This window comes from Cornus florida, unplaced genomic scaffold (genome assembly GCF_030987335.1).
Source record: "Cornus florida cultivar Cherokee Brave unplaced genomic scaffold, ASM3098733v1 CherokeeBrave_3.0.0_Hap2_Chr01, whole genome shotgun sequence".
NCBI classification, from domain to species: domain Eukaryota; kingdom Viridiplantae; phylum Streptophyta; class Magnoliopsida; order Cornales; family Cornaceae; genus Cornus; species Cornus florida.
In genome coordinates this window covers 80,272,336-80,339,626 of record NW_026775571.1, presented here as the reverse complement: position 1 = coordinate 80,339,626, position 67,291 = coordinate 80,272,336, and the positions used below count along the sequence as shown (strand labels likewise).

The 67,291-nt window shown below is 34.3% G+C and overlaps 4 protein-coding genes across 5 annotated transcripts; 2 read left to right on the top strand and 2 right to left on the bottom strand.

Annotated features, from left to right (window-relative positions):
* Positions 1 to 20,375: 20,375 nt before the first annotated feature.
* LOC132302586 (BTB/POZ and TAZ domain-containing protein 3) lies at positions 20,376 to 26,748 on the top strand. Of its 2 annotated transcripts, none has more exons than XM_059799496.1 (7): positions 20,376 to 20,664; positions 20,963 to 21,070; positions 22,107 to 22,491; positions 22,820 to 22,950; positions 24,357 to 24,663; positions 25,581 to 25,936; positions 26,332 to 26,748. In XM_059799496.1, the coding sequence occupies exons 3-7, from the start codon at positions 22,153 to 22,155 to the stop codon at positions 26,459 to 26,461; spliced, it is 1,263 nt and encodes a 420-aa protein (XP_059655479.1). In that variant the 5' UTR covers positions 20,376 to 20,664; positions 20,963 to 21,070; positions 22,107 to 22,152; the 3' UTR covers positions 26,462 to 26,748. The 2 variants fall into 2 exon arrangements, with proteins under 2 accessions (XP_059655479.1, XP_059655486.1); XM_059799503.1 differs by having other exon boundaries at positions 20,379 to 20,664; positions 25,623 to 25,936.
* Positions 26,749 to 28,845: 2,097 nt separating this feature from the next.
* LOC132302579 (sm-like protein LSM36B) lies at positions 28,846 to 35,143 on the bottom strand. Its single transcript, XM_059799487.1, has 4 exons — positions 35,036 to 35,143; positions 34,701 to 34,846; positions 29,373 to 29,486; positions 28,846 to 29,226 (listed from the first exon to the last, which is right to left on the bottom strand). The coding sequence occupies exons 2-4, from the start codon at positions 34,813 to 34,815 to the stop codon at positions 29,180 to 29,182; spliced, it is 276 nt and encodes a 91-aa protein (XP_059655470.1). The 5' UTR covers positions 34,816 to 34,846; positions 35,036 to 35,143; the 3' UTR covers positions 28,846 to 29,179.
* A 5,531-nt stretch (positions 35,144 to 40,674) lies between these two features.
* On the top strand, positions 40,675 to 49,900 carry LOC132302572 (acyl-coenzyme A thioesterase 2, chloroplastic-like). The gene is made up of 5 exons (XM_059799475.1): positions 40,675 to 41,701; positions 42,408 to 42,585; positions 44,315 to 44,784; positions 47,984 to 48,112; positions 49,201 to 49,900. Exons 1-5 carry the CDS (start codon positions 40,802 to 40,804, stop codon positions 49,354 to 49,356), a joined length of 1,833 nt encoding a protein of 610 aa, XP_059655458.1. The 5' UTR covers positions 40,675 to 40,801; the 3' UTR covers positions 49,357 to 49,900.
* Positions 49,901 to 50,335: 435 nt separating this feature from the next.
* LOC132302562 (formin-like protein 1) lies at positions 50,336 to 56,888 on the bottom strand. Its single transcript, XM_059799465.1, has 4 exons — positions 54,730 to 56,888; positions 54,384 to 54,583; positions 52,880 to 53,124; positions 50,336 to 51,467 (listed from the first exon to the last, which is right to left on the bottom strand). The coding sequence occupies exons 1-4, from the start codon at positions 56,226 to 56,228 to the stop codon at positions 50,637 to 50,639; spliced, it is 2,775 nt and encodes a 924-aa protein (XP_059655448.1). The 5' UTR covers positions 56,229 to 56,888; the 3' UTR covers positions 50,336 to 50,636.
* Between the last annotated feature and the right edge of the window lie 10,403 nt (positions 56,889 to 67,291).

Below are 67,291 nucleotides of genomic sequence, written 5' to 3'. Positions count from 1 at the left end.
TTGTGCCCTTCCAATTGCTGATTGACTATTGCAATGTATACATATAGTGGGCACAGGTTTAGGCCAATTTGGAATATCTTCTAAGAAATTACGAAGCCACTCAGCTTCTTCACCAGTTTTATCCAAAGCAATAAATTCAGATTCCATAATGGATCTGGCAATACAAGTTTGTTTTGAAGATTTCCAAGATATGGCACCTCCTCCAATAGTAAAGACATAGCCACTTGTGGATTTAGAATCCTTTGTATCTGATATCCAATTAGCATCACTGTATCCTTCAAGTACTGCTGGATATCTACAATAATGTAATCCATAACTTATGGTATATCTTAAATACCTTAGAACCCTGATTATTGCAGTCCAATGGTTCTTTCCTGGGTTACTTGTATATCTACTCAATTTATTAATTGAGTATACTATGTCTGGTCGTGTGCAATTCATCAAATACATTAAGATTCCAATAATGCGAGAATACTCAAGTTGTGATATGCTAGGACCCGTATTTTTCGATATATGAAGATTTACATCAACAGGAGTCTTTACAAGACCACTATCTTCCTTATTAAACTTTTCTAATATTTTCTCAATATAGTGAGATTGAGATAATATTAGACCATCTGATGTTCTAGAAATCTTGATTCCTAGTATGACATCAGCTATGCCTAAATCTTTCATATCAAAATTTTTGGTCAACATTTTTTTAGTAGTTTTGATTATAACATCATTACTACCCATTATTAGCATATCATCCACATATAGGCACACAATGACATATCCATTTTGAGTGTTTTTCACATAAACACATTTATCACACTCATTAATTTTAAAACCATTTGACAACATCACTTTGTCAAATTTTTCATGCCATTGTTTAGGTGCTTGTTTCAATCCATATAAGGATTTTACAAGCTTGCACACCTTCTTTTCTTTTCCTGGAACTATAAAACCTTCAGGTTGTTCCATATAGATTTCCTCCTCTAATTCACCATTCAAGAAGGCTGTCTTAACATCCATTTGATGTATTTCTAAATTTTGCAATGCTGCAATAGCTAGTAACAATCTAATGGATGTTATTCTTGTGACTGGTGAATATGTATCAAAATAATCCAAGCCTTCCTTTTGCCTGTATCCCTTAGCAACAAGTCGGGCTTTATATTTATCAATTGAACCATCAGGCTTCATCTTCCTCTTGAAAATCCACTTATACCCTAAAGATTTAGTACCAGGAGGAAGATCCACCAGCTCCCAAGTATGATTTTGCATAATGGATTCAATTTCACTATTTATGGCTTCTTTCCATAAAGGAGCTTCAGGAGAAGACATAGCTTCCTTATAACTTTGTGGCTCATTCTCCACTATATATGTCAGAAAATCAAGACCAAATGACTTAGACGTTCTAACTCTTTTGCTACGCCTAGGTTCTTCCTTATTTTCATCATCTATAGACTCTCGGTCTATATTCTCTTGTATATTGTTATTAGGAATATCATGATTTCTTTTAAGAGGATTTTTACAAGGAAATATATCCTCAAAAAAACAAGCATTCCTTGACTTAATAATTGTATTGACATGGATGTCAGGAATGTCTGATTTATGCACAATGAAACGATATGCACTACTATTCTGTGCATAGCCTATGAAAATACCATCAAAGGTTTTTGGTCCTGTCTTAACTTTCTTAGGAGTAGGAACCGCAACCTTAGCTAAACAGCCCCACACTTTTAAAAATTTATAGGAAGGTTTTTGACCTTTCCATAATTCATAAGATGTCACATTTGTTTTCTTTTGAGGTATTAAGAACATAATTAGCAGAGAGCAAAGCTTTCCCCCACAAATTCTGGGTTAAACCAGAACTTATCAACATAGCATTCATCATTTCTTTTAAGGTACGGTTTTTGCGTTCAGCAACACCATTCTGTTGTGGTGAATAAGGAACGGTAGTTTGGTGAATAATACCATGTTCTGAGCAAATGTCAATGAATGGTACTTTGTATTCACCACCTCTATCACTTCTAAACACCTTTATCTTTTTGCCAAGTTAATTCTCAACCTCATTCTTGTAATGTTTAAACATTTCCAAGGCTTCATCTTTACTTCTTAACAAGTATACATAGTAGTTACTTGTGCAATCATCAATAGAAGTAATGAAATACTTTTTCCCACCTCTAGTTGGCACAGATTTAAAGTTACAGATATCACTGTGAATTAATGCTAGAGGTTCAGTACTCCGCTCTATAGAGTGAAATGAGGTTCTAGTCAATTTTGCTTCTACACATGTTTAACATTTTTTATTTAAATCAATACTAAATTTAGGTATAGACTCTATGTTAATTAATCTACGAATCGTATCATAATTAACATGTCCTAACCTACCATGCCACACATCAGATGATTCAATCATATAAGCAGAAGAAGCATTAGCTTTATTATTATTATTAATAGCTTTGGGTACAACAGTCATTACATTGAACTTAAATAGTTCATTACTTAGATACCCTTTGCCCACATACACCCCATTCTTAGTCAGCACAAACTTGTCAGATACAAAGACCAGCTTGAACCCATTCTTACTTAGAAGTGACCCAGAGACCAAGTTCTTCCTGATGTCTGGTATATGCAGCATATTATTAAGAGTGAGTTCTTTCCCTGAGGTCATTAGTAGCTTGATCTTTCCTTGTCCTTCAACCTTTGCAGTTGAAGAGTTCCCCATGTAGAGTTGTTCTTCATTATCTATAACTTCATAGGTAGTGAACATCTTCTTTTTAGAGCAAACATGACGAGTAGCTCCTGTGTCCACCCACTATTCTCTATTGTTGCTCATCAAGTTGATTTCAGAAATTACAGCTGAAAGATTTAGCTCTGACACATCAGCTGTCAACTTATCTTCCTCAGCAATATGCACCTCAATGGTCTTTTTCTTGGGGTTGTGTTGTGCTTTGCGTCTACGACAGTTTTTAGCTTGGTGTCCTAGTTTGCCGCATATGAAGCACTTCCCAGTGAACCTCTTATAGTTTCCTTGGCTAGGACCTTTGCCAGAGTACTTCCTCTTCTTATTCTTCTGTCCAACTTCCACTACATTTGCCTTTGACACCATTGAAGAATTCCTGGCTTTCTTTTCAGATGAGCGGTTATCTTCTTCAATTCTTAGTCTGACAATCAAGTCTTCGAGCCCCATTTCCTTGCGCTTATGCTTCAAGTAATTTTTGAAATCTTTCCAAGTAGGTGGCAGCTTTTCAATGATTGAAGCTACTTGAAAGGATTCCCTCAATGTCATCTTCTCAGCATGTATCTCATGTAGGATCAGCTGGAGCTCCTGCACTTGGCTCATGACTGTCTTGGAGTCTATCATTTCTAAGTCCAGAAATTGTCTAACCATGAACTTCTTCAATCCAGCATCCTCTGTTTTATACTTTTTGTCTAATGACTCCCAGAGCTCTTTAGCAGTATTTATTGGACTGTACACATTATATAAAGTGTTGTCCAATCCATTGAGGATGTAGTTCTTTTATAGGAAATCTCCATGCTTCCATGTATCAATAGCTCCTAGCTTGGTAATGTCAGTCTCACCCTCATCTAGCACTGGGGCAGTCTCAGTTAGATACTTGCTTAGATTCAGAGTTGTAAGGTAGAACATCATTTTCTGTTGCCACCTTTTAAACTCCGCCCCATTGAATTTTTCGGGCTTCTCCCCATGACTGACGAGAACATTAGGCATAGTAGTACTCATACTTGCCATTTGTCTGATTATATATTAAAATACAGACCACAGTCAAATTTACAAAAATAAAATACAACAATATTTAAATAATTAAACTATAGTATAATATGAATCTGTCTTAAGATTGTTGTCCAAAATATGGTCTAAGTATACCATATACTATAGTATTATTTATTTAAATATTATCTGTAAATATAAAATAATATAATGCTTATATATATAAATATTATAAAATAATAATCTATATATATAATTACTTATAATGTATAGTTTAATAAAATAAAATAAAAATTATAAATAAAGGAACCTGATTAAAAGTCAAGGCTAGAATTTGATTCTATGTCCTTAAGACAGATTCGCCCCGCTATGGTGCTTACGGACTCAGTGGCGTCTATCTCTCAGGATACAACGACTTGTCTTCCTTTGGTAGTAGCATTGCAAACCAAAGGAATAGGCGAACCGACTCGGTGTAGTACTCTCTAACTCGAATTCGGACTCGAAGTGACTAACTAAGGCTCGAACCCAAATACTAAGGCTCGAACCCACAGACTAAAGAGAGAATGAAGAAGAAGAAAATTCAGAAGAAGAGAAGAATTCTCTGAATTTGGTGTGATTTGCAAATGATCCAAAGGGGGGTATTTATAGGTAGTAAGGTGCCTTTTCGGGTGGGTGCAACCATGGGTTATGATGGTTCGGAAAAATGTGTAACCCTTTGAAAAAACTGAAAAGTGGTTTTTTTTAATTTAAAAGGTGTAGCCCTTTAGAAAAATTAAAAAATGGTTTTTTAAATTTAAAAGGTGTAACCCTTTAGAAAAACTAAAAAGTAGTTTTTTTTTAAATTCAAAAAAAAAACCAACCACCTAAAAAAACCCACCCATTTGTGAAACCCATTTAAATAAGCCCAACACAAAAATAGGCCCAATCTAAAATTCCATTTAATAAAAGGAATAATCCGAACTTTACAATTAGGCCCAAGCCCAAGCCCAAGCCCAAGCCCAAGCTTGACTTATTTAAATTTCAATTGGTTTCAACATTTTTTCCATTTAGGCTTTTCAAACACCTCACTTTGGATCTAATTTCTCATTCACCCAGAAACGGATTTGAGAAAGTAAATATACCACGTTCATCTCCTTGCGGAGAGTAATGCGTTGGTCTATAGATCTGTAAAAAATTCTTAGCGGAATCTATTCCAAATTTCATCCAAAGTTTTTGTTTTGTATTCCCCTTTTCCAACAATTACTCCCCCTCAAACTTGATTGGGGCGGAAGCCATAGTCCAAGTTTGCGCTTAAGGTCATCAAAAACTTGACGAGAGAGGGGTTTTGTGAAGATGTCTGCTAGCTGCTGAGAGAAGGAAACAAATTGTGTGGTAAGAGTGCCAAGAACAACTTTCTCACGGACAAAATGATAATCAATGGCTATATGTTTGGTGCGAGCGTGAAATACTGGATTAATAAACATGTGCAGAGCAAACATATTGTCACAAAAGAGAATTTGTGGTTTGGCTTGATAAATGCCAATTCCACGGAGAATAAAGGAAAGCCATGTCAATTCAGCTGTGGTAGATGTCATAGCTCGATATTCGGCTTCGGCACTTGATCGAGATACAGTAGGCTGCTTTTTAGCGCTCCAAGAGATACAATTTGAGCCCAAAAAGGTGCAGTACCCAGTAGTGGAACGTCGTGTAATTGGGCAGCCAGCCCAATCGGCATATGAAAATGCATATAAATCAAGGCTGCTCTGTTGAAGAATGCGAAGACCCATGGATACCCGTTCCTTTGAGATATCGAAGAATTCTTTTAACCATTTGAAAGTGGCCATTTGTGGGAGCATGCATGTGCTGGCACACGGTATTAACAGCATAGCAAACATCAGGCCGAGTGAGGGCGAGGTACTGAAGGGTACCAACGATGTGTCGATATTTTGTGACATTAGGATAAGGGGCATTTGGGTTGGCAAGGCTTGGCTATTTTGATGCCATAGGAGTAGCAATGGGCTTACAATTAGCCATGTGGGTGCGATATAGTCAATCAATGATATATTTAGATTGAGAGAGAAAAATCCCACCAATAAAGGACTGAACCTATACACCCAAAAAATAATTCAACATGCTAAGATCTTTTATGGCAAACTGAGTGCCTAATTGGGTAATGAATGTATCCAATAATGTAGGAGCCTGCGACAATGATGTCATCAACGTAAATCAGTAAGACCATAATACTCATACCATCATGAAACACAATGAAAACCATAATCAATGAGAAATGAGCTAAAACGATCAAACCACGCCCGTGGAGCTTGTTTGAGACCATATAGAGCATGATGTAATTGACAAACATGGTTGGATAGAGTTATCTATGAACCCTGGGGGTTGTTCCATAAAAACTGGTGTATCAAGATGCCCATGAAGAAAGGCATTCTTGACATCTAGTTGACAAAGACTCTATCCTTTGCTTGTAGCAACTGTGAGAACAGTATGAATGGTGGCTGGTTTGATGACCGGGCTGAACATCTCAGTGAAATCAATACCTTGTTGCTTATTATATCCTTTTGCAGCAAGCCGGGCTTTCAAACGGTCCAAAGATCCATCAGACTTGAGTTTGGTTTTGAAAACCCAGCAGCATCCAATAAAATGCATGTCAGGTTGTCGTGGGACAAGAACCCACGTATTATTGTGATGCAAAGCTTGCATTTCCTCGAGCATGGCTGCATGCCAACCGGGGTGATTTGAGGCACTTTTGGTGTTTTTGGGTTCAGGAGGAAGAGTATTTGTGGTCATTGTGGGGGTAAATTTAGGATTGGGTTTAATGATACCAGCTCGAGATAGTGTAGTCATGGGGTGAGTGACTAGAGGTGAGGGAAGTAATTGAGCAGGAACTTGTATAAGGTTTGGAAATTGGTGGGGAAAATGAGGAGCAGGATGAATGTCAGTATGGTGTGGAGCGAAGATGGGACCGAGTGGAGAAGTATGAGAGGATAAAGATATAGTAGAAGGTATAGGGTCTAGAGTAAAAAGGCGTGCATGGTTTTGATCAAGAGACTGTGATAAGGTAGCAGTGGTAGGAAGATTATTGGATGAGGGACTAAGAGATAACCAGTCTAGAATAGTGGTACTGTTATTGGGTAGTGAAAGAGCTGGTGGAGAGCGAAGAAAAGGAAAGGTGTTTTCATCAAATACCACATGTCGGGAGATGTAAACACGACCAGTTGGGAGATATAGACAACGATATCATTTGTGCTTATCACTATAACCCATGAAAATACAAGGGAGGGATCGGGGATCAAGTTTGTCTATTGTGTAGGGACGAAGAAAAGGATAGCATTGACAGCCAAAAGTACGAAGAAAGTCATAGGTTGGTTGTTTCTTATAGAGGAGATAGTATGAGGTGTGCATACCAAGAAGGTAAGTGGTTTATGAGAAATGTGGAAGTGAGAAAAGTTTCCACCCAAATTTTTGTTGGTATGGACACATGAAGCATCATGGCAAGCCTAAGTTCAACCACATGACGATATTTTCTTTCTGCCATACTGTTTTGTTCGGGAGTACCAGGACATGATAGCTGATGAATAATGCCTTTGTGAAGTAAGTGATTAATAAATTCATGCTTTGAGAATTCACCACCATGATCTGAATGAAAAATTTGTATTTCGCGTTGAAATTGTTTCTCAACCAAAGCTTGGAATGTAAAAAAGATTTTGTAAAATTCTGATTTACGTTGAAGAGGATAAATCCATGAGAAACGAGAGAAATCATCAACATATAGTGCATAATAACGAAAACCTTGATTAGACAAAATGGGTGCCGGACCCCATAGATTTCAATGTATCTTAGCAAGTGGCGCACATGTCCGACTTCAGGAATGAACAAAAAGAAGCCGAGAGCTTTTGCTTAATGCACAGCTCTGACATAGACCAGAGGTCATTTTATAACCTAAAGAAATTTATTATGCTGGAGGAAGTTCAGAACTCGAGACTGCGGATGTCCGAGTCGTCGATGCCAAGTATCGGCATTAACTACGCGAAACCTGTTGGAGAAGAGAGCTTTCACTGCATCATTCTCTAAGACATATAATCCACCTTTTTTATTCCTCGATGCCATCACCTAATGCGTCGTTTGATCCTTAACAATAAAACCATGATCATTAAATGCGATAGCCAAGTTTGTATGTTCAGAGAACTAAGACTTATGGCGCAATTCATGGCTATGCTGTAAGGGAATTAAATCATTATAAGACGAAACATGTAGCTTTAGCATAGTAGTAGAGAAAGATTCATACCGTGGTCCAAAACCGTTGAGGAGCCAAAATACCTTATTCTAGTCAAGGACTGGTTTTCCAATAGCATTGAGTTGATCACAAGTGGATTTGAATTCCCTGATGTAGTCATTTAGGGAAATGGACTCATTTTTCCTCTCTTGAAGCTTAAGAATTAATTCAAATTCACGGGCTTGTGAATCTTACGAATAAGCGTTGGCTAAGGCTGTCCAAACATCAGCCGAGGTGGTAAGTCCAACAGCAGTTCCAAGAGATTCCTTTGAAATAGTAGCCGTGATCCAAGCTTTAACCAATCTGTTTGTACGTGTCCAAGCCGCCAGATCTGGGTTAGGCACTTTGCCTTGATTATTAGCACCATAAATCTCAGCTTCGGGTTGTGGTGTTTCTCCAGCGATGAAACCAAGTAGATCTTGACTTTCAATCAAGGATGTTACATGTGTTTCCCACAAAAGGTAGTTGGAGGATGTGAGTTTCATAGATACAAAATTAACTACATTGATAATAGCAGTATATGGGTATTTTGGGTTTGAGAATGCAGCCATTTGATGGGTTTAAGAGGAAAAAAAAAAAAATGGATCGAAATCTTTGGAGTTTAAATTGCTTTGATACCATAAAAAAGATAGAAGATTGGAAATTAAATAAAATATTGGTTGTCTATTAAAATCAATCTTACCCATTTCGCTATGTACATACATTTATATAGAGTATTCTACAGATGAAAGGATAAACACAAGTTGTTACACTAATGTGGGTTTGATTGGGTATGTTTGTTACAGGGGTGAGAGATATATGGGATACTCTGTGATGAGCCTTTGACCAAGTCTTGGAATTATGTGTTCTTAAACTCAACCCACTATGCGATTGAGATTGTCGCCGGACCCAATATGAATAACGTTAATTAGATTCGTTTCACACAGATTTTACTATAGGTTTCGTTTATTATTTACTATAGAGAGTTACTAATTATTTGATGTATTATAGGAGAAAAAATTTATTTGTGCCCGTTGCACCAGGTAATATGCATCCAATCGTTCATTATCAGTCTGTGTAATACATGCACGGTGTCACTATGCATATTATATGAACGGTTTGCATGCGCCCTTTGCACACACATTCAATCGTTCATTACTGGCGTGTGTAATACATGAACAATGTGTATATTATACGAACGGTCTGTATGCGCTTATTGCACACACATTCAATCATTCATTACATGCGCCCATTGCACACACATTTAATCATTCATTAGCGGCATGTGAAATACACGAGCAGTCTAGATGCACCGTTGCATGGTGCAACGGACGCAAATAAAATTTTCTCATATTGTAGGCCCATAAAAATAGTTTTTTTTTTTTTTTTTTTGGTCAACAATGATATTGGTATAGAGCCTTTTAAAACACTCCGAGCATGTATGGTAAGCGTTTTGTTTATATATATTTGTTTTAATCCGAAACAAAACAAGTGTTTTGTTGTAAAGTGTTTTGAATAGTGATTGGAAGTATGTTTGGTACGGTGATGTCCATTTATTGCAAGATTTTTTGAAACAAAAATATAAATATATGTTTGGTAAAAAAGTGTTACAAGTTTGAAAAATATAATGATTAGTTTAAAAGTGTCATTTAAAAGTTTCTGTTTTTATAAATATATATATATATATATTACTATTCATTGCAACAATACTGTTGCTACAGTGCTGAAACATATAAAAATACCAAATTGGTGTTTCGATTTTTGGTCACTATTCATGAAATGTTTCAATACTATGTAGACACAAAATATTTTTTACAAAACATATTTTTTCACTTTTCATTGCTAGACAAAAATAAAAAATAAAAACAAAACGCAACCTCCATAATTTTTTTAGTCTACTTTTCAAAAAAAAAAAATGTAATTCAAAGACTTCTACCATAAGTTATGGCTCAATTGACTGAAAATTTGTCTAATTGGACTAAAAATACTATAAAAAAGAAAACCGTAATTTATTTCAAAAACCAAAAAGTAATTAATCGAGGATGCTGGAACGTATAATTGGGTTTGAACTTGATTTTATTTTTTATTTTTTTATTTTTTTCGTTTGAAGTTCAAGCATTTTGTCATTGCTCCAAGTAATTGTTACTTTGAAAAAAAAAAAAAAAAAAAAAAGGTAATTGCTCCTAAAAGTAATTGATATGCATATTAAATGTAACTTAGGATAAATAGATAATATTATTCTCTATATTACGTTAGTTAGGGTAGGGATGTGCACGGTCCGGTTTGGACCGGATTTGGAATATTTTGAGACCAAACCATTTATAATGGTTCCATCATTTTTGAAACCAGACCAAACCATAAAGTGCATGGAACCAAACTAAACCAAATCGCGAAAAACCGGGTTGGTTTGGTTTGGTTTGTCGGTTTCAGTTGATTTCCCTTTTATTATATTTTAATTTAGAGGGGCAAAGTTAAATATATATATATATATATATATATATATATATATATATATATATATATATATATCAACTAACATTGATATAACACGCCCAAAAAAAAAAAAAAAAATTAATAATAATAATAATAATAATAAGAAATAAAGGAAAGAAAATTGAGATATATTTGAAAAGGGAAATTTGACTTTTTTAAAAGAAATTTAAGGAATTAAAGAACAAAAGAAAGAAAATGGACACGTAAACTTTACTTGATTTAGGTTTAGAATATGATATACATATATAAATATATATATTATATAACATAGTAGCGGTTCGGTCCGGGCTGGTCCGGTCCGACACGACTCTAAACTAGGACCAGACCGAAGAATTATGGTTTCATAATTTTGGGCCCATGACCAGAACAAACCGCTATACAACTAGCCCAAACCGCCCAACTCAGTACTGTCCGGTCCGATTTTTCGGTTTACCGGATTTTTTGAACACCCCTGAGTTAGGGGACAATGAAAATGACAATGAGACATCAAAAAGTCAACAAAAATCATAGGAAAAATTGATCACAATAAACATCAAAAAAAAAAAAAAATTTATATATATACTCCGTATATGACAAAATTGACCACATATATGTAATGTGTTTATATATGTATATTTAATGGATTTTATAAACTTTAAGTTCTACATATATTAATTGAAATTTAATTACTATGAATATTAATTTAGTTTTCCAAGTTTGTTGATTAATTTTTGCAAATTTGACACTTCAAAATACAATTATGTGATCATAAAATTTAACTTTAAAAGCTTGCTTGACATAAAAAATAATAATAATAACAATAAAAATTCAGTTATATGTACATATTATATCAATTAAATTTTAAAATATTATGGGTATTTTGGTTTGAAACTTTATGATTCAAAATTTTATTTCACATGATTAACAAAGTTAATTTTGTCATTTTATTTTGTATAAGGGTATTTTTGGAATTTTAAAATTATTAATTAACAGCAGGGGTGCTAGAGTTAAGTCAACCAAATTTGAGGGGGGGTTGACCAAAAAAATTTCACAACTTTAAACTGAAAGTATTTAAAGTAAACCTTAATGCTACATTTGTTGTACATGAATGGAATGCTCATTCCAACCATTCAGTTGTTTGGTGTGCAGGAATGGAATGGAATAACCATTCCAATAGAATGAAAATCCATTCCATTAGTAAACCTGTGGAATGTCATTCAATTCCATAGTAAGATAAAATATTTTTGTAATATTTCCAATAAGCCCTTAATCACATTCCAATAAGGCAAAAATATTTCGCATTCCAAAAATCTTTCACATTCCATTTTTCATGTTTATCGGCTTCTTTATTAGACGTGATAAAGGTCTTTCATCTTCCCTCTCTTCTGAATATACTCAGAGCTGCCATTGACAAAAAAGTTGCAGGACTTTCAACCAAATTACAAGTATTAATTTCTTTATTTATTTATTTTTGATAAGTAGGTATTAAATCTCTTTTATCTTATGAGTATATCACTTTTTTATTTTTCTTTTTTATTTTTATTTATTTTTTTTGTACTTTGTGTTGAAACATTTGTGTAATCATCTGGAACCAAAAGTGGACTAGTTTGACTTTTTGACCCTTAGTCAAGTTCATCGTTGGATGATTGGAGAACCTTGCTTGATTAGAATTTTATCAAAACTAGAATTTTCAAGAAATCTACAATAAAAAAAATAAAAAAATAAATTACATAAGTACTTGGAAATATTACTAGATTTTTTTGTTGGGTTGATGATTTATTTATTTCCTTAACTTTATTTGAGTTGATCTTATGGTGCACGATTTTTTATATATTATTAAGATTGATATATCATTAAATATATATATATATATATATATATATATATATATATATATATATATATATTATTTTTTAGCCTTTACATCAATTTCTTAGATTAAATATTCAATCATGGTGAGTTGGTTTAGTTATAATTTTTTTTATTTTTCTTTCCTCCCGTGAAAAGGGCATTTTTGAGAAAATGCATTCCCTTCCAGATTTAATGATACTCAATCAAACAATAAAATGGTAATAATCATTCCATTCTATAACAATTCACCATGTCACACCAAACATTAGAATGGTAATACTCATTCCATTCCATTCTCATTCTCATTCCATTCCATTCCAAATTTCATTCCATTCCATTCCATTCATGCACATCAAACGTAGCATAAGGGAGGTCAGAGTAATTTACCCTTATTTCTTTGAGAGTTTTTATATGTATTTTGTTGAAGCCCTCGTTCTTAACATGCAAGTGGGAGAGGATTACGACCTATGTCACATAAAGCGAGTGCGGGTGCGGGAGCGGGAGTGAGTGTAAGAGTGCGAAAGTCGCAAAATCTAAGTTTATACAGAGTAAAAAAAGGAGCAAGAGGGTAACACGAAATCGACACCTATTTAAAATAATTGTTCGGCTTGAATTATGACCACTTCATGGGGAAACGAAGAGTGAGTATATTTTGGTTTTTAAATGAGCCCACTTTACACTTGGGCTGCCATGCAAGTTAGTTTTGTGTTGGTTTTCCTGGTCCAGCCCAATAGCACTAATCAACATCGAGTTATGTGCGTGAAATACATTAAAAGCCTCGAGGCTGGAATTGATTTAATTCCTTTTTTTTTTTTTTTAATCTATATATATATTTTTTCATATTAAAGAAAAAAAAATTCTCTATACATTTAATATTTCTTCATTTGTGCCATCAACTAATTGTATTATGTCACATAAGTAAAAATATATTATTTTAATGAGTTATTACTATGTGTCAATACTTAATAAACTGATAATACAATGTTATCGTTACAACTGACCCAATTAAGCTGGTAAAAAAAGTTTCATAAATTTAAGAAACAAAATTATTACAATAATATTGATTTAGATCTGTAAATTCAAATCTTAAATTTACTTTTAAAATATCTGATAATTAGTTAGTCCAATAAATTTTTTTTTAGTGTAATAAAAGTATCAATAAATGCCTAATATTATGAACAATTTAATGTTAGTGAAGATTGGCAAAGTGTCATGATTATCAAGTCGCAATACATTGTATGTTTGAACCGACATTGACTATCATATGATGATAATTGATGAGTGACAAGTATCAAACAATGGGTGTGTTTGGTCCGAGAGAAAGGATGGTAAAGAAAAGACCTTATAATCTATCTTTGTGAAACCTTCATTAAATAGAAAACGACCCGAGTCATAGGGAATCTCCTTTATCCACATTTATATACTTTTTTGGACTTTAGACATCATACCCTAACAAGCAAACGTGGACGTTGGACCACATTTATTTTATATATGTGTGTGTATATATAATTATAATTAGCAGTAATTTTATTTTGATAAGGATATGTATAGTCGTGTACCAAAAAGGTTTTGTATGAGGTTGGAAAAAGGCCTTTAACACAACAAAAAGAAGAAAAAGAAATGTATTTGATAAGTCTTTTTAAATCAAATAGTTATCTTATGCGTTTGGTACAAAGTAAAGTTATTTTATTTAGTAAATTGTTCTTGTAAAAGTATTGATACTCTGTTCGATCCAAATAATTGATACTATAGTCGAATCTTACATGGTCTAGCCACATCATCCACTCACACGAGTTTAGAAATTCAATGAAACTAATCAATTTATCCCCTTCTCTCTTCTTTTTCATCATTTCTGCATCTCTCTTCAGAAGTTTGCAGCACAAATAAAAAATGGGTAAAGTAGAAAGAAAATAACAATATTTCTTTAATCGGATATTCAAACAATAAAATTTTCAGTCTTCAAATATAAGCCCATATTGAATATAAAATGATAAACTATCGTGAGAAGTTTGCATTGCACATTGAGAGATAGTTAAGGTTGGAAAGTAAAGGAGTTTATTTACTCTGTTAGGTTGAATCTTCCGGTAGTGTTTTTTGTTCTGTATAATGGACCCATCTTGGTTTCTTATGATGAACCCATCTAGGGTTTGTGTTGTTTCAAAACCATGATTTTGTTTACCCTTTAAAAACACTTGCTGAAAAAGTTGTTTTGCATCTGCAAAGATGGTCATGGAAGCAAAAACAGAAGAAGAGAGGATAAATCGTTTCGGTTTCCCAGATTTTAGGTAAACGATGGCTTTTTGGGGGTAAAATAGTCATTTTATATGACTGCACTAATGTTTTACAGGTTGAATGTACCCTCGTATGATTCGGACAACTATTCGGTCATGGAAGTCGGACAAAGTATCATTATTCTCATTGTAAATTTAAAAAGGTACAATGGTAAATATAATATGGTAATTTCCTTTTCACTATTTTTCTTCACTAATCTACTAAATAAAATGAAAACATAACATTATCATCATTTTTTTTTTCTTTTCTTTTCTCTGTGATGTTTTGTTTGGTTAAATGCAAATTAATAGTAAAAAGTGAAAGCCAAAGTTAAAAGTTAAAGAAAATGAAGTGAAATTTTGTTTAGCATGAAAAATTTTCAAGAAAATTATGAAAAAAAATATATCATTTTATGATTTGAATAATATGAAACTTATCATAAAATAAATGGCATTATCGTAAGTTTGTAAAACTCTCTCAAGAATTTTTAAAAAAAATCATTTTTCCCTAAAATTTTCCATTTCTTGCTAACCGAACTTTTAAAATATTCGGAAAAAAAAAAAAAAATCTAATTCCTTTACCTAACTATAATTTTTTTTCTTGGTAAATTAGGGAGAGGGGGATTAGAACATATGTCCACCGAATCGAACAATTGAACACTCTACCAACTAAGTCACTCGACAATGCCTAATTAATTGTATTGTAACTCAGTGTATCTTCTTCTTTCTCCTACTAAAAACAAACGCAACCTAACATTTTTATTTCCCTTCCAACATAAAAATTGTCACACTCATTTCCTCCCAAAAACTTACCCAAAAAAATGCAACCCATAGGTACAACTCCAACTTGGAAAGAGACTAGATAAACCAATATAGAAATGAAGTTCAGAGTGGACCATCATCCATATCATAGTGATGTGTTAGCTTTTGCTAGCTTTTTCCATCACCGTCCCCATTCAGCTCCTACCTTGGTACCTAGTAGCCGCCCCTCACTTTCTCTCTCTAGCCTAGACTTCCACTTGTCAAACTCTGATTGCTCCGCCCTTTTTGCCGGTCGTATGTAGTGATGTTAAAGTCGATCCAACGTTATTAGCTGTCCCAAACTACCACCACAACTTTCATAGTCGGTTAGGGAACAACAATAATTTGTTAAAAAATCCAATTAATTTTTCTTTCTACGACGCCCATAAGTAGTGTCCAATAAAGATTTACGATAGCATTGACTTGGAATAAAATTTATGTAAATGTTTATTTCAATATTTGTCACACTAATTAATAACAAAATTAAAATCAATCGATTATTGACAATTTTTTTATTTTTATTCTTTCACTTTCATTGCTACACATCCATAAGAGTTACATCCCACGTTGCTAGGTAATAAAATCAATGGATAAATTTAAGATTCGTTTGGCAACCATAGTTGATTTGTGTTTTTATTTTAACTCGGAGCAGTATGTTTAACACTATTTCAAAACTTGTTTGGTAACGTAAATTTGTTGTAAAATTTTTTTAAAGCAAAAACATGATAGCGTGTTTGGTAAAAAGTGTTGTAAGTTTGAAAATTTGAATGGCTAGTTAATAATGTTTATTTAGAATTTTTTTTTTTTAACAGTGCTTTGTTACAATGCGAAAGCAACCAAAAACATCATTTTGATGCTTCTGCTTTTGGTTTCAATTTTAAAAGCGCTTCGGTATTATTTAAATGACAACAAACATTATCAAATATATTTCGTATTTTTGCTTTGCTACAATACACTGATAAAAGCAAAAAACACAAAGTAAAAGCATTAGCCAAACAGACTCTTATCTTTTCCTTTCAATGCTACAAAATCCAACACACTTTTTCACACTCGAGGTTGACCCAATATAATTTATTTTTATTTATCGATGATAGTGGTGTTGGACACTTCATAATTCACTACAAACTCTCATTCCACGTATATTCAATTACAAGACAATCTCTATGAGAGTGATCCTAAAAGGATTCAATTTTTTGACCTACAAGAGATTGTCGACTCAACAAATTGAAGCACAGTTTTTTATAAATATATATTTATTTAATCTTCGGACAGAGGTCCAAAGAATTTCCAAACATTGCTTGTATGTTTTTAATTGTTTTCATTTTTCAATAATTGACAGCGATAAAGAATGAATTCTGTAAATTCACGCATTACTTTTTAATTTTGTCACACTTTTAAGAAGAGCTTTATTGACTGTGATTACATTTATAAATCCACAATCAACTTGAATAGTTGAATAAACAATTTTGGGTTTGTTAAAAATGATAAACAATAAACGAATCATGTCATACCATCCTGTTTTCTTTTTGTGTGTGTGTGTGTGTGTATAACACATCACAAATATATCAACAAATATATATATATATATATGTGTGTGTGTGTGTGTGTATGAAATACCACTAAATGTCACAATAAATACTAAATGCTTTCTTTGCTTTGAAATTAAAAATAATGTTAGTCGCTATATATTCTTGGCAAATGCATTAAAATGAACAAGAAAATTGGCAAATGCAAGTAAATGAACCCAAAAAAAAAAAAAAAAATTATTGTCACAATAAATAAAAAATGAGTAAATATTAAGCTTTCCTCCTATTTTGAAGACGACAATAATCTCTTCTATGTAAAGTTTAGACATTCACCGTCTCTCAATGTGAAAAATTAAACAAACCACACTGTAACAATGCCAAAAATGCAAGTGCATCTTTAATAAAACAAAATAATAATAATAATAATAATACTAATAATAAAACTTTAAGGAAGATAAGCGCAATACACTCTTTTTCACAAAGAGTCATAATCAATTCCATCACAAAACCAAGAGTGCATATTAATCAACATGTCATGTTATTAATGGGTCAGTGCATGATGTTGGGTATGCGCAGCAGAATGGTTATGGAATATATTATATGGATAGATAATCTAAAGAGATGGTAAATAGATTCAACTTGCTCATTTATTTAATTTTTACTTATTTTAATTTTACCGAAATAAAACTAAAATCAAACCACAAAGTAAAAATAAAGTGTAAGTAAATAAAATAGAGTTCGAGAGATGACATTAGGATTTTATCGAGGAAACCCCAATTGGTAGAATAGACCAATTATAACAGGAAAAATCTCGTTGGATTTCGCAATCATGAGATAAACGATCCACTGTGTTTGAAGCAAAGTATACCGAACTTTGACTTAGTCTCACACCCTATCGTTCTACCAAAAACCAATTGCTGACAATCCCTGGCTTTGCGACTCCCCCGTCCAACAGCTCTCGACCTCAGGCTTACTCTCAATCTCTGTAGAAGAGTTACAGGTAGATCAGACAACACTCCACGAATGCTCTGACCCCTTCAAAGTGTAATCGCTTCACCCCTTTTCTTCTAGATCTGAATTTGACGAAGAATGAATGAATTCTGCTTTTCCGGAATTTCTGAATCTTCAATTATGCTTCAATTCCGTTGAGATAGAGAATAACACTTCTAAATCACTCTTGTGTTTATGTGTGTGCTATCAAAAATAAAATTAGAAAAATCCGATTGATTTTCTGAAGGAATAAAAAATATCTCTCAAAAAGGCTCTCAAAAAGATCTGTATTTTTTTTATGCAAAAGCCACCCATAAACCTATGTGTATGACACACTTTATATAGAGTTTAAAATGTTCTAGTCCATTTGAAAATATGATAAAATTCGTGCATAAGACTTGAAACACTTCTAAACCAACTAAGAAAGAAATCAGGAACAGGAAACTAAACTTTCCATAGGTTATTAAGATTCTAGAACCTGTTCAAAGAATTTGGAACAGGTTCAAGGATGGCAGAATGTATTTCGAGACCAATATTGAAGACTTGAACCTATTCAAAGAATTGGAAACATGTTCAAAAATGACAGAATGTTTTCTAGGCCACATTCAAATCGCTTGAACCTGTTCCAAGAATCATGAACAGGTTCAAATCTGCGAGACTTGATTCCTAAGGTTCTAGGCACTGTTTTTGGTATATTCTGAAACTTACCAAATAAGGAATGTGGCCTAACCTTTTTAGATTCCTTCCTAAAGTATTGTTCTTACATGTCTCGAATGATTTCAATCATGGTAACTTTGAAAAACCTTCCAATTCCGTAGTTGCTGTCGATCCGGATATGGTAACTCGAATTACAACTCGACAAGGACTTGTTTTGACATCGAAAGTTGCCAATTACAGAATATATATTTTTTACAATCTTCCCAATATATATGTCTTACACATGATACCAAACTTGTACTTCTTAGAAGAAAATTAGAGGTTCAAATTCAGTGAAGACATGAATGTTTGCTTACCAAATAAAAATAAATAATAAAAAATAATTAAAAAAAAAAAAAAATGTCATGTTGTGCAATTTTGTGAAGCAATTATCTTACCACAATTAAACAAAGAAGATTGTATTTGACTAAGCAAAATATATATATATATATATATATATATATATATATATATATATATATATAAATTTAAAAAAAAAAAAAGAAAAAAGAATTGAATAATTGAAGAATTAATAATATCTACCATTCAAAAAGGAATGGAGTAAAGGGTTCACTTATACTACTATACATCCAAGGGGCAACTTAAGGAGTAAGGTACCTTCTTACATGAGTAACCTTTTTCTTTTTTATACTACAGCTATTTTGATGCAAGAGCAAGGCATCCTAAAAACCCCTTAAACACGGGGTAGTAGTGATTCTTATAACCATCATTTGAAAACAAAGATTGCCTTCAAACTAATTTCTTAGGAGTGAAGATGTCTGGGAGTCAAACAAAGGAAGGGGGAGAGCTTCCTACTCCCTCGATCTAATAATTGTAACAAACAAACACAAAGTTTCTGAAAAAAAGATAAATTGTTTTTAGACGGTTCTTCATCGTTGATACTTGCTGGTTCGGTTCAATTAAGATATTTCTATTAAAATAAATTGAATAAAAAGAAAGGTTTAACATGAATTAGAGGGGGTTGTAAATTTTTTTACATCACCGTGCAGTAATAATATTTGCAGCATTTTTTTTTTGCTTTTTGAGGTCAATATCTCACATAGACCTCTTTTAGTTTTATAATCCCACCTACTTTTTTGAGGTTTTAGTTTATGTAACAATTTCTCAGGCAATTAGGCATATGTCGGAGACAAGCATAATCAATATCATTAAAAAAGTAATAAAATGTCAATTTTGCCCTTCTACTATCAAAAATGATAGCAAATATTTCGTATGCAAAATGATAAAATAACACGCTATCATAATCAAGTTTAATAGTCGCGATTCTATGTGAGAGATTGACAAACTTTAAAAGTGAAATTTATTTGTTTTATTTTATTTTATTTGGTGGTTGTAGATGTCAAAACAGTTGTGCTTTGGGCTAGCACTAGAAGAAGGAATGAGATTTGTTCTCATAGAAAAGAGAAGAAAAAATAAAGAAAGTAAAAAATAGTGCAATTTGTTAAAGATTTTTTTTTTTTTTTTGCGGACAGACACCTTTCAAGTAAGGAATGCAGTTCGAAAGCTCTTATCTCCCAAATTCTTCCGTAAACAATTTGTTAAAGACTGTTTAATAAATAAACTAAATAGGAAAATAATAAATGTAATTCAATTATTCATAAATGCACTTCTTCTCTATTTTAATATTAAAACTCAATAACATAAATACCACAAACTTAATTTCATAAATTTGGATCAATTACAATAATCTCACTTTAAACATACATATATATTAAAAATGGAGTGTATTTATAATCTCCTAATAAATATACATAAATTTGTAAGGTTGGGGCGTACCTTCCCGTTTCTGTCCATTCCCATTGCAATATTGCATGACAGACTCGTGCCACTAGTTTTGCGTCCTCTTTCTCACACACGTCTGCCTCTCATCCCCTTCTCTCTCTCTAAAACCCCCCATACACACTCTCTAAAACGATGTGCCTTAAAACTTCGCTAAGAGAAGTATAGTGTCTTAGTACCTGATTCACAGCTCTCACTAAACAAGTTCTAATCAATCACTACATACATATACATAATACATATATACACATATATGTCTCGTGTGTGTATATATATATCAGTCGAGTAGTCGATCAGGTAATTCAAACTGTTTCATTTCAATTCGCAGCATTTGATTTCTTCTTTCGCGATTTTAAATTCAATTTGTTGTGGCTTCGATTCTGCTTTATACATTCTCAAAGAGAATGATAGAGTTTTGAGAAAATCAGTGCATATTCAGTCTCTGTATTCGATGAATTTCAATACTTCATTTATTTTCTTCAATTGACCTGTACTGCACATTTTTTAATTTCATGACCACGATTGATCTTGAAATTTTATTGTTTGGATGGTTATTCTCAGATTTATTTTTTTTTATTTTTTTTCCCCTTTTCAGGTTAAATAGCTCTAGAGCATTAGTGTATATCTATCTACTTTGAAACTCTGGTCAATCTCACAAATCTCGAATTTTTTTCAAGGAGATCTGCAGATTGATCGTTTGAAGGTATGCTTGCAGAATTCCTTAAATCTCTCTCTATGTGTGTGTTTGTGTGTGAGTTTTGGATTGAGAAATGAAAATTGGAATCTTGTAAGTGATACTGCAACCTCAACTAATTTCTTGATTTGTTGTGTTTCCTGGGCAATCAATTGGACCATCTGATTGATTTTTGGTGCAAATCCATTACTTAAATTGTTTTGAAATTGTTTGGGAAAATGTAATATCATCTCTATCTACTAGTTCATGAGTAGTATGATCTGTTGTTGTTGTGCTATTAATATTCATTTATTTAAAAAATGAAACCTTGGATCTTGCTTTTCTTGTGTCTACAACTTTCCTTTATTTTAGAAAAAAGTGGGTTTTTTCTTTGTGATTGTTTAATGGAAATGGGTTAGTCTGGTGCGGAGTTCTGTCTATGCAAATTAATTATTTTATATTTTTAAAGGCTGTGTTTTATTCCTTTACATATTTTTATATTATACACTAATTCCTTTCTAACACGTGTTATCTTATTGCAAATTTGGTGAAGATGATATGTTTTTATATTTCTAACCATTAGTTAAATTCATTCATCGATCAAATTCATTATATTAGTGGGTGCTAGATCCTAGATAGACACAACTATTCTTATTATTTGTTTGTTAATTTTTTAGTACTAAAAAGAATGGCTTGAGATCTTATGCATGTGCCCGATCATTTAAGACTCCCCAGAAATGATTCTAATGGGCATTGGAAAAACTTCTGAATTTAGAGCAAGGAATTTCAAAGTGGTTTCCCCTAAACCAATTTGAGTGATTGGTCTAGACCGCAAGTTATTAAGAAGGATTTCTGTTATTGATTCTTTTCCTGTTTTATACATTTAGTTTTCCTGCCCAATTCCTGTATGAATGTTCAGATTGCATATGGGAAAAAGATCCAACCATGATATCATGTTCGGCTTATTTAAATTTATTACTAACGCATTCATATGAATAAACACAGTAAATATTAGACCTTTCTTTAATTAGCAAGTTTTCTAATCTCATTTTGTTTCTTTACGCAGTTATTACAGAAAGTTTTAGTCAGTTTCACTTATATAGCATTAGTTGATGGCTTCACCTGATTTTGATTCCCCCTGTTCATCCTCTAATGTCGAAACCTTTAATTACTCTTTTAATATATACAAAGAGGAAGGGGCCTCGGCAAACAGTTTTTTTCTGGAAGTTCCCACCAATTCTATATTCCATAACCGCAATATCCCAAAACCTCCTCCTTTCCCTGCTAAATTTTGTTCAAGAACCAATTACCCCAGAAGACCTGCAGAGCGTTGCTTTGTCCCAAGGGAAACAAAAGATACATGGGACAAGCTCTTCAAAGAAAGTTGGGGAGCAGATGTCTATATTCTTACAGAGAATAGGGCAATTATTCCAGCTCATTCCATTGTTCTGGTGAGTAAATCAAAATTTTCTTTGCCCTTTATAATATCGTTTTTTGTTCTCATGTTTTGATTGTAGACTATTGTTTGAAGGGTATATATATTTTTGCTTAAAATGACATGTTTTATGCAAGTGTTTAAATACTGTTCTTAAGAAATTTTGTTGAATTCTAAAATGATATCAGCTGAAGCTATGCTGAAATTTGTATTTATTTATTCTTGTATAAGTGTTTTCCAAGAGATATATGAATTGATTATTTATTTTTTTATTTTTTATTTTTTGGGTGGGGGCAAGGATGCGCAGCAAAAGACTTATGACCTATAATTTTGGTTTTGTGCAGAGTGCTGCATCAACAGTACTGGGGAATTTTCTGCAGCAATCAATAGTAAAAAATGGTATCAGATGCATTAAGATTCCTGGGGTACCTTGTGAGGCTGTCTATGCATTCATACGTTTTCTTTACTCATCTTGGTATGTTGGAAGTCTCTCGCTTCATTCATTTGTCTATCTTAATTTTTTTTGTTAGTTTGGTATTGCCTCAGTGCCAAATCAAAGCATTAATTTGACATCCGTATGTTTTATTTTCTTGTAAACTTATTAGGATAAGTGGCATGAAATTCTGTTGATTTGCTAGTCTTGTAGAAGACATTAGTCTTGACTCCATCAAATTTAAACTTATCCCACCCGTGCACATGGTACTACATAATAGTGCTAGAATCCCTCAGTATTGAGCAGTTAATAGACCTGCAATGTCATTACAAGAAGCTACGGTGATATCAGTTTTACAGCTAACTATCAATACAAGAAGCTATGGTGAGATCAGTTGTACAGATAACTATCTGTGTGGTTGTTCCTTATCAAAGACTTGAGTCATTTGACAACAGCCCAGGGTAATGATTAACAAACGAAGCTTCCTTCATAATAACTATGATGTTTCAATAATGACACGGTCTGTAATTTAAATCTATGTTACATGGACTCTTCTAAAAGCCTGAAGTTCTTGTGGCGGACACAAGGCACTTAGGTATGGATAAGAGATATTTTTGGTAAAAAATGTACATATCTGATAATTCGAGTTGTTTTATGTTGCTGTAGATAAGACTTCTTACTGTGTTCCTTTTGTCGTATGGATGGTATGTGTGTCAAAACATTGTTTTTTTTATAAAATAAAAATAATACTAATAATAATATTAAAACTATGAATATGTAGATGTGTCTTGTATACTTGGGTTTGAGCATTTGGTAAATCCAACATTTAGCTCTAATCCTCATAACATATTTCATACTATGTTACGTGAACTTCAAAGAAAATATGTGAAGTGCCCATACCATCTGCATGGGTACATGATATATTTATGAGATGTACACAAGAAGAATATCAACTAATTCAAGTTTATTATATTGCCGTACATAAACTTGACTACTATATTCATTTTTTTACATTTTGATTCAAAACGAGTGAAGTGACTATGTTGAACACTCTGTCTTACATAAAACATTATTTTATAATAAAGCTAAAAACATTAAATAATATAAATATTTAAACACATCCCCATGTCCTTGGATTGGAAATTGATAAATCTGACATGCATAACCAAGTCCATGCAACATAGATTTCAAATATTTAAGTAATTTCATTCCAAGCTATGGGAAATTCTGGGGTTTATACTGAATTGTCTTTCACTATTTAAAATATGAATGAATACAATATATAGCACTGAAGTTCTACATTTCCATTCCAGCTAAATTAGTAGTAGTAGGGATGGATTTTTTCTTTCTATTTCTAATACCCTTGTGGTTTTATGAGTTTGTGTCAATGCCACCTTGGTCTTTTTCAATGATTCTCAACTTGCATTTCCTTTCATATCATAATGCAGCTATGAAGAAGAAGAGATGAAGAAGTTTGTTCTTCATTTATTGGTTTTGTCACACTCCTTCTCAGTACCATCACTTAAAAAATTATGTGCACACTTTTTGGAGCAGAACTGGCTGACCACAGAAAATGTGGTAGATGTGCTTCAGTTAGCGAGAAACTGTGATGCACCCCGGCTATCCTTGATTTGTGTTCGTATTGTTGTGAGGGACTTCAAAACCATATCTTCCACTGAAGGATGGAAAATAATGAGGCGTGTTAATCCTGCACTTGAGCAAGAGCTTTTAGAGTCAGTTGTTGAAGCAGATTCCGTAAGTTAGTTTTCTTTGTTTGGAGCAAGTTTCAGTGCTTATGTACTCATGGTTTGAATGATGACCTGCCCCTGGTTGTGCTGAATCTGTTGCAATGGCATGTCTTGTAGGTGGACCAAGTCACAGCATTACATAACTTATTGAAATATTTGGTAGATTTTTGTGTATCATCTTTTAATTGGCTTTAAGAAAACCTATTGCTTCATCCGTGGAGAACGCTTGCATTTGGGGTGTATGTAGTAAGAATTATAGCAAAGTCCTGGGTTTGACTTAGAAAATTTATCACTTTCTGAGAGTACTGAATAAAAAAATACGTTTGTCATGCATGCAAACCATATTTTTCTTGGTGATTTTGTGGTTAGCCTTAAAATTATCCATAAGTTCTTTGGTTATACTAAGTAAATTTTCAATATTAGGAACATCTAGTTTTTTCCCATTTTTTATATTCATTCTTTTACCCCTTCGGAATTCATTGTTCTGGAAAAAAGTATTACTTCTTCTTCTTCTTGCTTTTTTTTTTTTTCTTTTTTCCTTTGCCAATAAGTAAATTTTAACTTCTATTGTTTCCACTGGGATTTTGGTTTCTTACTGATGTTTTTGTTCCCGTATTATATTCTTAATTCCTATGCTTACTCCCTTCATAATCTATAATATCTTTAATTTCTTTGTATGCTTTATCTTTCTTTTTGGCCATCAAAAATGAGTTTTAAGTGTACAGTTTCCTTAGGACTAGCCAGTACAAGAAATGTTACTGTTTTGTAATTCTTTTTCATGATATAGACACACGCCAAAATGCATATGCCTGCAAGGAGGTAAAGTAGTACGTCAAAAGATGCAGTGCAGAAAACATTTGAATCTAGGCCAATAAGGTGTCTGGTATCACTGAATTGATTTTTTTGGCTACATTTTTTTTGTAGGATCTTGGAAACTGGAATGTTAATTTCATTTCTTCTTTTCAGAGAAAACAAGAGAGGTTGAAGAAAATTGAAGAGAAGATGGTATACTTACAACTACATGAGGCAATGGAAGCCCTACTTCACATATGCAGGGATGGTTGCAGGACAATTGGGCCCCGTGACAAAGTGCTGAAAGGAAGCCAGGTTGTTTGCAGTTTCCCAGCTTGCAAGGGGCTTGAGACTTTAGTCCGCCATTTCTCCAATTGTAAGACCCGGGTCCCTGGTGGATGTGTGCACTGCAAGCGCATGTGGCAGCTTCTTGAACTGCATTCCCGCATGTGTAATGCGCCTGATTATTGCAAGGTTCCTCTTTGCAGGTAAGCATACATTTTAGATTGCATGATTCAAAACATGGTACATTTTTCATCCCATGATTTTGAATACAGTAATCATGATTTTTTTTTTTTTTTTTTTTTTTTTCATATTTTTCCAGAATCAACTAAGAATGTTACAATATGATAAATTGCATTTTTGATTCGCTCCTCTTTTTTACAAGTTCTGATACTACTGACGGCTGATTTATAAGACAAGGAATTGGTTTTGATAATACCATACTAATCTTATATCCTTTTAATGGCGGAATTATTTCTCTCATTTCCTTTTAGAAGTTGTCCCCTCTTTAAATCTATACTCCTGTCCTATGAAATGTTGCGGGAAATTTGAAATGTGGTAAATATGATGGTAACGCTGTCCTGTCTTTTCATGGTCTTAGGCATTTTAAGGAGAAAATGCAGCAGCAGTGCAAGAAAGATGAGGCAAAATGGAAACTGTTGGTTAGCAAAGTGTTGGCGGCAAAGATTTCACTCGGGCCATTTGCATCTCGACGGTCGGGTTTTTTGTGACCTCGATATGTACTTCGTTTGTTCATAGAAGTGTTCAGCCAATATTCAGCTGGCTGGCTTTATGCATAAACAAAGTAGAAACTGTAAAAATGTAAGAAACGGGAATAAAAGTCTTCATCTGTGGTTTCTTGTTACATTTATACATAAATCCATGATGAGGATGTGCCTATGTAAGTTTGAATTTAAATTAAATGTATGGCGCATATCGGTTGAATTTATACATAAATATGCGCATTTCTTCTTGTAATTGGGTGCATTTCTTTGGAGGATTTATTTTCATTTTACTATTTTACTGTGTTGATTGTATCCCTCCCCTTTGCATGGAGTGCTGCATAATGTTAAACTCATCCAACATGTTCAAATTTACTTCAAACGAAAGAAAGATATGATAAATGATTAGTGGTTTGTTCTTTGTCAAGGGTCAAGTAATTAAATTATAATGAGTGCCATTTTCACATTCTAATGTAATTTATACATATATTTTATGTGTTCTTTATAGATTTTGATATAATTTATCAAAAAATTAAAAATTTATATAGATAGGTAATTCATACTTGTTCCTGAAGAGGAGGAAGATGGGATTTAAAACTTCCTTCTAGGGTTTTATAACCACGAAGGTCAATGGTGTGAAGAGAGTCTGATTTGAAGATAGAAAGTTCTACGGTGTGGAGAGAGTCAATCTGGATTAAAGAGAGAGAGACTCTGTTATGGTCTGAAAAGAGAAAACTTCTATGGCATGGAGAGAGAGGGAGAGAGAGAGAGAGGAGGGTTTCGAAGCAAGGTACAAGGTCCGAGGTCGAGATTAAGAGGTTCGTAGAAGCAAGGTACAAGATCCGAGGTCGAGATTAAGAGGTTCGTAAAATGATTTACGGAGGATTTATGGGGAGTTGTTTTTGTTAGGGTTTCGAAATTATTTCACTTTGTAAAATATTTTATTTGGTTTTGGGATTACCAAACACCGAGCAAAAAAAATAAAATAAAATAAAAAAGCGCCTACATGATGTTATTTGGACTAAAATTTCAGTCCTCAAAGCTGACCTTCACACTGCTTATACATATTTGATAATTTAAATTCTTCAATGCATTACTCTGTATCTGTGGATTTCAGTTGTTAACTCTAAAACTGTATTTAGACTACACTTGAAACCATGGAATTGGTAGCCTGAAAGTCTCATTGGAAAAAAAATTAATTCCCTTTTAAACTATTTTTTTTCTCAAATTCCAATTCCAGGGCACAATTAAAAGGAGGAAGGAGCTGATTCCATGCTCATGAACACGCAACATAAAGGAATGTAGTGACAGTTTGGCTGAGAAAGTGAGCCAAGAATCATCATTCTCAAAGCAGAGGTGTTTTGGTTCAATTCCCCTTTTCCTTTAGGTCAGCCTTAACCTAACTTATCTAGCCAAAATTTTGTTTATCTTATGAATTGCTAAGCAATTAACTCGTTAAGAAAGTACCTCATTAAGACAAGGTGCAGCAAGCAAGGGATGACAACGGGACGGAATTGGCTAAACCCTATTTCACCTCAGTAGAAAATCTATCTTATTAACTACGTCTTTACTTTGGAACGGATTTGTAATTGTTATACCATCCCCATCCTTACTCCGGTAGACAAAATTCCGACTCCGCCCCATATATTCCGTTTAATTGCAGGGCACAGTGGGAACAAGTCAAGTTATGCACCTTTTATTATGTGGTAAAAAAAAATTGCCCAATGTATTCAAATTGGGCTAATAAATAAATTGACCCAACTTTTTAATTACTAAATAATAAATATTACTAATATATTAACGACCACTTTTAAAAGTCTTAAAAATATTTTATATATATATATATATATATATATATTAAAAGGTACATATATAATCAAGGCGGAGTCAGACAAGTTCATCACTAAATCCACCCCCGCCCCAAACCCGCTTTGGGTTTTCAATTATTTTACCATATACATCCCAAACTCATTTAGGTAAACACCAAATCCACCCCGTTAGGGTCAAGGATGGGGAGAAAACCCACGGGTCGGAAGGAAGAAATTAACATCCCTAAGTCTGGACCTCCATCCTGCTACAAAGCACCAACAATAATTTTTGCAATTCCCTTGGAAAACGATAAGTAATCCAACTCTAGAATAATGAGTGGGAGATAACTTCATCGTGACTTTATCAATCATAATGAATGACAGCGGTGATATCATCTCCTACTTACATAAATGCAGTCTACTTACATAAATGCAGTAGGATGTGTCCCGTCCCTGTATTACAACTCCATTCCCTCTTTTCTTTGGGGTATGAGAGTTCATGCCAGCCAAAACGGATTCAGATGACATTTTCTTTTCCTGCAATAAAACTGACTGCTGCAAGAAAAAAATAATCACTCTATGATGTACAGTGCAATGACCTATTAATGTCTTTAAAACAGCACTTCCAAAATACTGCCATTGCTAAGGCAATAAATCATAGTACAAGGATCAATTCTTTAAAGCAGCACTACCAAAATGCTAGCATAGCTAAGGCAGTAATCATACAAGGATCAATTTCAATATGCCTGACATTAAAAAGGCATTGACAATCGATCTTTCATGAAAAGAGGAGTCACTCCTATGCTTTTAACAAATATTTCACTGGCATCTCATTGTCATTTCCGCAATCCACATAATCTACAAATATTGCTAGTCATGATGGACGTGATTAAAGATGAACTGCTTAGAAACCTCGAGCCTAAGCACCATCTGCCAGTGTCCTCTTTGATGTACTGATGTAAAGCACTGCATTAAGAAAGAGAGAAACTCCTAGTCATAGCCATATCAATTCTATGGTAAAACAAGATAGCAATTTTATTTTCCTGACAAATGAAGAATCTTTATTCATACAAGATGGCAATTGAGAAGATAATCTTATAATTGCCAATTACCATTATTTCCTCGAATAAACGCATCACCGTATTTATTTTTCAGCTGCCCATTGACGTATTCTTCAGTTTGCTCCATAGCAATATTCATATATCCATCCAGACAAGCAAGAATACCTGCATAAAAAAATGAACAAAGTTAAAAAGGCCAGCAATCTAGAGCAAATTAGACATGCTTTTTACAAGATTATCAAAGTGTAGAGAGGACAAGAAGAGAGAAAAACCATAGCATTTGCATGCCTGATATACATTGGTGAGTCCAAAAACACAATACCATCTGATGCATACAGTAAGCAGTAAGCATTAAAAGAATAGGACAACTGTAAATGTTCCGCTTTATCTAGATGTTAACAAAGATACTTTCTTAATCTGTCCCTACATTGTTTTGTATTTTAAAATGAAGCAAGTATTCGGGATATGATATTCTATATACCTATATAACATCTACATGGTATATGTGAATTAAGATACATCGGCAGTCTTAGTTGTGTTATCAACTGTACCCCAAGATTGGTGAATAGAAAACTTCCAGTGCTAGGCACCTCCCAACAAAAATAGCCCCGGGTGGGCTAAGCCAACCTGTATGCGGGCATGCACAGTCTAACCCTATTCATTATCTTCAACCTAAAAAGTACCTCTTGTAAAAACTCCCCTTGAGGACCTCCTAGCTTATTCTGTAACATCCACAGTCATAGTCAACAATTTCCACCAGCAATAAGTCCTTCAAATCAGAAGGAATATCCCAGTTTCCTATTCTACACCTCAATGCAGTGCATCACCTCATAGGCCTTCTCTAAGTCCAAAATCCACCTATTCACCACTGGTAGATCACCAGCTTCACTAAAAGGAGACAATCCAAGTGTCTTCAGCTCTCTAATCAGCCTTAGCGTAGGGCCTAATCCCTCATGCTGCAAAGAAAACTTCTGCATACGTTCCAAAAATCAGTGTCACTCTAGGCTCTTTAAACCTCTTAACTTAGCTGAATAGGGAATTCTACTCGTACCCACCAATGCCCTAGCTACTAAACTGCCACAAGCTCAAGGTAAAGTAACAGATAAACATAATCCACAGTTAGGGGATTATTTAGAGAATCGTAAAGAGATTTTAGCATGGTATTATGTTTAACATGATAATCTTTACTCTGTTTCCAGTTAAATATAAGACAAATGACATGTGTGTTCTTATTGAATTAAAAAGACCCAAACTGTTGGTGGTTTGGCAGATAGGGAATTGGAAGTATGGACTAAAATACCATGTAGCTGAGTTGACAGTCACGTAGAGCCTTTAGTGACACTGTCAGGATTTTGGAATGTGCTGCTCAACGGGTGGGAGCGAGAGTAGAGGTCCCCATGCATCAGGAGGGATCTAACTGTGAGGATTAATTAGAAGCCCAAGAGGCATCGATTGCCTTCTCTCAGATGAGTTGAGGAACCATTAGAGGGGCAGATGGGTGAGTTTTGGACTCAAAGAAGGGCTTTGAGGCTGTGTTACCTGGACTCGCCGGAACTGGCGAGGGTGTCCATGTCGACACGGACACGGACACGGACACGGACACAAGATATGTGTCGGTCTTCAACTTTCCTGCTGGACACGGCTGACGACAGAAACCTTCGCATCTGGTTCAAAAATGGTGGTTCACTGGTTTGTCGAAAAGGGTTTTGAAGGTAGGTGATGACTCATAACACGCGTTGTATGCCTCCATATTTGTATGCTGATGGAGCGTGTATTTTACGCCAAAGTTTTTATAATTTTTAATTCTTTTGGCCTGAAACCTAACAAAAGTTACCATTTAAATGTGGCTTACAGCCTAAACACAGCTGTCACTCACTTAAAACTTCTTTTAAACTTTACTATTACTACATCGGTTGCTATAGCACGTGTTAAGCAGCGAGTTTTTTTATTTGTTTATTATTATTTTTAATTAAAAGTGAAACTTATGGGTTACACTGAACCCAACAAGATTCGGGTACGAGTTACTGAAGAACCCGATTCTTGTTTGGTCTCGGCGTTGGGCCTGCCCAACTTGCACCCCTACTTCATACCAGGTTTGTCTCGGGTTGGGCTCGAGCCCAACCCGAAATGAAACACTCATTCAAATCTTAACCGTTGAATGATCTGATCCAATGGATGATATCACACCCCTAAAGCACCATTTTCTCTCTATACTCTCTCTATACAGGGAGGGACTGCAGGCCAGAAGTCAGCGGATCAAATCACCATTTTCTCTCTCTACTCTCTCTCCGTATACTTTCTTTCTCTGTTTAATAATAACAGAGGCAATCGTGACTGATAGCTAGAGCAAATTAAAACTCGGGAGGTGCATGAGAAACTCTCTTCCAATTTGGGGTTTCCTCTCTAAGTCCCTCTCATTCTCTTGATCCCTCTCTCAAACTCTCTTCCAATTTGGGGTTTTGATTTGACAGAGCAGATTTAGGGTTTTGATTTGGGCCGGCTCTCATGAACCGGCCTCTTCCAAAACCGAATCCGGTTCGGTTCGTTCGCCAATGTTTTAAACATAATTTATTTCTGCAACTACTCTGACACTAGCCCACTTACCACTTGCGAATTTTGACATTGGGATGGAGCAAAATCTTGCTCGGAAGATTTTATTGGGCTGCAACTGTTGTACTCAGAGACTCAAACTCACGTTGCCAAACTTGTGGAACACAGCCTGCCCAACGATAAGAAAAGTACAACAGTTGCAGCCCAATAAAATCTTCCGAGCAAGATTTTGCTCCATCCCAATGTCAAAATCTGTAAGTGGTAAGTGGACTAGTGTCAGAATAGTTGCAGAAATAAAACGTGAACACCCTTGCATGAGCCTTATTGGAAACTAAAGCAAGAAGCAAGAAACTTGACTTTGAGAAAGAAGGGCCTTATATATATATATATAATATAATAAGCTAAGGCAGCCAGAAACGGATTGAGCTGCACAAAAGCCATTGCGCACTAGTGAATCCATTTTCTTAATCGTCCGCCCTTTACGATTACGATTTAGTGGATTTACTATAAGATAAAAAGGGCTTTTCTTGCTTGTTTAGTCAAACTTTGGCTTCGCCCAATCTTGCTAATGCAGAAGCTACCGCAACTAAAATAAAATGAATGAAAGGCAAACAAATACCATTTACTAGGATTGAGGATCTCAGAAATGAGCCGGAAGGTCTTCAAGGAGAGGTTCCACAGGAACTTACTTTCCAAAGATAATGTAAGAGTAGAAGGCTACTCAGTTTACTGAGTTAGTCCAAAAGTCTGTGACAGTCGACGAGTATGACTATAGGAGACTATGAGGTATCCTCCTTGCATGGTCATGGATTAGGTGAACAAAGTGAGTACCTATGAGTGGTGTATGACAATTTTTACTCGGAGACAGATTACGAGGCATTGACTGAAGACTTGTGAAAAGGCTGCCAGCTGACTGCTGACCAGACCCTCAAGACTGAAAGGACAATTTGGCCCATCCAAGACAGGGAGTAGAGCCCAGAGCAAGTAAACAGTTCAAAAGGAGGATTCCTCAGCAATCCAACAAAGGCAATTGGTTTTAGCATCAGTAAAAACAACAAAGAGTGGCTAACACTGACCAACCAACAAGTATTATAACATTTGTAACAGCGCAACAAATTGAGGCTCATAAGTTCACAAGGCAGTATCACTGCGGGCCTCCACCAGGGTTTCCTCTGGCTTCACCCCGCTCAGGCATAGATGATGATATCACTAGTAGAATTGGAGTAGGTTGGACTAAATGGAGGCATGATAGTGATATTCTATGTGATAAAAAAAAAATACCAAACAGGTTAAAAGGAAAATTTTATACAACGGTCATTCAGCTAACAGCCAACCATATTACATGAAGCAGAGTGTTCGGTGTTAAAAAAGAAACAAGACAACGCATTCACATAACTGAGATGAGGATGTTGAGGTGGATGATAGAAGTGACTAGGAAAGATAGAGTTACTAATCAAAATGTGAGGGAGATTCTAGAAACAATAGGGAGACACGGCATATAATATAATAGAATGGAAAAAGAGAATTCATTTGGGAAAAAAGCAATGGAAGATGAAATTTCTTTAGGAAGGGTAAAAGTTAACAAATGTTTGCAAAAAAAGGTAGAAAAAGGAAAGATAAGTTCACAAATTGAAATCTTAAATTAAAATTTTAATAGCTAAAAATGTATGAAAATTTAAAAGACAGTTGGATTGGGTAAGGTAAACCTGTGGCCAAACCGGATCTAGCCTTACCCTAGTATAACAATTTTCCTTATCTGCAATAGGGTTTTACATAAAGTAAAAGAAAACCATTTGTAAAACAGAGAGAGAATCAGAGCGACTCTTAGGAGAAACAAGCACAAGGAGTAGCTAAACACTTTGGGGGAAAGCGAAATCAAGCAAGTACAGTTATATACTTTATTTTAAGTCTCCTATAGCTATTCTACATTGGTTTGGCATTAGAACTTGTATGAATGTTCCTGTTCCTAACCACTTGTCCTAGCTTTGAATTATAAATTAGAATGATTAAAGAACAATATCTGCAACTTATTTCCAATTAAATAACTATGCATAGGTTAGATTTTCTAGATATGTTTCTCAGTAATGGGCTCCTTGGTTGGACACAAGTCAGTTTAGCAATGTATGAGTACTCTAGCTCCGTTATGTATAATTTTTTTTTCTGATAAGTAATAAGTATATTAGAAAAGCGTCCAAAAGGGTAACGCGTCCCTAATACAAGAACGAAAAAAAAGACCTAAGGACCAATAGCATCCAAAAGACTCTAGCTCCATTATATAATCTCTGGGTTTCACAGGTCCAAACCTATTCTTGAGGATTTGAAGTTTAATTGTTAGTAATCATATACAGAAGTGATGTATTGGCAAATAAAGGACAGAACAAAGAAACACCTTGGAGCCAGTAGCTAATATTCTCATGCACTGAGAAGCCAAGTGTGATTTCATGGGATTCTAAGTTTTTTTCTCTTCTTTCTTCAACTTTGAAGTTCTAAATTTGTTAAGCTAGTGTCTTTAACATGTCAGCTTAGCTGTAGTCCAAAACCTAAGCCCAATTCATCAACTGTGGAGACTTGGCAATTTGTGTAAAAGTTCTACATATAATGCCATGTATCCTCATTATTCTGAAAAGAGAAACTTTCTCAACAAACCTAACACAGATTGACTAGGTAGTATTTCCTATGTTGAACTTCCAACACCAAACAAGATTGTGAAGCAGTAAGAATACTGGTGAAAAATTACCCTTACATTCACAGATGGTAAAGAAATTGTGACAGGAAACAGATACAAATTATGAGAACAGAAGAGTAAAAACAAGAATTAAAGTCACTAACCTCGATAATCAACACCAGAATTCAATTTGACAACAACAGGTCGGCCACGAATCGATTTCAAAAAATCAGCTGGCGTTTTTGTTGTTCCAGAACCTTTCTCTGCTGTTCCACTCATATCTTCTGTCCTGAATCTGCAACTTGTTCACCTGATTCCCGAATATCAATCACAATATATTAACCAAAACACCCAACTTTGGGGATTAAAACAGGAGAATAAAAGCAACCAATGGTGGTGTGGAGGGTTTTTGATGAGAGAGAAAGTGAAGAGATAAGGAAGGATTAGTTGAGAGACAGATGGGGGAGCAGAAAACCCTAACCCTAGAAAATCAACATACCTGGTGGGTGATCGGCGCTGCTACAGTGGTATTTAGGTTTTGCGCGAACAGTCCGAATGCCCTAAGCGAAGGGCAACTTGTCTTTCTAATACGGGACCCAACAGTCTCCTGCGATGCACAATGTAAGGCTTTATATTTGGCATAATTTATAACTTATTACAATAAAATAAAATAAATTTGAATTCCACATCAAATTTTCTTCCTCAAAAAACAAAACAAATAACCAAGGGCTCCTCCATCATTTATTTAAGCAGGGTTTTGAACTAACCTTCAGTCAAGAATGGATGCTCGCGGAAGGGAACCTTGTCGCGGAGAGAGAGGAAATGAGAAATTAAATAAAATCCGTGCTTCAAATATGTATTAAAAAATTGAATCAACTCGGTCAATGCAAACATTCTATAGGTTTGCCAATTTGGCTAAATTGGTTAACGGAGTTAAAATACTCGTTGACCGATTTGATCACTTTACTCTCTAAAGTCATTCTTAAATATGTATTAAAAAATTAAATCAACTCGGTCAATGCAAACATTCTATAGGTTTGCCAATTTGGCTAAATTGGTTAACCGAGTTAAGATACTCGTCGACCGATTTGATCACTTTACTCTCTAAAGTCATTCTTATATTCCTTTAAAGAGTACAAAATTAATCTTATAGATCATTATTTCTTACAATTTTAAAACATGTGATTGTGGTTTTTTTTTTATGCTTTCTTATTTATTTATTTATTTTTTTTTATTTTTTTTTTTGGTAAAATTTCACTTCAACTAAGAATATGGTAATAATTTGGTGAATTCAGATATATTTATATGTGATATTAGTTATACAATACGGTATAAATACCTTGTTTTGAGGGTGAAAATAGTGAGCAAGCAAATGACAATTAATACCAAACTTTGCCATTATTTTTTCAATAACAATATGTTATCAAACGAATAACTAAATGTATGATTTCTTCATAACTGGGGGAAAAAAGAAAAACAAAAACAAAAAAGCCATTGGCCTTTTTATTATTTTTGGTAAACATGTAGCATTTTGTATGTGGTCACAAGTTAGGCCTATTAAGTAATTAAGCATGTTCATGAAACTTTCTAACTTAACATGTGATAGTGGTTTTTTTATGCTTTTTTATTATTATTATTATTATTATTATTGTGATAAAATTTCATTTCAAATAAGAACACAACAATACAGTGAATTCAGATAGTTTTACGTATGAAGTTAGTGAGTGAGCAAAGAAGGAATTGTAATCAAAAAGAATCTAATCACCATCGGGTTTTGATTCAAAGAAGGAATTGCAAAGTAAAAAATGCAGGCATGTTTTTTATGAGCCAAAGAAAAGAGGAATTGCAGAAAAAATTTGGCAGCAATATAGATCAAAAAGAAAAACAAGAGTGCTATGTTTTGATTCAAAAAAGGAAATATAAAAGTAAAAAAAAAAAATAGAATTTTTCATGGAACAAAAAAGGAAGTAAGGATCCTTTTGATGAACCAGAAGGGAATGAGAGAGGAATTAGGGTTTTGATTTTTTTTTTTTTCGCAAATTAGGGTTTTGATTCAAAGAGTTAAAAATTTAAAAATGGAAGGAAGGATCCTTTTGATGGAACCAGAACACCGAAGGGAAGGAGAGAGGAATTAGAGTTTTGATTCAAGGAGTTCAAAAAGGGAAAATGGAAGAAAACCAAAAGGTAAGGAGAGAAAAGCGCCGATTTGCCAATTTTCAATTTAGTAACAAATCAGTTATTTCTTCGGTCTTTTCATTTTTTTTATTTTTTTATTTTTAGTTGGCAACCAAGTTTTCGTTAAGGTTCGTTACTTGCTTTTTTTTTTTGGAATTTTTACATATAAATGTACTTATGGAGCCATATTTACTATAGGATTAAGTCAAAGTATGATAGTTTCAATAAAATGAGGTTGACCCGAATGCTGATGTGTACCTGGTTTTTACTGTTCATTTTAATTTCTTACCTAAAATACCCTTTTTACTTTTGAATCAAATTACATTACTACCCCCTTTCTCTTTCCTGCAGTTCATTTTCTCTCTACTCTCTCTCATCAAGACCAAATCTATATATATATATATATATGGGTAAATACATATATGTACATGTATATATAACCGAGAACATGAGAGATGGTCGATGACCATCGCAACGTGGCGAGCTCAAAACGGCGGTGGCCATCCATGATTTCGCGATGTTCCACAATAGCGTTCACCAGTCACCACCACCACAAAGGCGGCGCCGCAGAGCTCGGACCGTCGCGCCCGCCGTTCGCTGTGGGTCGAATCAAGATCGCGCTGTGGTCGTGGAACTGGGTTCGAGGAGCGTCGTGACCGGAATCGTTGCTGTCTCAGGCCGTTCGTGATCGCCGTTCGTTGTGGGTCGGATCAAGATCGTGATCCATGGTCGTGTCATCAGGTGACGATTGAGAGGTTGGGTATGGGGTTGATGATGAGGGCGATTGAGGAGGAATTGAGAGTGATATGGTGTATCAAATTTCTGTTGTCACAGAAGACCTCTGTTGTTGGGTTTCTTTGTGGAGAGAGACTGAGAGAGTCCATAGCGAAAGGGGACTGTTGAGAAGAAAAGAAGTTTTGGTCTGATGGGAGAGAGTAGAGAGAGAAAACGAGCTACAGAAGAGGAGAGAGAAAGGGCCAGTAATGTAATTTGATTCAAAAGTAAAAAAGGGTATTTTAGGTAAGCAATTAAAATAAACAGTAAAACTCCATGTCCACGTCGGCATTTAGGTTAACCTCATTTTATTAAAACTATCAGACTTTGACTTAACCTAATAGTAAATATGGCTTCATAAATACATTTATATGTAAAAATTTCTTTTTTTTATTGCGCCAAGCCAAACAAGACTTTACGTCGTGCACGACACGGGATTGCTAGGTAACTAATCTTTATTCAATTCTAGAATGAAATAAAGCTAAAATGAATCCTCGTAGGAGTATTACTTCTTCACCTCTCAAAGTGTGTAAAAGCAATAGGTTCATGTCTTCGCAATCTTATAAAAAATTAAATTATGAATATTTCATGTTTTGTGATATATGATAATTTATATTCTCTATTAAATCAAAATTGAATAAATATATTATTGGAGTATTATTATATATATATATTATTTCGATTCAATAAACTCTAAACTAAGAAACGAATTTACTGTCAACTGTTCTTTATTTGCAAAAATCAAAATTGAGCTCGGACCAAACACTTTTAATCAACATACTAAGTATTTGTATGCCACTAAGAATATTTGTACTTGCCCCCAGGGTAGCTGTGATGGTTGGAACTTGGCACTAGGTTTGAAATGGCCGGTGTTCGACTCTTCCCAAGCCATCTATTCCTCTCGATTTACTGCTGCGTGTGTTGAGGGACACAGGTTTGTAACTTGGGGCCCTGCCCAGAGAAGTTCATTTGTACTTTAGTATTTAGCTCCAAGTTAAATATGAAAGTAAAAACAAAAAAAAAAATGTAAATAGATAAAATAGTTTATCATATGTATAATTTAAACTTGACAAACTAATAAAAAGTAACAAGAAGGAGAACAATGAACATCCAAAATTTAAATCAATCATGTGGCATGTAAGGATGTCACCAGGACGTGGTGCCCCTACTCTAAACCTATTCCATTAATAAAAAAAATTTCTCAAACTCGCCCTGTCTCATCTCAGATTCTCACATCGGGAATAGGTTTGCAGTGCCCAAGTATACATTTTTTTTAAGAAAACAATTCAAACTTGAACAAATTTAAAATAAAATCTATAAAAACAATCACAATAGCAAAAATATTGTTGAATTTTAAAAATTATCAATAAAATGAATGAAAAATAAAAACTATAACTAATAAAAGAATGTTTATTTATATAATTATTATTAATCGAGTGAGTTCAAAGTTTTGCGGGTTTTAAATTCGTTCCTAACTTGATAATAATGATCTCAAATCCATCCCAATCTTACGGGACTGAGTACCAGGTAGGTCAACACAAGTTTAATTTTGTTAGGATAAATCTTGATTACCAGGCAGGTTAAAACAAGTTTGATTTTGTTATAAAAATTATGCCATGTTTGGTTCAAATTTCATTTTTTTAAGAATTAAGAATTAAAAAATTATACAAAAATCAGCTTAGTTGGTGGTGTCACAATCCCTTTGTTATTGTAAAACTTTTGAAGTGTTTGATGTTAAATTAAAAATGAAGTGTTTTTATATAGATTTTACCCCTTTTGTAAAAAAAAATAGGGCAAAATGTGTTAAAAAAAAATAAAAATAAAAAACCATTAAGTTGTATAACACATTTGAGTATTACATCCTATACTAAAATAAAATAAAAAATCCCTAAATTATAGTAGAAGTTCTTGCAAATAGAACATTGTTGTCACCAATCCATTAATAGAATAATTTAATTACATAATTGCCCCTACAAAATGAAAAATGCTAAATTACAAAACAAAAACAAAAACAAAAACAAAAAAAAAAAATTAATAATACAAAACTCGGTAACTATCTCACCTTTTCAAATAACTCCTTGATATGACCAAAAACTACCTAATCTACCCAAAAAAATTGCAAATAAGAATTATAAGACCATCACATTAGTTAATCATTGTGCATGGCAAATCACTGATTTGTCAAATAATTAGACAGGCATTTTGTTAATTCCTTTGCAACTTATCGAACCAATAACATCTCATATGCAACAATCATAAAAATCAGTACATTACCACTTCTATAGTAGGTAACATGCAAGGACATGACTACTGTTTTATCCTGCTTTAAACCAAAATCGTGATAATTTAAGGAGTTTCTCTGTCAAATCGGTTAGGAAACATGAATAATGATAAAATATTTCCCATGTTTTATGTCTTGTGTTCTGTCAAATCAGTTAGCAAACTTGAATTCAATTTTTAACATGAATGACCTTAAAAAATTAATTGCAACAAGGCCACACAAAGTGAAGGTTTGCGCCAAATTAATAATTCGAGAGGATTATTTACAATTTTTTAGGTTTTTTTTTGGTGCATTTGTCTTAAAAAATGATTGGGTTTGTAACAATATTCAACTACTACATAAGTCGAAATAATGGGAAAAATAATAAATTATGCGGACGACGTTGATATTTATATAATTGGACATTTCTTAATTATACATTTTGAAGAAAAAAATTGTGACTAGTTAAAAAGGGTGTGTGCAAACAAGGACAATTTTTGGATGGTGTGGTTTAATGTGACAAATAATATCTGAGCCAAATTCTTTCGAGAAATATGAAGGCGCACAAGTTGACGCAGACATAAAGTACGGTGATCTTCTCCCAACTTTGTAAACTCGCACAATATGCAAAGTGAACTATATTTACACAACAGGTATATTTAAAAAAAAAAGAAAAAAGAAAAAAGAAAAAAATCAATCGTAAACATTAATTAAAAATGTACAGAGCAGATGGCTACCATTAGAAGGTTCAAATAATTAAATAATTAGAGTACTTAAACTATCAAACAAACACTGTATATTCTGTTCGGAAGCATAGAATCGTAGTTAAAAAACGTGCCTAAGATGCGCGTGATATCTGGAAGATTCAGAGTCAAATAACCTCTTCCTACCCTGAAGGGGCCCAACTAACTAAAATTAGGACCATAGCAGCTGCTGCTGCTGCTGCTTCATCAAATAAACTCATCCTTTGAGGGATCAAAACCTTTTAAAAGACTTTCCAATCTCATGATACCAATAACCAGAGTTCCATAATCACATTCTTTCCTCCTTTAAACAATGAAGCCACCAATACCTCCAATTTCTCACCACCTCTTCAAACCAACCTCTTCCAATTATTTTTTGTGCAACACCAGATCACCATCTTCACTTCATACACTTGCTTCTCACTTTCTCTCATCAGATCTAACCTCAACACAGTCTGTACCAAAACCCCAACTTAATCCCAACCAAAATCCCCAAAACAAAGAACCCATCAATACCCAATTGCCAAATTCATCAAAACAATCAAAACCCATCAACGAAACCACATTTGGTGATCTAGTCTCTTATCCAAAGCCCCAAATCAATGATTATGGCAATACCCACTTGCATGATTCATTAAACCTACCGAAACCCACCATCAGAAGATTCAAAACCAACTTTAAAGGTTATGTATTTTGGAGCAATGAAACTATCAATACCCCTTTGGGTGATTCGTTTACGAAATCAAAACGCATCATCAAAACTCTCGAGCCAATCCTACCCAAATTTACCTGGAATAGGCCATTCTCAGCCACAAAGTTACTCTCCTTTGTGGAACGTAACTCCTCTCCTTCCAATCCAATCCCTGTTGTTTCCACCGTAAGTTCACCATCTGAGAGCTCTCCACCAATTGATGCCGGTTCTTCAATCCGAAAACCAATCAGTTTATGGCCAGGAATGTACCATTCACCCGTGACAAATGCACTATGGGAAGCTCGATCGAGCATTTTTGAAAGACTTTCTAATGCTCCAAGTGAAGCTCCTCTACCGAATGAATTGATCACGAAAACTCCTTCACAGAGCCGGACTAGTGTTCACTACAAATTCTCATCTGATTATATACTTAGAGAGCAGTATAGGAACCCCTGGAATGGGGTCAGGATGGGGAAATTGCTTGAGGACCTTGATGCTCTTGCAGGAACCATATCCTTCAAGGTAATAAGACTTTTTGGAACTTATGGTTAATGGAAACTTTTGTTTCATATAATTTGCAGTGCACATTTTGAAGTTTGTTGATTTTGGACTCATAGTAGTGCTTGAACTGGACTATATGAAATGGGTTTCAATTGAGATTGAATAGTTCTGTAGTTTGTTGTAAGTACCGGTTCGGCTTCCTTAGGCCAGCTATTTGTTAGTGTTCATTAAGAATATAGTAACACTGTTTCATAGAAGTGTGATCATCTTTCTATGTACAGTTTGTATTATAGTTATGTAATGAAATTTCTAAGTGGTGCTTAGAATGACTCTTCCCTGGTAATTGGGAGATGATTCTCTTACTATCAGCTTGTATAACTAGCGTCTAGGCTCGGTGATGGGATTCCTTCGGTCCAGATTTGTGGTTCACATAACATTTTCTACTTCGTAGATAACTAAATATCATCAGATACAAGTATTGTGTTAACTTTTGCAGAGATAATCCAACTGAGCCATAGTAGTCTTGTACATAACCTCCTGCTTATCTAATGGAGCATATATCAGCTTGTTATTTTGATCAGTAAGCCTTCAGAGGGAAGGTTAATTATTTTAATTTACTTCCCGGACTCAACCATATCTTGACAGATAACTGTTGACCATCATGTAATTAGAATTTTCTCCCAACTACTAAAAGCAATTCATCTTTGCTTCAACCTTTGTGAACCAGCACTGTTCAAATGAGGATAGCACAAGAAGACCCCTATTACTGGTCACTGCTTCTGTGGATAAGATAGTTCTCAAGAAACCAATCCATGTTGATACTGATTTAAAGATAGTTGGTGCTGTTACATGGGTTGGGCGGTCATCCATGGAGATTCGACTAGAAGTGATTCGGTCCACAGAAGGTACTCTTGTCAAAACTATATTTTTTCTCTCTCTTAATTTTTTTCTTGTTCAGTTCTACAATTTTGACTTTCAATTGCATTTTAGATCATTAAGTTCACCTTTGATTAATGACTTGGAAACTGCACTTTTTATCCTGTCAGGTGATTCAATTGATCAATTAATCAGCTTGTTTATCTAGCTCTCCCTCATCCTTTATAATATTGTTGGGTAAAGTTTGAGGCTTGGTATTGGCAGATTTGAGGTGAACATAATTAAATAATATGATATCATTGTTGGTGCTCGCTGGACAGTGTCAAGATAGTTGAGTAACTTGTTCTAGGAATCAAAATTATGTCCAGTTGCAGCTGAATTTGTGATAGTGGAATATTTGTCTTGCATTGCAGAGGGTTAATTATTTGTAGGAAATAGATCAAGGTCCATGTTGGTTGTTATTGTAGGACGAGGTCTTTTATTGTTATTTGAGGTCGACATACGATGATAACTCTTGTTGGTATATGGTTTTGATGATAAATTGGAATTTGGTAGTTTGTTTGTCTTGCCATAATCATATATGATAATCAGGGAGCAGTAGAAACTCAATATTACACCAAGAAAGAGCTGAAAGTTGCTAATAGTTCCCATTGATATTACAAGAAGTAAGATGTTTAAACTCTATACTGATTGCATCTGTAGAGTTTATCTCTTGGTGGAACTGGTTAGCCGGTATGGGTGGTATCTGAATAAGCTTTAGAGGGAACTTAATTTCTGGATTTTTTGAGACATGCGCACTGAACAAGTTCTGAAGTTGAATTGAAGGCTGTATGGAAGTGGAACTTAATAATTTCCATTGAGATTACCAGAAGTAAGATGGTTTAACTCCATACTGGTCCTAGCTCTAAGGTTATTATCTCTTGGTGGAGCTAGTTTGGATGGAATCTAAATAAGCTTTAGAGGTAACTTAATATTTGGAATTTTTAAGAAAATTAGGTCACTGACAAAGTTCTGAAGGCTGTATTGTCTGTGTTATTTTCTTGTGCTAATTTCTGGTTTTTTATTTCATGTTTGAATCTGATTCTAGTCATTTGGTGGCTATGATTAACCTTCCCATTTTTTACGTCTCTCCATTCAGGATCTTGCTTGCCGTTCCTTTTAGTTTATGCAATCTGGTTATTAACTGACTTGCTAATATTTCGTTTGATTTCAGCAGTAACTTATTCTCCATGGGAGAACATACTTTTTTCCCAAAAAGCAGAAGCATTTCATTGGGTAGATGGGGCTTCCACTACTTCTAGTTGAAGTAGTTTTTATATTTTCTTTTTTGTTTCTTTTCTCAAGGTTATCTCGATTCTTTTGTTCATATCCCTTTCCAACCCCTTACTATCTTGTAGTGGTCCTCTGAAAATGTCAACACTTTAGAGCTAGGTGTATTGCTACCAATAAGTGGTGGTTGGGGGGGTGGGGGGGAGTGGGGAGAGGGAAGCAGCAGCAAATTATTTCTTATAAATGGAACCAAAATATCATAAACAGTTACCTTGTTTGTTTAGCAAAATTTTATGTCAATGGTCTCCCAAAAAATGCAACCAGATTTTGTTCCCAAGAGATTCCCTTGTTAAATAATGATGAGAATAATGGGCTGTTGTATTAAAATGCACCCAGTCACCAAACCAAATGCATTTTTTTTTGGTCTCATTTTGCTGCTGATATGTCTTATTTGTGGCTATGCTTTAATTAAAAGTCATTGTTTTGCAGAAATATCTAATCCCTCAGATTCAGTTGCTCTCACAGCAAACTTCACTTTTGTGGCTCGTGACTCAGAGACTGGTAAATCAGCTCTGGTCAACCAGATCTCACCTGAATCTGAACAAGAAAAATTGCTTTGGCAAGAAGCAGAAGAAAGGAACAAAATGAGAAAAAAGAATAGAGGAGAACATAAAAAGGTGATTGAGGATTGGGAAGTAGATAGGCTCAACGAGTTGCTAGCTGAAGGGCGGGTCTTTTGTCACATGCCAGCTTTGGCAGATAGAGATAGCATTCTTATGAGGGATACTTGCCACCAAAACTCTTTGATTTGCCAGCCACAGCAAAGGAACATCCACGGTCGAATATTCGGAGGATTTTTAATGAGAAGAGCATTCGAACTGGCATTTGCAACAACTTATGCTTTTGTTGGCAGCGTGCCATGCTTTCTAGAAGTTGATCGTGTCGATTTCTTAAAACCTGTGAGTAGCCCGACCTATTACCTTCCTGGAATCTAACATACTAATTCCTGTTACTATTTTGAACAGTATTTATTGCAGAGAATTTATTATCATCATTCTCTGTATATGCTAAGCATGTCTCTGAGGCCTAATTTTGTTCCCAAAGTTTTGGTGTTAATCTTGTTATCAGTCTCCTCATATCTTTTTAGGTATATGTATTGATGATATGAGTACAAAGGTCAAATATGGCAAATCCAGAAAACAATGGAAAAGGAAAAAGAAAAAGATCGAGTGACACTGTCTTATGCTTAAATACTATTGTGGAATGCTATTAGGAAGAAAACCTATGTTTGCTTTCAAAGATATAGGAGTTGCTTATAACTAGATTGATTCGTTAGATCAATCGTTTGATTCATCCGGTCGTTCAAGTCAATTGATCGAAAGATTGTTCCGATTACTCGACCTTTTTTAACTTTTCGTTCTCTCCATTCTCATCTTACTTTATGAAATGTAGGTTAAGTATTGTTATACTATTAGTGAATTAGGTCTCTCAGGTAGTACTAACAATTATTATATTGCTATTATGCATCATAGGCATGATTTAAATTATAAAGTCTAGAAAAGAATGAAATGAGGGTAGCATTCATTAATCTCAAGGCTGGTATTATTTTTCCCCTCACACTTGGTTCAGTTGGTTGTTAATGATACAGAGAGTTGAACTGTCCAATGTATCTTAGTTTGTTTGAGCCATGCATTTAGACATGTATTTTCTTCATTCAAAACTACACAGGTATCAGTATTTGGTTAAAGGTCCCATATCATGATAAAGTCATTTGGAAGATGAGATACTCCTGACTAAATAAACTTAGAACTAATAAGTTTAATATAAAAAAAATGTACTGTTTGTTAAACTCATAATATTTTACTTCATGTGTTTCTACTTTCTAGGAAGGAAAGCTATGTTGATTGCTTTTATAAATGGAGGGTTGGTTTCTTATCAGCATTAACATAAAATATGACCTTAGCCACTGCTAAACGGGATCCTCATAATGAACGTATTAGTTGCTTGAGATTTTGCTTTATTCGTGATTGCTAAAATTTGAGAATCCAAGACATAGGATCAAAGCCACTAGCCAACTTCATCCTATGTATTAAACGATAATGATTTTATAGTATCACGTAACTTGTATGATATTACATGATTAGGATATAATAAGTTATTTTTGAGAATCTTGTATTGACAACAATACTATGTTAATGTCATTTCAAGAGAACAATAATAGTGTGTTGCTTTTTATGATAAAAGTGACGTTTTGATAGTACAGGATTGCAACCATGGTGGCAGTTCCCATGTAGGCTTGATAGGAGAGGTTATAAAAGCCATTACCCAAAATTATTGGGAAAAAAAGGTATATAAAAGTCTTTACCCAATTCGGTCCCCGTTATTCTAAGGGTGTAGGGGGAGCAGAGTGGGTAAATATGTGTATGCAGAAAGCCATGCCTCATGAATAAGTGCAGTGAAGGAGAAGTTCAACCATTTGGTTGGTAAGCAAGGGATAGATTGGCCATGGGCAGCCCCATGTAAACCACTTTCATGACCATTCCTTCTCCTTCTCTGAATCACTTTCTCTGCAAATTTTATGCACTCCTCTTATGCTTCTTCTTTTTTGCCCTTGTGTTGTTCCGTCTCACAATAGCTATCCCCATATAATTATCTGTCTTCTAGGATCATCAAAAATTGCTCGAACTAGATAAGGTTTATGTGACTATACACTACTGAGATTGCATGTTTTGTACCTGTATGCCATTCAATATCTTTGATTTGTTGACAAGAAACCGTTTATGAGTCAAAATTTATCTCTCTTTTTATTTTTATTTTTTAAATAAATAGTCTTTTCTGTGCAATGTCAAATGGGAAGTAAGTCTCTGTATCTTATTAGTGAACCTGAATACTTGAAATTCAACAGTGCCCCTCTTTTCTTGTTTTTCTCACAAATAACTGAGATGAATGGATTTTTTACCATAAAGAACAACCCCCCTACATATAAGAATTTTATCAATCAGTGATAACTGGTATACACAGCAATCTGAATTTATTTATGGGTTCCAATTTTATCAAATAATATCAGTTAATAATCAAATCAATTTTGAATTTGATTCGGATAGGAATACAAAAGGATTATACATTTCTGCACTTGTGAAAGAGAATAATTTATCCAGAGCACAATAATATTAGCAATGTCTGGGTTGAGGAGGCAAGCAATCCCTTGTAAAGAAGAAAGATGGGGGATTTTAGGCCAACTTGAGGTTGTGGATTATTGTTGAAATTCTCTTAAACATATATCTATATATGTTTTTTTTGGATTTTTGCCCCACTTATGGTTGTGGATTATGGTTGAAATTCTCCTAAACTTGCAACAAATTTTCTTTCTTTCCCTTTTTTTTTTCAAAACCTATACTTGGTCATCAGTTTGATCACAGTTATGAAAAAAATACAAATGAAAAGAAAAAAGTATTGGAAGAATACAGTATGGTTTTGTTCTCCAAAATACAAGTCAAGACTGCATATCCATTTCGATTCCCCATTGAAACAAGATAAATTCAATTAATAATTCACTAATAAAATTTTCTAGGGGAACAAGTACTCCATTTATTTATGGTTAATAACGAAGAAATAAAGATGAAAAAAGCAATCTATGCTTGTTAGCGGTGTTATTTTGTCTTGACAATTGTAGAGAATAAGGGGAAGGTTTCCTTACCAAAACTAAAACAAGTGGAAGTTTTCATAAAATTTGGATTTTTTAATATTTGAACTAATTAATGCTATTGTTACCTTCATGTAACTTTTGATAAATGCCTTAAAGTGAGTTATAGTTGAGTTGTATCCTTAAGCTTGCCAATTTTGGTTTGTGTTTTTCATTTTTTTATTTTTTATTATTGTTCTTGTTATATTGATTCCTTTATAGTTCTTGAACCGTAACTTCTCAAAAGTAAATTAAATGTGATTCACATGCAAGTCCATGGATTTGTTGAAGTGAGACACTAATGCATTCATAATCTCGAAATTCAATGGTAGATCAGTTATCAACCCATTATATGAGAATTTCTGTAACAAAACTCAATGTCGAACTTGTCAATGGGGGATTGAGCAAGTCCTTCAGAATTTAATCAGTCATAAGTCCATGTTAGTGGGATTATAATATTTGATTCTCTGATGCAGGTGGATGTCGGAAACTTCCTCCTTCTCAAGTCTTGTGTTTTGTTCACTGAACTCGAGAACCCAGATCAACCGCTTATCAATGTTGAAGTTGTAGCTCATGTTACACGGCCTGAGCTCAGGTCCAGTGAGGTGAGCTATGATGTTTTATGTAATCATTTCACACTCAAGGGTGCATTGTTTATGTGGGAAAAAAAAAAATTTGCTTCTTTTTCTTTTAACTTTCAAGGCATTAAATTTGTCATATGTAGCAGAGATCAAATCATCCTCGAGTTGAGTCATAAAAATAAATTTTAAAAATAAAAATTGTTTCTGAAAGGAAAAAAAAATTGAAATGAATGTAAGCATCCTAAATTATATTATTACGAGGGCAAAAAAAAAAAAAAATTGATATTACATGATTGTACACAGATCTGTGCAGCAATCATCAGCTGGCAGAGTTTTTAATATTTTGAATAACGGTGATAATAGAGGGTACAGCAAAAATAAGGTAGCATCAATATCTGAGGTTTCTGTCAGTATTTCACATGTTGGCTGTTTTTTTTTTTTTTTTTTTTTGTCCTAGTTGATACTCACACACACACGTCTCTTCTGAGACTTGAACCCCTAACATCCCTTTGGGAAATAAGAGGCTGATACCGCTAGGCCATTGGTCCGTTGGTACGTTGGCTGTTATTTTGATTACTTATTCAACCAAAATTGTATGATCTTTAGTCTCTCATTCTTTCAGATTTTGGCCGTTAGTTCCAATAACTTAGCCAATATATTTCAGTTTTCGTTTTCATTTTCTAATAATTTATAGAGCACATTTAACTATTCCAATGTTCGAACCTCCTTTTATAGACTTTCAGTTTCAACTTATTAGCAAATTAAGTTATGTACATAAGTTAAATTTATGCTATGATCAAGCTTCATTTGAAAACTGATGATGGAAAATCTTAACAAAAATGAGTCAAATAGATTGACCAAATGAGTTCAATGATGCTTGCGACAATGTCATCGTTCTTCTTATTCGAGATTAGGGGGAAAAAATGGTTAACATTTTTCTTTTAACGACATCAAAACTATCCAATAACATGGGTTTGTCTTATTTTTTCAGATTGATCTCATCCTATAACCCAATTCCGTTATTTTTTTTCCCCATTTTGTTTTGAATCAAAACCATTACTCATCTATTTACTAATCTTATGGCTTTGTCGCATGTTCTGCAACCTGAACAGGTATCGAACAAGTTCTACTTCACATTCACTGTCCGTTCAGAGGCCAAGAAAAGTGATATGAGGATTCGGAATGTGGTTCCAGCTACAGAGGAGGAAGCAAGGCGGGTGATTGAGCGTATGGAAGCAGAAAAGCTTGAGAAGTTAAATCATGGATGAGTTTATCTTCTGGTGAAATAAGGGAAGCAAAAAGCCTGAAGGGTCCTGCTGGAGAGTTCTAAAACTTGAAAGATATATCCATTTTGAAACACCTTGAAGGCAAGTTTTTGCAAGTTTAGCTCCAAAACAATTACCTGTGACATTCTGCTTAAACTTTTAGATTGAAATTAAAAGTGCTGTACATAAATAATTACTCCTCTTCTTGATGCACATACGTACTTGAGGCTTTAAGAGTGCATTTGGATTGAGGTAGATGGAAGGATAGAAAATGTAACGGGAAAGGTTATAATCACATTTGGTTTAACATAAGGAAATGAATGGAAAAAGTGGGAGCAATTAACCTCTTAAGCCTCGAAAATGAAGGAATAAAAAGAAAAAGGTAAATTACACTAACCTCCCTGTTGAATGTCTAAATAACAGGGACCTCCCGTTTGGTTTAAAAACTAACACTTGACCTTCCCTATGTCAGTTTACCAATGACGTGAAATGGCAATTATACCATGTACTTTTATTTTTTTTTAATGAAAAATATTTGTCTTTTCAAGCTTTCTAAGGTCAAAATTAGGCTTTTAAGTAATTTCAAGCATTATGTCGCAGACAATACCGATTAATTTATTACAGTTTATTTTTTCAAAGTAGAAAAGAAGTCCCCAGTTATTTAGACACTCGGGAGATCCCTTCTTTTAACAAGTAGATTCCTGTTGTACATTTCAACTCACGTAACTAAACTATCTTTTCTTTAACAAGATTTAGAGTTGCTCTTAAATTTCTTTTCTTTTCCTCCTAGAAGCTCTACATATTTGCATTATAGTTCCAAAAATGATGGATATATACGGAAGCTCAAAACTCGAGTTAACGAGGCAAGAAACTAAAGATAGGAAGAACTGGTTTATTTTTTTTTCAATGTCAAAATCGAATTTTTTTAATGGAAGATCATATATGTGCACATTCTAATCTAAGCTCATCCATAACTGAGTGATTTCTGTACAAAAGGAAACCAAAGATTGAATCTATCACTGAATACCAATCCTTGAATCCATTTCTGACAAATTTACAAGCTACCTCTAACAATTCCTTCAACACTACCATATTATGTCCTGACACGATTCCATTCCCTGTATATTACATATAGGATACAACAATTTCAAAATCTCTACATGGGTTTATATAAAAATACAAAAATAATAATAATAATAATAAAACTTAAAAGCCAAAAGTGCCACCATTTTCTGATCAGCATTCTGGTGAGACCAAGTAGCAAGCACAAGCAAGTATAAAATTCAGGTGCTAGGGGAGGATGAACTTTCATCGTCAGACGAACTATACTGTCGCTGTCCACTGAATGCAGGAAAAACTGGTGGAAGACTGGGATTTACTGGCAGTGGAAATTGACGGGCGGAGCTGACTATAGTTCTCTCATTGATCTTCCCAACTTCTTTGCATACCTGATCAAGGATAGAAAGGAAGTCCCTTACTACCATGAAGATCCGGAATGGATGCGCTTCTTCTTTAGCTGAGTTGCCATGGAAGTACTCTGTTATTTCCTTCACCAAAGAGAGAGCATCTCGGTCTTGGGCTTGAATCTTGATTAGCTCTTCCTCCGCCTTCTTCAAGAACCCATTCATGGACTCAGAGAACTTCCGGCTACTGTCCTTCAATGGGAGTTCTTCGTTTAACTTCACAACTTCCCCAATCTTAGTGATTCCTCTAGCTAGTTTTTGAACTTCGCTACTGAGCACATCTGAGTCCATGGCAGCAGCTTTCTTCACATTGGTGAGCTCCCCACTCAGGCCAGAAACAACTTGCAGGCCAAGCTTCCTGAATTCGACATCATCCCGGAAAGAAGAAGGATGATTTTCTTCGGCCACTGGATTCTGATCGGCACCTGAGAGACGAGACCCTTCAACTCTGATGATCTCCTGTACAACAAAATGTAACAGAGTGGTTCTTCCATCTGTGCCCTTAACATCAACAAGCTTTAGGAGTGTGTCAAGCTTGAAGGCATGGGCATCACCACGGTTAGTCCCAACATTCATGCGATTACCAGTCTTCAACACGGCTTCTAGAAGCTTCATGAACATTCTGCTGTTCCTCAATTCTTCACATGCCGTCTGCAAGGAACAAATGTGAAAATTTTGGCTTATAAATAGCAGGCAATGGAATCTGGTAACCATCAGAATCCATCTTTTTCTTTCCCCGGGCTACTATCTTTTTCTGGGAAAATCAGAATTTATCTTTTTTTGATGACAACAACAGTGAAATGCAAGAAAATCCTTCATTAGTTGGGAGTTTGGGAACATGCACTCAATGGCTTCTTCTATATAGTTATCCTGTTGAAAATACTTGGGAGATTTATCTTGCCAGTCAACCTTACTAACTACTAGCGTTTCTGCTCGAAATGGGTGCATAACACCACTAAGTTCTTGGGAAGAATGTTTTAGACTTTGTAGGTCTGAAAACCAAAACAACAAGATGCAATGTTTAAAAAATGTAGAACCATCCTACTATTTGCAGCTCTGTTCATAGAAGGTTCAACTCGTCTTAATCAAGTTAGCTAAGCTCGCTATGCTAAAGATATGGAAGCCCAATACTTCGAGGCCTTATAACTCCATCTACTCATTTTGTGGTGCACTTAGCCACTGAATTATCAAGATGTAGGTATACTCCTTAGGTCATCCGGTCACATAGCATATTATACCAGATGCTCCAGCTTAAATCACAAACCGTCTAGCCAATGTAGTTTTAAGTAGGAGCTTAGGAGATCTATAGTCCCCACATCTACATATATTATTCTGTCTATATTTTTTTCCAAATAGAAGGTAAATGAACAATACTTAAATAAAAAATCATGAGAATGAAGTCTTTATATTTATGCATGCAAATTACACGCTATGTAAATCAGTAAAGATGAGGAAAGGGGGTTTGAACCAATATTATGTAGAGATCTCCAAATATATGGCTCAGCTGAATCACAACCATCCATTCAAATATTTAGATATATTAACTCACGTTTATTTGACAGATTGATAGCAAATTGATATTTGGTCAGCAAAACCAAATGACAACAGGCAGGCAAACATAACAGGACTCAACAAGAGTGGTGACATGACAAGCTCAGACCCACTGAAAGCTTTTCAAATGCCAGAACTTCAATTAACCAATGCTAGAAAGTACTGAAACTATTTAAATTCATCAACCGATTAACCTAATTTATTTTAATTTCAATATGTAATTTCCGGGTTAATTTTTAAGTTGTTTCAAGTTCGTATAATATGATCTAAGGCCATTCTGGTCAGAACCCCTTCAAAAAAAAAACCACACCCAAAACGATGGGAAAATGAAATCACCCATTAGAGTGGTAGGGGAAAGATTTCCAAATCTCACAACCCCCACCCCTGCCCAACAACTTCCCCACCCAAAAAGAAAACCAAAAGGAATAGAAACTCATCCCAGATAATATACATGTAGAGCACAATAAAATAACCAATTTAAAAAGAAATGATCATGAGAAGATGAGATTTACCTCCAGAGTTTCGAAAGACCTTTTAAGGTACTCAACCTCTGAATCGAAATTGGCTATGTAAAGCATTGCATCCACCCTCTTAAAAGCAAAAGGTATGTCAAGCACTGCCCTGAGAAATTTCTCAGCGGGGCCAAGTTTGAATGGTGATTCATCTTTGAACTCCTTGAGTTTTCGTTCTTCCTCTTTGGTTGGAGCCATCTTTAATAAACTCTCAAGAAGTTCTGTCCCCAGTGTATCTGCATTGCCTGTTTGCAAGTGGAAGAAAATGAGAGAACATTACAGCAACAGAGACACACATGCACAAGCAAGCAAGCGCACAGACAGACAGACAGACAGAGTTTTGTAACCTAGGAAATCAATAGCAGAGGTGAATTATATTAGGCATTAAGGACATACGAAAAAATGATCATCATGACATTATGCTACGAGACATGCAGATAATGGAGCAAAACCATTCTAATAGAGGAAAATGGCCAAGATAAAAAAACCAAAAGTTCAGTTAACAAAACTAATACAACCTCAATTCCCTTACTTTCGAAGTAAATTGGAGAAGCAACGAGCCATGAAGCGAAAATAATAGAAACCTAGAGCAACTAAACCCATAATTTTCATGCGTACCCAATAGAATGTGAAGAGGACACACAATGCACCTAGTGCAAATCAAAACGCAGCAGATATCACACTATTTTATTACTTCCAAACTAACCTCAAGAGACCCTACCTAAGGAAAGAAGCAAAGTATTACCAACCTCCAGTAACCACAGTTGCACATGCAATGCTTGCATTCACATACAGATTCTCTAACGTTCAAGCGGAAAGATTTAACTGTATGCCACAACAGGTGCACATATATTGTCCATTAAAAATTTAAAGCACTTCATGGACCAAAAAAGGCTTTCATATTTGCAACCAGCCAACCGCCAAACCACGATCTAACTACCACTCAAAGGGGCAGTTTTTGCCCTACAACCAGCTTCAATTACAAAGAACCATTAGCGATGCATTCAGTGTAAGCCAATGCCATTCTTGTACGATTTTAACATTTGAACTAACACGCTAGATTCAAAGTCAAGAAATAAAGGAATTAAAAAAAAAAAAAAAAACATGGCAATTAAGAGGGAAAATTCATTTCCCTCGTGCCCTTTGTTCATTTTAATTACCAACTTAGCCAAACGAGTATTCAATTTAATTAGAACAATAGTACTAATTTAATCAAAGGACAGAGCACAAATCAGTGACATGTACTTCTTCAAACTCTTGTTCACGCTTTACAGCACAACAATAAGAGCAGGTATTCAGATACAGCTCAGTATATCAAGCTAGCATAAATTATAAATTGTAAAAATAAATCAAGTCCAAAACCTCATAAACAGAAAATTACTTCTATACTAGAAAACAAATAGAAAGGTTGTTCCAAAATACTTCTGTTTGATATAATGAAGGTCAGGAAATATTAAAAGGGACATAAACATGCTAACAGTAATAGAACCAGTTAATTATTTACCTTCTAAAAGTGCTTCGCAAACTTCATCTATGGTCACATTAAGTGCTCTCAACAAAATTGCAATGTTCTGGGATTTCTTTGGATCAAGTACCCGATTCTCTTGATTAAGAGCCGGAAGAATCTGGCGTCGAATATTATCTTTTGGATTCAAATTGGTACCATTTACCATGAACAATGTCTGAATCATTTCCTCATTTAACCTGCAATCAAATCCAAATTCTACAAACTTACAAAACATATGATATGATTCACTAAATAAAGCAAAAAAAAATGTACCACTCACTCCAAACCAATAGCATAATCAATGAACTAAAAGCAGAAAAAACAGATCAGCTCAAAATCTTACTGAAAAGAGCTAGATTTCAGCTGATCCCAGACCATTGCTCGATCCGAGCTTGCTCTGACCTTGTCCCAATGCAATGCTTTCAGCTTCGGCTTTGGAGTTCCATCATCTCTCTCCACAGTCTCAAAATTCTGAGCTTGTTCATCCTGCGAAGCCAGTGATGGGTTTTGGAAAACAGGTCTTGACGGCACTACAAGAACCGGAGGCCCTGTCATTGATTCTCGATTTAGACTCTGCACCACAGGTGTTTCCCAAAACCTCGGTGGCGGAAGCGGTGGAGGTGGCGGCGGCAATTTGACAGCAACATATTGACCCGAAACATTGCTTTTTCTCGCCGGAGATTGCTTCTTCAGCCCTGAAACATCCGAAATCATTCTGGGTGAATTTTGGGTTTCCCCTGAATTTCTCTCTGGAGTTGAAGACGGTGTCGATGGGCTCATAGATTGTGGCGGTATTGGTGGTGGTGGCCGTGACGGGGCCGGAAAATCAACGACGGAATCCGGCGATTTTGATCTTAAGCTTCTGGGGGTCGAAATTAGTGGCACGGAGGGACTACTGGACATGGTTTGAGTTGGAGAAGCAGAATTGGAAGATGGGTACGACGCCGTCCCCGAATTCGAGCTTCGGCTTCCGAATTTTTCACGTTCCACAGCTCGAAACTCTCTCCCAGAGTTCGATTCGAGGCCAATCGGACTTTGTTTACCGTCGGAAGACCCTCTCGGCGAGAAAAACTCGTCATCTTCGTCATCTTCATTGTCCCTAAAAGGACCTACTCCGGCATTATGCCGGTAATTCTGCCGCGGCAACGGCGGAAGAGGGTGGAGCTCCGGCGAACCCAATTTCTGGTATCCGGTAACGGTCGATGCGCCGTCGTTGCTTGGGTTCACCACATGGGTTTCGTCGGTTCCTCTGGAGTTCACGAGAGTACCCAAGTAGAGGAACTCCGAGCTGGTACTGGACACGTTGTGCGACGGCGGCCGGTGACCGACGTCGGAGGCGGTGACGTTGGGGGGGAACAGCCGGAGACTGTCGGACCTCGAGGCCTCTTTGTCGACGAAACCACGGTGCCTCCGGGTGTGGAGGAGGAAGGCGGCGATAAGGGCAATGAGTCCGACGGAGAGGAGAGAGACGGCAACGGCGATGGCGACGAGTTTCCGAGAAACGGGTTTTGAACCGGAGGATTGAGGGAGGATGAGAGAAGAAATATTCGCCGGAAATGAGGTGAGAGAGGTGGTGGAAGGCGGTGGTGGCGGTGAGGGGTAAAATGGGAAAAACGCGCCTTGCTTGTTTGGGGGTGTTTGGGAAGAGAATGGGTATTTGGGTTGTTGTGGTTGGCCTTGAGGAGATGGAAATGGTGGTTGAGAAGGAGGGAGAGAATCAAGAGGGAAGAAGGGTTGATGGAGAATCCGACGGTTGTGATTGATTTGGGTGGAGGATAAGAGATGTGGTGCGAAGCTAAAGAAGGTGAAGACACTGAAGAAGAAGAAGAAAATGGTGGGCATTTTGTTTCTCTCTCTCTCTAGATTTTAGAGAGGGAAAATGGAGGAAGAATGTTATGGTGCTTGTAGGGACTACTTTTAACTATTTAGAGAGACAAAGGAAGGGAAAATTCAAAATACTCTGTTCTCGATTGGGTACTTTCTCTAGACAAAGACCATAGAGAAGATTGAGAGATGATATACTACTCTTCACACACTAACCCACACGCACACAGTTATCTGAAACTTACATGGGGACATGGGTTGTTGAAGAATGTCCAAAGCAACCCATAGGAGAGTGTGTGAGGAAGAGAATGTTCTTATTGTGGGTGTAGGTGTGTGTGTGTGTGTGTGTGTGAGAGAGAGAGAGAGAGATGGATGGTAGTCTTGGTAGATGAGAGAGAGAGAACCAGTAGGAGGAGCTAGCAAAGAGAATGGTAGTTCAGACTTGCAAACAAAGAAACACCCACCATACTCAGAGAAGATTTATTTGCTCATCCATGGAGTGTAAGAAAAGAAATACTTACTGATCAAACACAAAAGTAACAATATGTTAACAGTGTAGAGTAGTAGTACAGTGTATAGGTGTGGATGGATGATGAAGACGAAGAAAAGATTTAGAAAGAGGTTAAAATTTTCTGACAGACACAGATATGTTTATTTTGGCCATTGGGATTTGCAAATTTGCCCTTGGTAAGATTCTTTATAATCATCACATCACCGTATATTTACATGTGTATGTGTATATATATATGTGTGTGTGTGTATGTGTGTGTGGAGAGATAGATATACAGCTAAAGATGAGCTGTGTGGCCTGTGACTCTGAGAGTTTCTACTGTTCTACCTCAAGGGGTGGTGAAAGATTGAGAGGAATCATGGGAAAGCATTTTTATCCCCCACTGCCTTTGGTGTTGAAAAAGTTGGTGATTTTGGCTCTGTCATTGCTAGTAAAGGCCACGAAAATTTTGTTGGGTTTTGTAAAACTTTCTTTTTGTGTGTGAATATGTGGGACCCATGCTCTTTTTCAAGCGCGTGTGAGGTCATTGGTACTTTGGTTTTTTTTTTTTTTTTTTTTTTTTTTTGTGCTTTTTTAGTTACGAGTAAGCTCATTTTTTTTACAATTGAATTGAGAAATTTATTTAAAATTTTGTTCTGACTTTTTACAAATCTAAATTTTTTTTTTAAAATCCATTAGCTAATACTACATATATATACAAAAGTCGCAGTAACAAACAGGAGCTTGTCATTTGACCTAAACATTGGAGTAGGCTCAATTTTTTTTGTCTAGTTTTATGTCAAGCGTTCACACGGAGAACGGTACGTGTTTGAATTGTTATTGAATTTTTTAGTTGTTAAAATGAAAGGGTATACAAGTGATTAAATAAAAATATGTATATTGCGAATTTTAATGAGAGAATTTTATGAGTTCGTATCCCATATCATCGAAATAGAAAAAGCTAAATAGCACAACTTAACACTTTAATAGTTATTTGTTGCTTATAACGTAGCATTATAAATAGAAGTCTCTTAAGCATATAAATCAAATTCGAATTTCATTTTTTTTTGTTAATGTAGTAAAATTATTCACTCGTGCCTAACTTTTTTTCCAAAATTGAAATTATAATAATTTGAAAAAACAAAAAAGATTACAACCTCACAAGTAAAATTTGAATGAATTACATAAATTTCAATGTCAAACTTGAACTTAGTTTTTATATATTTATTACAACTCTAAATTGATTTCAAACTTAATCCTAATTAAAAAATGAGTACAAATTAACTACAAACAATATGTGATGTTGTGGTCCGAATTTGGTATCGGGTCGCGTTGTTATTTGAAATTTTTTTTTTTCGTTTTCGCATATGGGCCCAAGTTAGTACTCTCTTGTAATCCGATATATAAGGGCACCTAGGATTTGAAGTGTGATTATCAAGAGATGCTAAAAATTATACAGAGATATAGTGTGTGTGTGTGTGTGTGTGTGTGTGTGGTGGGGGGGTGGGGGGCCGGTGAAAATTTTCGCGTGGATCTCTACTGTAAACGTAAACTTTGTCGAACCAAGTATAAATCTTTATGTTCTTTGAATGGTGTGTTTATTTTTCCCATAGTGTTTCGTAATTTTTGTTTGGGTCGTTGCGTTTGTTGTAACACAATCATATTTCCCACTCAATTGCCTGTAACTAAGTATGTGATTGTGTGGGAGATTGTTGGCATTTGTAGAAGAAAAACTATATATGATTATGCCAACAAGAGAATGTACAAAACGGACAAATATATATTTGAATTGGAGGGCGGTCGTGACAAACAATCCCCAATCAAAAATAGGAGAGCATGCTTAATCTCGTGGGTTACGCAACAAGAACGTTGGGTCTCAAAGAGGAATGATTGTGACGTTCTATATCATATGGGAGAAAAGTTGTTGAGATTTATATATGTGTGGACACCCTTGAATTATGTAAATGCATTTTGAGCAAAATCATAAGTACCAAAAAAAGAGTGTTCAAAACACATAATACCTACATGAGTTAGAGAGGTGGCAATATTTGACACGACATACTAACACGACAAGAAATTAGTTAGTTTGGATTTGACTTAATCGTATTCGTATCGATTCGAATTGACACGATAATTAAACATGTCATATTCGTGTTTAACTTGTCAACTCGTTTATAATCAAATTAATTCATTTAACAAAACATGTCGTGTTCGTGTTAAAAATGATCCATTTAACTAAACATGCTAAATAAATATATAGTATTCGCGTAAAAAATGACTTAAACATGTCATGTAGTATTGTTTTGTGTCGCGTTAAATTTTGACCCATTTATTAAACAAATTATGAGTATTATATCATTTTTCATGTCGACTCGACAAACTCCAACTCATCAATCATGCATGACAATCACGCGCTTTAGGAGGGTATGGGCTTTTTTTTTTGCGTTCTTGTGGGGCAGACTCCTAAAGATTTTGATGTCCTTCTTAATCACTTTTCCTATTTTCAATAACATTAGGAGATTAGGGTAAATCCGTAAATACGGTAATTAATAACTTTTATGTCACACTCGTAAGTAATACCATTGCTAGCTAAGCTTACCGTTCAAAAAAAAAAAAAAAAAACCATTGCTAGCCATAAATTTTTTGGCGCGCTTTGTTTGGAATGATGCGTTTCTTTGCCTTGAGAGCAATTTAAAATATAAAATTTATATGGAGCAAGTTTATGGCAAGACATTTACCTAAAAAAAAAAATGACAATAATTTTCTATTCACCAATGAGTAAAAAATTTATATTCACGACGTACTAAACTAACAAGTGTTCTTATATTTAAAATAATAAAAAATAAATAATTTAATAGATATCTGAGTTAAACTCAAATGGATCCGAATCAATTTCTAATTCTCTCTCTCCTACCTCTTTCTCACGCTTCTATTATGTGAAAGCCCTAATCTCATCCATTCTATCCCTCTTTTTACAGACATTTATATATGTATTAGCTTAAGCAAAATTCATTGAAACTAGGCAAGTTAAAAGAAGATAATGTTTTCTCAATCTTGAGAAGTAATTTGAAGCTTGCGAGTCAATCTAACCTAGTTTCACAGTAGTCCATAGATAAGTCATATCCTCCATATGTTTAAATTAGGAACGTAGTTTTGTCCTCCAATTGGCAGTGATAGTCAACTACATAAATTAGTAGTATCTATCAAAAAAAAAAATACTACTCCTAGTAGATAGACAAGTGCATAATCGAAACCACTAGGGAAACTACATTCAACTCTTCCCAGAAAACATACAAAAGGAAATTTGGTTGTTCTTGATCAAGAGACTGCTATAATTCTACCTCTCTCAGAGCAGGTACAAATATTTCAAAATAATCTTCTCTCATGGATTAATTGGATGGTACTAGTCTATATCATAGAAAATTAGGTCTGGAAAATATCATATTTATAAATATGTGAGAGAGAGAGAGAGAGAGAAGGGGAGAGAGAGAACGGATGAGATTAGAGCTTCTACAAAATAGAAGTCTGAGAAAGAGGGAGAGGAGAAAGAATTAGAATTTGATTTGAATTCATTTGGGTTTAATCCATATAACTATTAAATTATTTATTTTTTATTATTTTAAATATAAGAACACTTGTCAGTTTAGTATTGCGCCACATACGAGTATAAGTTTCCTACTCACCAGTGAGTAAGCAAGTATTGTTCAAAAAAAATTAAAAAATTATGGCAAGGCCATACTTTTTGTTTTATTTTTATTATTTTATTTTATTTTCCCAAAAAGTTAAAACAGACACAAAACATATTTAAATTCTCAATCTCTCCTTTAAACATTTATAATATAATTTCATATCAATTGGACCAGTAGTCCAGTGGTGAAATCCCCTAATTTCAACAATAATAAATTATTAACACTATATTTTATAGGTTTTTATAGACCAATTTTTTTTTTTAAAAATAGAGATATTATATAAACTACATATAAATATGTCTAGTGCAATAAATATTTTTACTCACTAAATTAAGTAGTCAACTTATACCTCGAGTGATATCTCCCAAAACAGAAGATAAGAATTTGAGTTCCTTAAAAACAAAAAAGGTGCACGAATCTTTTGTTAATGAAAAAAAAAAAATCAATTGGTCAACTTGTACGTGAATATTACTCTTCAAGCATCTTAAACGTTTATTTTTTAAATTTTTGGTTTATATTTATCATACTTTTGAATTATTAAAATCAAATGTTAATTAATATTAAAATTGAAGAATTACTTCGCCCTTTAATTATTCAAAATCTGTTTGTCGAATGACTGAACAATTATTGAGCAAAATACTCAGGTGGATGTAATTGGGACTATGACAAGACACTGTTCATTTGTGTCACGTGCTGTTTCAAATTTACACCATACTAGTACTTCATTAGTGCACGTGATTCGCATAGATTTAATTTGTCTATCCTTTTTCTGAAGAAACTAGAGCATGTGATTTGTGATTGTTGATATTTTGACATGGATGAGAAGAATTTAACAAGAAGGTTTAACAAGAAGAATGACAAATAATTTTAAGAAAAAAAGAAGAATGACAAATTAATTCGCTCCAAATTTGAAATATTTTTGATCTTTTTGAAAGAAAAAAAATTTAATCCGTTGTGATTCAATTCTATATTCTCTTTATTGAAACTAATTTGAAGAAGAGTTAATCGATCTTTGGGGCAAAAGTGTAATTGAGTACCAAACGAAACAAAGTGAAAGTGAAAGAAAACAAAGTGAAGAAAAAGAAAATCAATTTTCTAACATACATTTGGTTAGTATAATTTTTTTTCAAGAATCATGAAAAAGTATCATTTTATAATTTACCCGTCTTTACTTTTATTAAATAGGATTAAAATTTATATTGGATAAATATTTTATCTCTTTATTTTATAAAGAGATAAAAAATGAGCATAATTGTAAGTTTACATGTAATGACTCTCTCCCTAGCCATCTATATCCAAGTAATTGAAGATTGTGCACCTGTAGTTTGTCCAGTGTGGTAGTCTACTGGTGTCACTTGCTCACATACATCCTCCCACAAGGTCGCCACAATCACTCCCTCTTCGGTACCTAACATCCCCGTTGGTCACACTTTCGATTAGGTTAGAACCCAATACCATTTGTAATAACCTTCATCCTAAGCAGACACAATATTGTCCGTTTTTGGCTCTTTCGGACCAAAGACTTCCCAGAGGTCATCCATCCTTGTACTAAAAGGGTGTTAAATTTATATAAAGTACTGGCCCCATTCACACTCAAGTAATGTGAAATTGTGCATCTATAGTTCGCTTAGTGTGATAGCCTACTGATTCTACTTGCACACACTCACACACATTCGCTCACAAAATCACCACATTACATAACTTCATAAGGAATAAAAAGAAATTGAATGTTTTTTTGAAGAAAAAATTTATTTAAAAATTAGGTGGTTATGCGGAGTTATTTCTCTCAAAATTTTCTTTTTCCTGCAAACTCTTAAATTAAATTTTTGATCGTTTTATTTTTTTTACTATTTTTATCTAACCAAACTACATCTAACTTAACCAATGTCATCTCAACTAGGTTACATACTTAAAAATTGCATAAATTCCTCGCGATTATGCCGAAGAGATTACAATTTAAAAGTAGTACATACACATGGAACAGTGAGGATAAGCTGCACCCACTGAGTCCCATCTGTTGGTAAACATCATCAATGCACTCAATGAATGGTTGGGTGCATTAGATTCAATCTCTAAAGCTGTGACATTTTAATTAGATTAATTAGAGATATGAAAACGTTTTATATCGAGAATGCAACACGTTATATGCATTAGAAGGGGTCCTATTCTGTTTATGTTACCATCTGAGTTTGACGATGGCTTTCTTTCCTTCATATTTAAATTCAACATTAGTTGACATAAATTTTGCTTTCTCTATTTTTACATGTGCCCCACCAAAATATTGTACAACTGAGTTACTGAGACATTAAATTTTTGAAGTGCTAATCATTGGGAGATTAGCCCTAATTAGCTTATAATATTGCTTGCTAGATACCTAATCAAAATTAACTTTTCTGTATCAAGTAAAGTGATATCAATTTGCAATGATGAACATGCGCCACAATTAATTATCACATACTCTTTGATATATATATACATATATATATATATTGTCTGGTGATAAATTTTTTTTTTTTTTTTCCAAATATAAATTACAAAGAATAGTTTTTTAACCTTCTAAAATAATAAGAGAGATTCATAAATATTTGTTAGATAGGTAACAAATAAAAAGTGATGCAATATAATATGAGAAAAGTGAAAACAAATTAAAACTTAAAATATTGTTTATGATAAAGGTCCATTTTTATGAAGAAAAATTAAGCAAGTCACATCAAAAATAATATTTACATAGATTTGAAGCAACGTAAGGTTTTTTTTTTTTTTTTTCGTTTTGTTTTGAAAGGTAACTAACACAACGTAAGTTGCTATCATTGAGTCACTGCACCTCACCTGATGTAGATGGCGCCTCATTGCTTGAAAAGGGTCATGATCAGACATGTGACTCTTAGTGTGTGTATTTTATATCTCATTTCACCTGCGTATTGTTATTGGCTAAAATAAAAATAGTATTTTTATTGTAAAAATATTTTGAAAAAAAAATTAAAAGCATGTTTATGAACGATATTTTGTTGTGAAAATATCAGACTGAGAAACATATATAATTATAATTTTGGATCATGAGCCGTTGTTAAAATAAGAAAAAAACATTTTTTTGGTGTTTTGGCCTTTGGCCACTGTTAACGAAGTGTTTTAACACAGTATAAAATAAAATAAGACTGTACCAAACATGTTTTTGTTATCAAAATTAATACTTTATCAGTCAAAAAAAAAAAAAAAAAACTTATTTCTTAGAAGACTTACTTTTTATTGACTAAAGTTAAAAATAAAATAAAAAATAAAAAATTACAATACTTGCTAACATGACCAATAACTAAAAAATTGTTTCTTTAAAGTGAAATTGAATAACTGTCCTAGTGATATCTCATTTTACTTTTCATTGTGGGATGTGCAAAGACAAACCGAGTATGTTTTTTTTTTTTTTTTTTTGCTGTCGAAAGAAAAAATAAAGTGAAATTGAATATCGTAAAACTATTTTCCTTGCTAAAAAATAATTTTCTTGCAGCCCTTTCAGCTGTCAAGCTAGAAAATAAATTTTATTTTTTTATTAAAGTAATTCAATCATTTATTAGTAACAAAAAATAGTGTTTTATACATACATAAAGCAGTGAATGTACCTGTACAAAAAGGGTCAATATTATTTGAGTTCTGTAAAGACAAAGGAGTATGTATTTTTTTTTTTTTTTTTCTGCCGATGAAAGAAAAAAAAAAGTGAAATTGAATATCGTAAAACTATTTTCCTTGCTAAAAAATAATTTTCTTGCAGCCCTTTCAGCTGTCAAGCTAGAAAATAAATTTTATTTTTTTATTAAAGTAATTTAATCATTTATTAGTAACAAAAAATATTGTTTTATACATACATAAAGAAGTGAATGTACCTTTACAAAAAGGGTAAATATTATTTGAGGAAAGTAGAATAAAAGATAAATTGAGAAAAAAGGTGAAAAAAATCATAATATTGGATAGAGAATGCTAAGTGCAATCGCGATTGCACTAACTCAAGACTCGTGTGATGAAAGGGCTAAGCTTGTACAATCACAAGAGTTGTGAGAATTGTACAGCACAACTCATGTCCAATTTATAAGTGTGGCCAAGAATGTTAAGTAAAATATTTTTACAGATTGAGTGAGTTATTTTTATAATTTTAACAAAAAATATAATTAATAATATAAATAAAAATAATTCAGCATGACGGATACCTCCACTAGCAAAGGTGGACAGGGGGGTGGGCAAAGGTGGGCTAAAAAAAATAAAATTTACAATACTAATATTAGCTCAGACCAAAATATATATATATATATATATATAAATAGGGGTAATTTACACAAACCTCCTCTATGATTTGCCCTAATCACAGGGACCTCCCTTACTGTTTCGAAAATTACGCGGATCTCCCCTAAAAATGAAAATAATTTACACGGACCTCCTTTCTGTTATAGTCAACGGCAGTCAACGACGAAAAATGATGACATCAGCTACTATTTTTACTGAAATGTCAAAAATACCCTTAGCTATATTATTTCATATTATATTTTAAATTATATATATATATATATATAAAATACACATATATAACCGTTGTGAGACCAAACGGTTCATTAGGGCTAAAGAGAATAAGAAGACGAAGTTGTTGCCGTTGTGAGAAGCTGTTCCATATTGGTTGTGTTGTGCAAATCAAGTGTTGGGAGCTTTGGAGAGGAAGAAGAAAAAGAAGATTGTTCTGTAATTTGAAGAAAAACGATGAAGAAGAAGATTGTTCTTCTATCTGCAACTTAGGGCTCCATTTGGGTAATTTTTGTTCATCTACAAATTAAAGGCTGAATTCTGAGTTACGATTTATTCATCTTCAAAACAAATATTTGGATTTTCAATTTGTTCTTCAAAAATCTGAAAATTTCATTTTTGTGAGTTACGATTTGTTCTTCAAATATTTGGAGAATAGCGAAGGTCTTGTAGGTTAGGATTTGTTCTTCAAATATCTGGATTTTCGTTTTTGAAAACATGTCTACAAGTTCAAAGGGAAAAGTTTCAATCTTGGATGATTTAAGGTATAGGGATCTATATTGCAAATGTAAATCAAAAACAAAATCTCTAATTAAGGTCACAGGTTCTAATGATTATAACAATAAGGGGAAGTTGTATTATGTTTGTTCAACTAGAAATTGTGGTGTTTGGGAATGGTGCAATCCAATAAGTCACATTACAGACGATATGGTGGACTCTGCTACAACATGTAACCAAGAAGATGCAGTTGCTGAGATTATGATACATGTTGTTGAGATAAGTTCTGAGATTGTTAAGCTAAGGTCTTAAATTTATGAGATAAGGTCTGAAATTGGTGTACTAAGGTTTGATATTGGTGAGACAATGTGTGAAATTGGTGAAATAAGGTCTCAATTTGCAATGTTTGAAAAACCCTTTGGATTCATGAAGCTGCTTATCAATGCAAGTTTATTTCTTACATTTTTCTCAGTTGTGATTACATTAATATGTTGAAGTTGTATTATTTTTCTCAGTTGTATATTGAAGGTGGTATGCCTTCAATAATTATCTTTTGTAATGAATAATCTTCAGTTCTTAATGGAGTTCTTAATGAATGATGGTATAGCATGGCCTTCACTACTATATGACTATTGTATTGATAAACTCTATATTGACAAACTGCATTGACAAATAATTCAGACCTATATGACAAACAGCCCATAAATATGAACCTATATAAACCATTAATTGTCCACAAACCATACCATACAAAAAAAGTTAGCCAAAAAATATACCATATCATTTAGCAATAAAATTCAGAGTATTACATTGAGTTGTCCAAAGGCTATACCAAAAGTCAGTTGTCCAAAAGTTATACCAAGACCTATACCAAAAGTTACTCCCAACTCTATAAAGTCCACCATATACCTGTCTAAATTGTCAACAAAGTACTTAAACAACAAAAGTTTCATAAATTGTCCACAAAAATATATTTATATTATGGCTGCATCTTCAATTGCCTTCTTCTCTATCTTCAAGTGTCCCTTCCAGATTGGCTGCTTCTTCCAATTCCTCTTTGAACTTGAAATTTGACTACATTAGGTCTTCTTAGTTGATTTGATATTGCAGAGCCTTTTCCAGCTTGGTTGGTGCTTGCAATGCCTTTCCCTGCTTGATTTGAGCTTGAGCTCGCATACCCTCTTCCAGTTTGGTTGGTGCTTCTTGCTTGATTTGAGGTTGCACACCCTCTTCCAATTTGGTTAGTGCTTGCAGTGGCTTTTCTACCTGGATTCCTCATTGTCTGTGATTATAAGGAAACCAATGTTAGTTTGTCAGTTAAGAAAGACATTAGGTATACATGTTAAGTTATAATTGTTGTGGAGAAGTTGTTAAGTTATACTTGTTGTGGAAAAGTTGAGCTTTGATATCCAAATTGAGTAGCTGATATAGGCCTCATTATCTGTGATTATAATTCAAATAAACTTAGTCTATTTAAGAAAAATAGAAATAAAGTTAAACCTCTTCTTTAAAAATAAAAATAAAGTTATACCTCTTCTGTTAAACTGGTAAAACTTGAAGTTCAACTTCCAACTTGACTGGTTGTTGCTGTAGTTGTATGTCCCTGCAAGTTCTTATATAGTGTCAAATAACGTCACGAGTTAAAAGGGCTTTAACTCATGACTTAATATTAAAAGTGAGTTACCTATTTGGGTTGACCTACTTTGCATGTTTTCCTGTTATACCTAAATTCTTCACACTATGAGCATTGTAAGGATTTGCTCTTTCTAGCATCACTAGTTGCAGCTGCAGGCTCATTTGCATCTCTTGTCCTGGCTTTTTTTTTGGTTTTGCCAGGCTTTTTCCTTGGAACTGGAGGTTCCATAGGGTTATAATGCACGGAAATCCACATTCTCTGATTAGGT

What these genes read in the sequence shown, in the direction of transcription:
- LOC132302562 (XM_059799465.1), bottom strand. Translation starts at nt 56,228, where the DNA reads ATGCCCACCATTTTCTTCTTCTTCTTCAGTGTCTTCACCTTCTTTAGC. An exon ending in CTGAAATCTAGCTCTTTTCA is followed by an intron (nt 54,584 to 54,729) that starts GTAAGATTTTGA and finishes ATTTGATTGCAG; the next exon opens with GTTAAATGAGGAAATGATTC. An exon ending in GGTCTTTCGAAACTCTGGAG is followed by an intron (nt 51,468 to 52,879) that starts GTAAATCTCATC and finishes TGTTCCTTGCAG; the next exon opens with ACGGCATGTGAAGAATTGAG.
- LOC132302572 (XM_059799475.1), top strand. Translation starts at nt 40,802, where the DNA reads ATGAAGCCACCAATACCTCCAATTTCTCACCACCTCTTCAAACCAACC. An exon ending in AGTGATTCGGTCCACAGAAG is followed by an intron (nt 42,586 to 44,314) that starts GTACTCTTGTCA and finishes ATTGTTTTGCAG; the next exon opens with AAATATCTAATCCCTCAGAT. An exon ending in CTGAGCTCAGGTCCAGTGAG is followed by an intron (nt 48,113 to 49,200) that starts GTGAGCTATGAT and finishes CAACCTGAACAG; the next exon opens with GTATCGAACAAGTTCTACTT.
- LOC132302586 (XM_059799496.1), top strand. Translation starts at nt 22,153, where the DNA reads ATGGCTTCACCTGATTTTGATTCCCCCTGTTCATCCTCTAATGTCGAA. An exon ending in CAGTTGTTGAAGCAGATTCC is followed by an intron (nt 24,664 to 25,580) that starts GTAAGTTAGTTT and finishes TTTTTTTTGTAG; the next exon opens with GATCTTGGAAACTGGAATGT. An exon ending in TGCAAGGTTCCTCTTTGCAG is followed by an intron (nt 25,937 to 26,331) that starts GTAAGCATACAT and finishes TCATGGTCTTAG; the next exon opens with GCATTTTAAGGAGAAAATGC.
- LOC132302579 (XM_059799487.1), bottom strand. Translation starts at nt 34,815, where the DNA reads ATGAGTGGAACAGCAGAGAAAGGTTCTGGAACAACAAAAACGCCAGCT. An exon ending in TTCTGGTGTTGATTATCGAG is followed by an intron (nt 29,487 to 34,700) that starts GTTAGTGACTTT and finishes TTTTTTATGCAG; the next exon opens with GTATTCTTGCTTGTCTGGAT. An exon ending in GTTTATTCGAGGAAATAATG is followed by an intron (nt 29,227 to 29,372) that starts GTAATTGGCAAT and finishes TTCTTAATGCAG; the next exon opens with TGCTTTACATCAGTACATCA.